The following is a 71,941-nucleotide window of genomic DNA, read 5'->3' on the forward strand; positions in this document are numbered from 1 at the left end:
CTCCCTGAGAACTGCCTTTCTGCCAAGCCCTGACTGTGTAGCCCGGGCTGTTTCTGAGATGTGTGAACACGCTAATGGCCGCAGTCCCTGGTAAAAGGCGGAGTACATTTTAATATGAACGTCTTTCATCCTTGAATAACACAAAGCTCTGAAAGAATTAGGCTCAGGTTTTCACATATCATACCCAAAAATATTTTGGACTAACTCCAAAGTAAAAACATTCACCTGGGGAGTAATTTTTTCCCCAAAATATAGACCACCACGGAATAGAAGCGCTACTTCACAGCCCTAAGCGGGACTTGGGCACCGCCAGGCTCCCCTGTGCACGGGGAGGAGGAAGCTCAGGGAAACGCCTGCTTAGGCGGGTGGCGCTGATGGGGCAGAGCTGCCACTTTACATCCATTTCCAGCTGCCCTGGGCAGAGCTGGGACACTTGGCTGCACGTAGAGTGCTCTGCGGGTCCCCAGGTTTCTCCTGGGTCCAAATTTAGCTGTGGTAGAGAGCCAGAGCCGCAATCCCTCCCAGCAGAGCCCAGCAGCTGACTGGGAGGGAGGCATCTGACAGGAACCAAAGGTTTTCTCTCAGGGCTTGGCTGACAGGATGGCTTCCTGCATGCGCAACCGGGGGCGTGGCCTCGTGGTCAGTGGAGCAGCTGTGCTCACTTGAGAGCACGTTGGCAAAGGGGCGGGGCGAGGCGAAGCAGCTCCAGAAAACGGTCAGGAACCGCAGGGGCGGAGCCAGTGACTGATTGACAGTCGAGAGGCCAATGAGAGAAGGCAGGCCACACCAAGGAATGCGCCACCTTCAGTTAAACTGTCAGGGCGCGTGGGAAATCTAACGGGTTTTGCCTGTCAGGTTCCTAACTTGGCTGCGCTTGGCCTAGCGCTCTCAAAACTGACCTTTTCTGGCAGTCTTAGAACCCATTCGTGGACTCTCTCCTCCTTCGTCTGTACGTTTCTCCACAGGCGCTGGTGAGCACTATTACCACGTCCATTTCACAGGTGCGGCAGCTGAGGCTTAGAGGTAGGAACCTCAGCAAGGCCACAGCTGGGATCCCAATCTTGGCACCTGACCCCAGAGCCCATCCTGTCCAGCGCGCTGCAGTTCCACTGGCCCGGACACCTGGGAGTCAAGGCGGAGCAGGGCCGGTAAAGGGACCCGGATGAGTGCAGTTGAGCAGATTGCTGGCGGCAGTGTCCTCGGAGTGGACGTAAATAGTGATAAGTAGCTGTTGGGTCCCACACGGCGTGAGAGCTCAGAGGATGCAGATGGGAGGGGAGTCAGGAGACAGGAAGGTGAGAATGTGGGTGTCATGGGCCAGGCTGTCCCGCAGCTGGCAGAGCCTGGCAGCACTGCAGTCTGATGTGGCTTTGGGTTACCCCCAGGTGCAGAAAAGCTGTTCTCTCGGGACTGTGGTGTTTCCCAGGTGTGAAGTTCAGCATTTTAGGAGCACAGCAGTATTATAGTCCCTAGGAGACAGTTGCCTCTGTCTGCTAGGGCTGCGACTACAAAATACCACAGAGAAGGTGGCTTAGACAACAGATTTATTTTCTCACAGCCCCAGAGGCTGAGAAGTCTGAGATCAGGGTGCTGGCAGGTGTGGTTCCTGGCCAGGCCTCTTTCTGGCTTTCAGAGGGTCACCTTCCATCTGCGTCCTCACATCGTGGGAGGACTCCCCTCTCTCTCTCTGTCTCTCTCTGTCTCTCTGTCTCTGTATCTCTCTCTCTCTCCTTAGAAAGCCAGCAATGCTGTGGGCTTATGACGGCACACTTAGGACCTTATTTAATCTTAACTGCCTCCTTAAAACCTTGTCTCCACATAGAGTCACATTGGGGGTTAGGCCTTCAACACATGAATTTGGGCACACACAGTTCATTCCATAACAACGGTTCATACTCAGTAAGTATGTAACAAATAATTGAGCACTAAAAAATTGAACAGTTTGAGAACTTAAATGTACCTGAAGACCTTTCACAAATCCTAGTGGGTATAATGGGCAGGAGATTCCCTGTGCCTGGGTGTGCGTTAGCCATGGGGGAACATTCTGAGGAGAACTTGCATGGGAGGTCATGGTTGTCCTCCAATAGCCACCACGAGGAGGTCTGAGAAAGTTACACCACGCGTCCTTGATGGGCCTTAGTGAATCCATTATTCTCAGATTGACCTAAACATTTCCTGATTGTAATGTAGCTGGTGCAGCTTCTGGAATAATGAGATCCCTAATGACCACCCCCAGTGAAGTGAAATAGTAATGACTTTTATTTTGTATTGTTTAATGTTGTCCTTCTAGCTGAAGATACAAGGTAGAGGGATGAAAGTTTGGGGTAATCAGAAACTCTGAGCCAGCTGAAGAAGTCAGATTATGGCTCCATCTGGCACCTGCGTGAGCAGGAGAATGAAAAGACAGGGCATTTACTTGTCAGTGAGGTTCCTGGAGCTGTCTTGAAATCCAAGCCACCTTGCAGTTCTAGTCTGCAAGAAGTCCCACCTTCTCATCAGCTTCTGTTCTTGGTGTTCCCAGTCTCAGTTCTTCATTTCTTACCAAGGATACTTTCGGCATAACTCCCTTTTACTTTTGCTAGTTCTCCCCTGCACACAGAGAACTTGACTGGAACAGAGTCATGTGGACCTGGGTTTGAACCCCTGGCTCTTCCCTTATTAGCTGTGACTTTGAGCACAGCTTGAGCATCAGTACACAGCTGATACTTGTGGTGTTGTGGAGATCCAAGGAGAGCCTAAAAGGAAAAGGGCCTGCAGAGGGTTTAGTACCTAGCAGGTGCTCAAAATCTGTGACATCCCTTTCTTTTTCTCCTTTTTGTCATGCTTAAATGGCTTTTCAATGGCATATTCCCCTCTCAGGATTGAATTCTCCTAGTGTTTCGAGTCATCCTTCTTATGGTAATCCTTCCACCTGTGTGTGTCTCTGGTCATTTCAATGTCCCCTAAACTATAATTGGAAGAACTTAATGGCAACTACCTTCCCCCTTCTAAATGGATTGACACTGTCACCTGTCTTCGTGAGGCCAGATTAGTAAGGATGAATGATGGATCTATTAATATTAACACAATTGTTTTAAAGTTGTGAACATTTGTACTGAGATGGACCTGGAAATAGCTTGCAGTGAGAGAGGTGTGGGGACCAAGATGGTAGAGTGTGTCCTCCAGATGGTGACTGAAGGAGGGAAGGGGAAAGTTAAAGCTCTCTCAGAGAAAATAGTTTCACAAGCGGAGACTAAATATGGTATAAATATGGAGCGGAAGTTCTTTCTAGACCTTGGTCTAGCAGGGAAATAGAAATAAGGTCATGTTGGTATTGGGAAGCTGTTCCAGCAGAGCTCAGTGTCTTTGAAGAGAACTCTGTAGTCTGGAGCCAAAGAGAAAGCTGTTATTTCTTCAGGACAGAACACTATGGCAGGGGCTCTCATCTGTACTGGAAATGGAGGCCAGGGAGAACTAAGAAGCACACTAAAGGTATCTGTAAGGTATGGGTGTGTATGCTCCTCTGTGTATGCTCACTCCTACAAGCTGTGTTCATGCTTCTCTGCCTGAGTGCCATGATTTCCACGTGTCCACAGCAGGGTAAAGTGGAGCAGCTGTGGCATGCAAATGCTGCCTTGCAGAGACACGGGAGCAGAATGCTGCAAAGGTCCTCACAGATACCCTCCCTGACCCCAGAGGCGGACATCTTCAAGAGCACATCTGCAAGCCTTTCATAGACGCATTAGAGTGGGATCCAAGCAGCGGTAGAATCGTAGTGGAGGTTTGGTTTGGGGGCTCTCCTAGGCTCCTTCTTGCTATAGCCCCCATATATGTCCCTGGATGGGTTGCATGATTTTACATAGCTTCACATGGGCATGCAACGGATGGAGAGGACATGATCTCTGCCTGCAAGGAAATGTATAACCAAGGAGAAATTCGGTAACCAGTATGAAGACTGCTCTTGATATCAATCCCCTTCTTCCTGGCTCACGAGACAGCCACAGTATTTATTTATTTTTTCCCCATGGCCGTGGTTGATAGAACCCAGAAGGTTCATGGGATCTATTTTGAATTTCCCTTCGTGCCCTATTCCATCCTGAAAGACTTCCTGGCTAAACTGCTATTCCAGGCCTTGGAGGTGGCCAAATGGAGATATTTGAGAGTCCACTTGGCACAGTGAGTGTGAATAGTGAGAAACCGTGATTACAGTAACTGAGAGGCAATCTTGCTCCCTGTGACTGGTTGCCTTTGTAGAGATTTTCATATTAGAAGTTAGACAAAGTAGCCTGTCAGTTTATCTTTCTTTGTAGTAGTCACTTTGTCTATGAAAGTGTTAAACACAGCTGGCGGGTGTGAGGTCAGTTAGGCTCAAGGCAAATGAGGATGTGAATAGCTGTGGAAGCCATAACCCACAGCACTGAATCCTTCCAGATTTCTCTGGCACACAAGTGCTTTGATGTTGAGAAACACAGAAATAACTGGCTTCTTCACAGATTCAACATTCTGTCTTAGTCTCCAGGAAGTAGTTGACTGACTGAGCACTGGAGGAATCTGATCAAGGGCCCCTGAGTCTTTCCTCCCTGGCTGGGAGTGAGGGAGGCATTTATTCCAGGTTGGCCATGGAGGAGAGGGGGAGGGCTGTGGCAATGGCCCCCAACATCTCTCTCTGTTTCTTACCTTTTATAGCTAGTACTGTGTGCTGGTGAAATGAGTATGTTTCTGTGCGGAGACTCCTAGAAGGGAAGGACCTGTACATCTACATCAAAGAGGTCATGAAGGAAGAGGACAGCTTTAGCCCAAGCTCCAGGGGTCCCACCTCCAACCCCAGCCAGCAGCCCACCCTCTGCAGGGCAGGGGAGGGGCACAGACACTGTGGAGAAGGTGAGCCGAGGGACCCGGACATTGCCACTCAGCCTGAAGCACTAACACTGCCGTTCCAGCTGACAGAATAAACCATCACCCAGTCAGTGTGGAGCGGACACCCTCACCCCGTCCCTCACCCCACTGGGTTGACAGGTCCGGGGTGGGGAGTGTAGACTGAGGCCAGAGCTGGGGCAGGGGAGGCCCCAAGTCGGGATGCTGTGTGCGCCCACTGTGGCACTTGGTCATTACCACTCCTGGCCTCCAGGGTTGGAAAATGAGGAGTGAAGGCCAGAGGGCCTGTGGGGGACAGTTCTGTTGCATACAAGGCTCCATTCCATCCCTTTTGAGGGCCAATGGGCTCCTGCTGTGGCCTTAACCCTTGGCCGACCAGCCTGAGGTGTGAGGTTCGCAGCCTCACCACAGCAATGACCGAATCCTCATGCCTGAGGGGTCTCAATCTGGGCCCCACTACCATGCCTGGGGCAGACCCAGTGCCCATGGGCCCCCCAATCCCCGTGGTCTCCCCTCCCCGTATTCATACCTGATGGGATGTTGCTGAGGTAGGTGGGCTGGCCTAGGGCCTGTTCCCTCAGAGCCACCTCAATACCACGAAGGCTGAGGTGTTGCCGGGCTCACATAGCAGGCTGATCAGTCTGGGCAAGGACACCTGGGAGGGGGTATGCCATAGGGTCAGTGCTAGCCCCGACTCAGCACTACCACGTGACCTCAACCCCTATGACCTTATGTGCTAGTCCTGTAAGGTCCTATGAGACCTGCAGCCGCCTCTTCTTCAGACAGGCCTATGCTGTCTGTCTCTGACCCTGCCTCTCTCTCCTGTCACCTCATCTTGGTAAAATGTCACCATGGTCCTTATTAAAATAACTCCAGGAAGGACTTGATCAGACAGAGGGCTTTCTTGAAATTTTGAATGGTGTGACTTTGTCATCACCTTCACTGGGGAACATTCCGCAGGCAGAAAAAACACGAGAGGTCAGGACTCAGGGCTTCATGGGAGGGAAAGTGGCTGCCTGCAGGGAGGACAGGACCTCCCAACAGGGCCCTCCATGGCCTGTTGCCCCCTCCATAGCACAGCAGCTCCCAGGGCCCCCAGGGACCCTTGGAGGCTGCTGTGAGCAGACAGGGCATACCATATCCCCCTTTCATACATAAGGGGAAAGTCAGCCCACAGAGCAATTTCCTCAAGATGTCACAGCCAGATGCTGGCAGAGGGACTCCAATCCAGACTCACCACCCAGCGACCATCATGTACTTCCCTGAACCCCTTCTCAGAGGAGGCCCAGGCCCCAGACTGGAAGAGACGGAAGTGGAGAGGAGTGGAAGAGAGAGGACAAGGGGGAGATGGAGGGCAGGGAGAAGAAGGCAGTCTGGGGGACAGAGGAGTGGGCTGGGAGCCAGGAGAGGAGGAATGCAGAGGCCTGTGTGACCCCAGCTGTTTGTACCGTCTGCAGGACTTTCAAAGACATGAGTCCAATGTCCGCTTCATTCTGGAAGAAGAAAAAAGAACTAAAATCTGGAAGCATTGCCTGCTGACCCACCTGAATGAAGGCTTCCTGGGGCCAAGGACAAGGTTTGGGAAGGGCAAAGTCCCCAGACCCCAGTCCTGCCGGCCCAGCCTCCTGTCCCCGCTCTGCTCTGCACCCTGCCCTTTCTCTCTCCCCTCCCCTCAGCCTTTCTACTGCCTCAGGTCCCCTCAGGGATGGCCCTGCTCACCGAGGAGTCCCACTGGCTGAGCTTCAGGAGGTAATCTATGACCACCCTGCCCTCGGGAAGGCTCAGGTAGTCATGCTGCCCCAGCGCCTCCAGGAACCTCAGGAGGGCCATGCGCACCTGCAGAGTCAGAGAGCATCACATGCAACACAGCAACGGACCTCAGGGACACCATCTGACCCCTTGGGTTCCAAGTGAGGACACAGAGCACCTCAGCAAGTTTGGGAGGACTTCAAGGAACTCAGGTCTCCCGAGTCCAAGTTGACTGTGACTCTTCAGTGGACTCTGTGGCCATGACAGAGCACAGTCACTGAACCTGACCACTTCCAACGCTCCCTGAAGTTCTCACTGACATCCCTGCCACCGTCCTCCTGGAGGACTCTGAGCACTGGGCTTGTCCACACTGTGGGTCTCCACAGGTGTCTGGGTAGGGGGAATCTGAGTCCAGGAAAGGCCTCGTGTTCCCGCCTTCATGGGTCAGGCCAGTAACAATTCCTGCAAGTCCCCAGGGCCCAACCCTCAACGCCCAGGCTCTTCGTGAGCCTTCTGGGACTTGGGCCCCAGTCTTTCAAGATGATGTCACTGTCCTACATTTGGTGCTCACAACCAGGGTGCCCTGTTCTTGCTGCCCCAACGCTCTGTCCCGCATGGTCAGAGCTGGGAGTCCCTGCTGCCTGCGACCCTGGCTGTGGAGCTTGTTCGAAGTACAGCTGCTCAGCCCCCACCCCACACATGACACCTGAGGCTCTTCTCCCTCAGTAAACTGTGCATCCAGGCACTGAGGAGTGTCATCTGGAGCTCCATGGCTCCCCTGAGGACACCACAGTGCTGCCCAGAGCAAAGGCTCCGAAGGGAAACACCTTTCTGCACTCATACTCTTCCTGGGCTTTGAAAACTCCAATGTATCCCAAGGGAAAGTCCTGAGGCTGGGACAGGCTTGGGCAGCCCACCCTCCCTTCCTCCTCCTTCACTGCCCCCCCTCCGTGAACAAGACCACAAGGTCTCAGAGGCAATGGCCCTCCCAGCACAAACATGCAGCCCTTCAGCTAACTGGTCTTTGGTCCTTCTGTGTCACTGAGATGACCAAGTCCAGCACCTCCCTCTTCAGCCTTTCTGCCTGGGGTGCTAGAGAAAACACAGGCATGCAGCCGAAGGTCAGATTCCTCCTCCCTCCTCTGCTACTTCAGGTGACATAAGGCACACAGGTGGGAGGACTTCCAGGTATAGTCTCGGTCTTCAGGGCCAGGTGGCATCTTCATGGTGTCTGTCTCTGCCACCCCCTCTGCATGCCAACTGCACTGAGATCAACCAGTGTAGATGGAAAAGTGCCCTGAAGCGGTCCTCTCATCAAGCTGGTATTGGAGCCTCCACCCTTGCCAGCCTCCCGTGGCTGCCCACACAGATGCCCCTGTGCAGCCAAGCTGTGCTCCCGCCCTCTGGTCTCAGCCTGTAGACCTTGGCCCTGGCTCTTCTTCACTGTGAGCTCCCTCTCCTAGCCATGGTGACAACTCTTTAACCTGCCTTTGGTCCATCCCCTCCATGAGCCCATCCCAGCCCCTGAGGGATCCCTCCTGCCATTCCTGCCCAGTGTCATCATGCACCTGTTTCAGTAACTTAGTGCACGTGGCCTGGCATCATTCCCCTGCAGAAACAGCCTCACCTTCCTGTCCACCAGCAAGCTCATGGATAGTGGGTCCCGAATTATCCTCATGTGTGTGCCTCAGTGCCCAGCACTGTGTCGCACACACAGTGTTTAACATAAGCAGGTGACTGCAGGTGGAGCCCATTCTTCCAGGCAACAGTCATAGATAAACTACGGTAACCACCTGCATAGCAAGCCCTGTTCTAAGCACACCACATACTGTCAGTTCATTTAATCCTCACTAAAACCCCCTAAAGAGAGGTAATATTTTTATCCTCATTTTTAAGAAGAAGTCATAGATGCACAGAATCAAAAAGGAGTTTTCCCAAAGCTGCACAGCTAGTAAGAGGCAAAGCCAAGATTTGAACCCACTGAGTTCACTTTGAGTTTAAAAAAGTGCTTTTAACTACTAGACTTGACTGTTGCCCAGAGAAAGGAATCTCCTAGGAAATACCAAGTCCTGGAACCCCAGCCCCCCACGCCATCCCACTCACCTCCAGGGACCACCTCCCTGAAGGACTCAAGGGCTGACAGCACTGTGGACTCCTCTTCTGATGGGATTGCCCTCTGCAGAACGTTGACTGTGGTATCCAGGCATAAGTGGCCTATCAGGAGGGTGTGAAGACAGACTCCTGGCGGTTTGTGAGTGGCAGGGAATAAGTAGGAGGAAATCATGCTCCCAGCAACCACTAAGGCCATGACTGGATAAATCAGGGGCCATCAGGATGGAGAAAGGAAGGAGGAAGGTAGAGAACCAGTGTCTGTCCGCATCACCGTGTGCCAGATGCTCTCCCTGAGCCAGACCTTGGCCCTCCCCTGCCCCCTCATTCCCTGCCCTAGGCCAGCACATTGTGCTCATCAGTGCTGAAGTGACATTATTTGACTTTATTCTGAGCTGCAGGTCCCCACGGAAGAAAGGGAAGGCAGTCCCAGGCTATGTGAGTGGAAACCAAAGGAGTGGGGGGCCAATGCCTGTGCCTTTTCAGATCCATTTCATTTCACGCAGAGCTCTCAGGAACTCCTTTGCATCTTGTCTAGAAGGATGGAAGCCCCCAGGAAGACTTTGGCCCCACTCTGGTCAAGGAAGAGGCAAAACGGTCCTGAGTACACAAACATACTCATACACAAGTGCATGCAGACACACACACACACACACACACACACACACACACACACACACCTGGGGCTAGGGAAAGGTATTGACTTACTCAACAGGTTAAATGCCCACAGGGATAATGTTTGGGTCTCATCAAAAAGAGCTGATGGCTGGCTCTCTTTGTCACTCATCTGTAGGGAGAACAAGGCCTTCAGACTAAAACCAGGGACCCTGGGCATAGCTGAAGAAACTGAGGCATGAAGCCAAGAAAGACATGGTGCTTGGCCATAAGGAAAATAGGAAAATGTAACCCAGGAATCCACATTCCCCTCCCCATAGGGAGAAAGACAGTGGCCAAAAAATCAAATACCAGGAAAGTATCAATTTTGCTAAATTTTGCAGACTGAACTCTGATCTTTCTCTTTTGCTCAAAACTCCTTCCTAAGAAGGCCAGCTGAGTCAGGCTGACAAATGGTAAATCCCCACTAAGCAGCTTTTGTTAACCAAATAAAGGGGTCATTTACTTCCTAACCTGATTCAGGTATAGCATTAACATCACCTAAAAGATAAAAAGCCCCTATCTTAACTCAAGCATCCTAGCAGCTGCCTATCTTAAACTTGAAACATTCTCCTGTCTGGACCTCCCAGAGTGCTCACAACTTTATCTTAAATTATGCATATCCTTTCTGGTCTTTTAGATATAGTCTAACTCTTAGCCAATTGCCATCCAAAGAATCTTTAAACCCACCTATAACCTGTAGGCCCACCTTTTTGGGCCAAACCAATGTATGCCTCCCAAGTATTGATTTATGACTTTACCTGTAACTCTTTTCTCCCTGAAATGTATAAAAACCAAACTGTAACCAGCCACAGCCAGTCCACTTGCCCAAGGCCTCTTGACAGTGGCTCTGGGTCATGGTTCTCAAATTTGGCTCAGAATAAATCTCTTTAAAACTATTTTATAGAGTTTCCCTTTTTTTCCTTGACAACACCAATGGTCCTCCTCCTACTCCATAACAGAGAAGTCTGCACATTTCCCACAGGCAGATGGAGAGGCTCAAAGCTTCTGCCCTTTTCCCAGAGTTCAGGGGGACCAACAAAGGCCCTTCACCCCAGGAATCATACAGATGTGTCCAACTGTCCTCATGGGAAAGATCCCACTGCGTGTCCAGAATCCAGGCATGTCACTGTTCCGGGGAAGCTTGAGGTGTGTAAGGCTGAGATCCCCACATGAAAGACACCTGTGCTGTGTGCAGTGGTGCCCTGGTCGGGGGAAGCCGTCCCCTCCAAAGCAGAGAGAAAGGGGAGTCCAGGATGGCTCTACTGCCGCGGCACTCACCTGCTTCAGGAGGATGCCTGCCAGCTCCTCTGCCCAGGATTGTACCTTGCGACCTCCGTGTCTGCTGCGGTACAGGGCTTTCAGGACGCCGCAGAGACACTGTGTGAGGAAGGACAGTCAGGGTTAGGCTTCCCGGCCCTTCCACAGCCTCAGGGGAAATACTCTTTCCTCACATCTTCTCTTCAAGGAGGAGCCAAGCCATAGTCATTGCACATGGCCCTCTTGGAACTTTTCAAGGCAGGCTCAGGGGCCAGTTCTTCCACAGCTCAACTCAGCCAGAATCTGTCCTTTCGCCTCACCCAGCAAGCTAGACTGATTTTTAAGTAACCCCATCATTCCACAGAAACTGCCAGGGCAATTCCACACTGCAAGTGTAGGCTGACTTCAAAGAAACAGGATGACATAACCATGGCCAAAGCAAGAACCGGTTCTATTGTTCTCTGACATTAAAATTTCTGAAGACTACATCTAAAAGCCTGAAGAGCTCCCTTCTGCCTTCTGGATTCTTCCGTTTTGTGGCTTATTCTTACCACTGGTGTGAGGAAACACTCTCAGATTCCACATGTGAGCACATGCCTTTAGCTTTGTCGAAGGATAATTGACATATCATAAACTGCACATACTAAATGTACAATTTGATGAATTTTGACCAATGTATATACACCTGTGAAACTGTCACCACAATTAAAAGAATGAACATTTCCATTATTCCCAAGAGATGGACCTTCCTCTGTGTAATCCCTCCTTTCCTGCCCTACCCCAGGCCACCAGGGCTCTGCTTTCTGTCAATGTAGACCTGTCCCTTGTATTTTACCAAACCACCAAATTGTTTTCCAAAGCAGTGTTCCCATTCATTCTAATAGATGTGTACTGGAGTCTCAAATATTCCCATTTTCTTAGGACTTTTTCAATGTCTCACAGCAATGATAAGGGAACGCTAGGGCGGAACGCACAAACCTCAGGTTACTCAGATTTACAATTCTTGGAAACAGTTTTGGGGTCGCATTCCAGTTTAGATTCTTGTTTCCTGACCAGCAAACGTGTGGTGATACTAGTCCATCCCCAAGGAAACCAAGATACAGAGGGAGATGGCTGATGTCCACCATAAAGTGACAGAAATGAAGATGTATCTTCCGACTGCCTTTCTTTATTAAGAGAAAAAGGACTTTATTGCAAGCTGAAAGGAAGTGAAAATAGACTGCAAGGTGCAGAGTGGGCCATTGTCTGCATGGTCTCTGGTCTTCTGACTGTCTTTAAACTCCCTAATTTCTGCCAGCTGGTAAGGAGCTAATCTGCTAAAGTAATCTGTCCTAATTAGGCAAGGAGTGTAATGAGTTACCCATCAGGCAATGAAGGGGTTTCAAGCACCAGATAAGGCACCTTAGATAAGGAGCTAGTTTTGGCCACTGTAAACTTAAGCCATCTTTCAGTTCTCCCTGGTGGGTGGGTGGCAGTCTCTACCTGTAACTGCAGAATCGTAGCCATGCCTCATTCTTTATCCATATTGCTGTCTGATTTAAATGGCCCTTCCAGACCTAGAGGCTAGTTTTGGAAAATCTTGGCTGCTGATGTCCATCTTCAGCTGCCCTTCCTGTTTTGTGTATCTCCCCCACCCCTGGCAAATTCGCAACAGCTGCCTCTTGTGTTCCTGGGCTTCATGCCATCTATGAGACACCTATAGTGAGACCCAACCCTTTGACTAGCTGACTCACTGGGTGGAGATGGTTTGGAGAACCAAGAATGATTTTCGAAGTGGTTGTGACAGAAAATGTTGAAAAGAAAAGCTCTGGTTGACCAGCCTGGTCTTATTCCCTTGACCAAAGTTGAGTAATTTGTTGAGTCATCCTGGGGTTTGTTTAACTTTTTACAAAAACTTTTTAAAAAGTCTACTTTTTGAATAGATGATGTGTGCACCATTCTGAAAGGACTAAAGGTACATTGAAAAGTAAGTCTCATTGTGCCCCAGCTCTCCTCCTAGGAGGCAGCACTGTTTGCTACCTCAAGTATCTTTTCTGGGATATTCTATACATATACATCAGATCCCACAAGTTGAAGGCTCAGTCCCACAAGACTGAACACCCTCCCCCCCCAATCAGTTCCAAGTCTGATCAGAACTTCTGACGACTGGGTTCCAGTTGGGGTTCCACAACCCCTCTTTGTGTTCAACTAATTTTCTAGAGCAGCTCACAGAATTCAGGTAAACGTGTTTACCAGTTTATTACGAAGAATATTACAAAGAATACAGATGATGCACGTGGAGCGCTTTGGAGGAAGGGATGCAGAGCTTCCATGCCCTCTCTGAGAGCGCAACCCTTGAGCAACCTTCACGTGTTCAGCTCTCTGGAAGCTCTCTGCACCCTGTCCTTTGGGGTTTTGTGGAGGCGTCATTACATAACGTGTGACGATTGATTAAAGCACTGGTGATCAACTTAACCTTCAGCCCCTCTCCCCTCTCTGTCGGTTGGGGGTGCTGAAAATCTCAACCCTCTAATCCATGGTGGACTTTCTGGTGATCAACCCTGTCCTGAAGCTACCTAGCCATCAGTCAACTCATTAGGATACAAAAAGGTGTCACTTAGGACATTAAGGATTTTAGGAATTGTATGCCAGGTGTTGTAGAGGGGTGTGGGGGTCTCTATGTGTTGCCCAGGTGGATCTGAAACTCCTGGCCTAAACAATCCTTCTGTCTTGGCCTCTCAAAGTGCTGGGATTACAGGTGTGAGCCACTGTACCTGGCCGTCTGCTTTTAAATGTTTGAAATTTTTTACCATGAGGTCAATAAACAATTGCAAAATAAAATAGTAAAAACACTTAAAAGATTACTGGAAAGATTTAATAGTCACACGTTGATATTCAGAAACTGGCTGGGCATGGTGGCTCACACCTGTAATCCTAGCAATCTCGGAGGCTGAGGCAGGAGGACTGCTTGAGGTCAGGAGTTCCAGACCAGACTGAGTAAGAGTGAGACCCCCTTTCTACTAAAAATAGAAAGAAATTAGCTGGCTGTGGTGGTGCATGCCTGTAGTCCCAGCTACTCAGGAGGCTGAGGCAGGAGGATCACTTGAACCCAGAAGTTTGAGGTTGCTGTGAGCTAGGTTCCCCCATGGCACTCTAGCCTGGGCAACAGAGTGAGACTCTGTCTCAAAAAAAAAAAAAAAAAAGTTACTAAGAAGGGTGATAATGACATGCCTATATAGGTTATTTTTCAAGTACAGTACATCATGACATGGAATCATGGTCATAGTTTTACAGCAGCCTTGTTAATCATTTTTACAACGTCTTTGTTTCTAGAGGTACAACTAGGGTATATATATAAGTTAAAAGGATATAATGTCTGGGATTTGCCTCAGAATAATCCAGTGGAGTGGTGAGGAGTGAGAATATTAAAGAAACAGGATTGTCCATGACTTGGTAGTTGTTGCAGCTGGGTGATGGATCCATGGGTTTATCTTTACTTTTGAATAAGCTTGAAGGTTGCCATAATCAAAAGTTAAATAAAATGCCAGGGCTTAATCTGGGTATGTGTGACTCTAGAATGTTAACTTTTAACCGTTATACCATTGTTTCTCATAATATGGTTTCACCATACAAGGGGATTTCTGTGGCACCTAGAAAGCATTTTTTATTTTAATAGTTATGTATTCATTTTAGTATTACCATCTATTTGTGGCAAGAACCCTATGGTAAGTTTTCCATTTATGCAAGTGGTATGAAACAAATTTAAGTAAAATATTAATCCGCTTAAGAAAAATATTAAATAATAGTACCAGTAAATTGAGGTATGACAAAAATTGTGTGGTATGACAAGGAATTTGGAACTTTTGCTATACCAACTCCATTAGCTCAAATGGAGTTCAAATGGTAAAGTGAAGAAGTATTTTATAAGGTTCTACCACCAGTATTCCTGTTTTAGTACCCGACAGACTCTTTGGAAAGAAGGAATATTTTGCATAAAACCTTGTGTTGTGTGTCTATCTGTATATCTTCAAAATCCTTAACCCTTATAGGAAATTACAGAGGACATGTTTTATTGCTACAGAATGTGGTACCCAGGCTATCCTCCTATAGGCTACCCACCTTTCCCTGGATATCCTGTAAGTATTGCCGCTTATAATATTAAAATAACTCATGTCCTCGAAACAGGTGGTGTATAGGAGTAGCCCGCTACTGCTCTTACAGATATGCTAGATCAGAGGTACTGTGTAGAATAAGTGAGTGAAGGCAGGGGTTATGGGGGAACTCAGAAGCACTCGCCTCATCCACACCCAGCTGTAGCTTGATTCGGCCGTGCAGGGAGGCCATCACAGTGTTGCTAGATACTCTAATTCTTCAGGTAAAGCCAGGAACCTGGATTTTATGCGAAATTGCCCCAATTTTGTTTTCTTTTGGTGGAGGTGCTGGGGATTGAACCGGGAGCCTCATGCACAAAATTTTTTAAAATGTGGAAGTTTTTAAAAACATTAAGTGCTATATGAGCCAATAAGACATTTATGTAAGCTAAGCACATGCCATGAATCACTGGTTTTTAGCCTTCGTGTTGGAAGGTTATTAAAATAATTAAAAAGGGCTTGACTTAGAAACAAACTAGAGTGGATCAGAGGGCCCTGGATTTTGTGGTTCTGAGATTTTTAGTATTTGGAGTACATTTTATAAATGTGCTACAGACTTCTACCTTGTTGATAGCTGTACTACTGTGAGGACTCAACTGAGAGCTGAGGCATAGTAAGAATTAAGCATTTCAGTTTCATACTCTTAAGTATGAAGTGCTGCTATCTAACGCTGGGAGAATAGAAAGAGGCCTATATAGGTTAATGATAATATGTGTATACTCATGCAAAGTGAATAGATAGCTGTTGTGAATTTATCATAGGAGAGATGAGTGCTATGAATATGTTCCCAAGTCCCTGTGTACTAAACTGAACTCTGGCAACCATTTCAGTCAGTGTAGGTGCTGAAACAGACAACCCCCAAACCTCAGTGGCTCATCACAATAAAAACATGTTTCTTGCTTGCTTTAGTCTCCTAGAAGTTAGTGGTGTGGTAGGAGTTGGGTGGGAGGGGGCTTTGTTTCATGTAGTAGTTCAGGTTCCCAGACTCCTCCTATGTTTGATTTTTATAATACCATCCTTTGGTGCCTTAGAGTCTTCCACTGCATGCTCTACTTATAGCTGACAGATGAAGGAAGAGAGTGAGCATAGAGGATTTCTTTTTGAGACAGAGTCTCACTTTGTTGCCCAGGCTAGAGTGAGTGCCATGGAGTCAGCCTAGTTCAGAGGAACCTCAAACTCCTGGGCTAAAGTGATCCTCCTGCCTCAGCCTCCCGAGTAGCTGGAACTACAGGCATGTGCCACCATGCCTGGCTAATGTTATATATATATATATATATATATATATATATATATATATATATATATGTATATATTAGTTGGCCAATTAATTTCTTTCTATTTCTAGTAGAGATGGAGTCTTGCTCTTGGTCAGGCTGGTTTTGAACTCCTGACCTCGAGCAGTCCGCCCGTCTCGGCTTCCCAGAGTGCTAGGATTACAGGAGTGAGCCACCACGCCCGGCCGAGCATAGAGGATTTGGTCAGAGGTTTTTAGGGGCTAGGCTGGAAGTGGTGTACATCACTTCTGTGTATGTTTATTCACTGGTATTCAATCATGGTCCTACCCAACTATAAGGGGGTCAGGGAAATGTAGCGTCTCTAGCTTTATGGCCTGGAAAGAAAGAGTTTAGTGAGCAGGTAACAATCTCTGCTACTCTTAGACATTTTGTGTTCTGAACCGTGAAGTCCAAAATGTCACACTCTGTTTGTGACTAAGGTCATTTTTTTTTTTAAAACATTATGCAGCAAATCCAGGTATGTTGTAAGAAAGCTATGAATTCCTCTTTTTTTTGAGACAGTATCTCGCTCTGTTGCCCGGGCTAGAATACTGTGGTGTCAGCCTAGTTCACAGCAACTCCTGGGCTCACATGATCCTTCTGCCTCAGCCTCCCGAGTAGCTGGGCCAGAGGCTCACACCACCACATGTGGCTAATTTTTTTCTGTTTTCAGTAGAGACAGGGTCTTGGTCTTGCTCAAGCTGGCTTTGAACTCCTCACCTCAAGCAATCCTCCCGCCTCAGTCTCCCAGAGTGCTAGGATTGCAGGCGTGAGCTACCACACCGGCCGCTGAATTCCTCTTTAGGGTAGAGAGAGGAGGATCTTTCTCATGTTTCCAGATGCCTGGAAAATGAAGGAACTGATGAGGTTTGTTAGTTGTTCCTGCCGCCTTGAGGTTTGTAAAGAACCTGGTTCCAACTGCCAAATAGAGAAAAAAAGAAAAAACAAAAAACCTCTTTGCCTGACCCAAGTAGAATTAAATTTAGCCTTATTCTGGCAAACAAGTGTCCTGAGAAAGTAGTATACCTATGAACCAGAATAAGACCCCAAGATTTCTCATAGGACTTTAAAAAAGTTAAAGAACAAGCTATTCCTTAATAGTAATCTCTGTTCTTTATTTGTAGATGGGTCATATTTCTTTATGATCACATTCATTTAAAATTATTCTCATTTTCAGCCTGCAGGTCAGGAATCATCTTGTCCCCCTCCAGGTCAGTGTCCTTATCCTAGTGGCTTTCCTCCAGTGGCAGGAGGTGCTTACCCACAAGCGCCCAGTAGTGGCTACCCAGGAGCTGGAGGCTTCCCTGCACCTGGAGGTTCTCCATCCCCTGGAGGCTGTCCTGGTGCCCCACAGCCAGGGGGAGCTGCATCCTATCCCGGAGGTGAGTTCTGGCTGTGGCACTAGTAATGATTCGGGACTGTTGTAACACTTTCCTTCTGTCCTGTTCATTCTTGCTTGTTTTGTCTGAGGTCAGAGTCGCTCTTAACTACCCTTAGACAGTAAGGGACCTAGCTGGCACAATAGAGGGATAAAGTTCTCAGGGGGCATGAAAGCTGGGAGCAGTTTGCGAAATTCCGTTGTGAAGGGAAATGCAATAAACTTAATGGTAATAAAGGACCAATATATAATCCTTTGGTTATTTGTAACCTTTTTTTGTTTGTTTTTTTTTTGTTTGTTTTTTTTTTTTGAGACAGAGTCTTGCTTTGTTGTTCAGGCTAGAGTGAGTGCCGTGGCGTCAGCCTAGCTCACAGCAACCTCAAACTCCTGGGCTCAAGCAATCCTTCTGCCTCAGCCTCCCTAGTAGCTGGGACTACAGGCATGCGCCACCATGCCCGGCTAATTTTTTTTTTTATATATATATATATCAGTTGGCCAATTAATTTCTTTCTATTTATAGTAGAGACGGGGTCTTGCTCTTGCTCAGGCTGGTTTTGAACTCCTGACCTTGAGCAATCCGCCTGCCTTGGCCTCCCAGAGAGCTAGGATTACAGGCATGAGCCACTGCCCCTGGCCTGTTTGTTTGTTTTTTAAATGGAGAAGTGGTTGCTTCATATGGTTATTTGTAATCTTAAGACCTGATTAAGACACTCGAATTAACATGACTCTGGCCTTTAGGACAGCTTTATCCAAAGGTTAAAGAAACAGACTTCATGCTTTTGTATTGTAAATTAATAGGAAGATGAATAAAGTAAAATTTAAAAATTTTTTTCTTTTACTGGGGAAGGGATTGGTGAGAAGTTGAAGTTCTCAGTTTACACAAAAAGGGACTGCTGGTACAGCTTTAATCGCATATTTTTTCCATTGTTAACAGTAGAAATTTTTCTAAAGTTATCTCTTTAATCATGGAACTGTCACTGTAGTCGATCAAACTGTTCTTTTCTCTAGTTCCTCCCGGCCAAGGATTTGGAGTCCCATCAGGGGGAGCAGGCTTTTCTGGCTACCCACAGCCACCTTCGCAGTCTCACGGCGTGGGCCAGCACAGGTCCCGCTACCTGGTAGGTACCAGCTGATCACAAAAAACGACATCATGCTATTTTGAGTTTTCAGTTGCCATCGAGAGAACTTAGTTTATCTTTGGGATGGTCTTCAGTAAATGTGTATGTATTTCTACAAGTAATTTTAAATATATGTTTTCATGAAATATATTAATTTGATGGAAAAGCTTAATCAGGAAAATGAAGTAAGGACCCCTTTTACTATTAAAAAATCTGTCCCAAGGCCAAAAAGAAAAACCTTCAGGAACTTTCACTTCTCTGCTGAATCCTGTACCACAGATGAAATGACCGCCAGAATTATATCCTGATAACCATTCCAGATGGAATCAGAATTTAATCTGGTTCAAGTGTGCGTGTGGGGGGAATAAGTATTGTTTGTTAGGATCTTACGTAGAACATGGAATATTAAAACTGTTCTTGGCCGGGTGTGATGGTTCATGCCTATAATCCTTGCACTGTGGGAAGCCGAGGCGAGAGGATTGTTTTAGGTCAAGAGTTCAAGACCAGCCTGAGCAATATCGAGACCCTGTCTCTACAAAAAATGGAAAAATTAGCTGGGTGTGGTGGTATGCTCCTGTAGGCCCAGCTACTCAGGAGGCTGAGGCAGGAGGATCACTTGAGCCCGAGAGTGGGAGGTTGCAGTGAGCTATGATGATGCCACTGCACTCCAACCTGGTGACTGTGAGACCTTGTCTAAAAAAAAAAAAAAGAGTTCTTAGGACCAAAGCTTGTTTTAGAGTCAGTAAATTATAATATTTAAAAACTGATCCTACTTAATATACAGTGTGAATGTTCTTATGTTTCCATATTTATAATGCTGTTTTCAAAAATTCAATTATGTAATGCCTATTTGTTATACATTTTTTTTTAAACACATAGGTGGCTTTCCTGGAGGACAGTATCCTGGAGGACAAGCTCCTTTCCCTGGTCAGGTATGTTCACTCCTACTTTTTTTGTTTTTTGTTTTTGTTTTTGAGATAGGGTTTCACTCTGTCACCCAGGCTGGAATACAGAGGTGCAATCACAATTCACTGTGAGCTTGAACTCCTGAGCTGAAGTGATCTCTTACCTAAGCCTTCCCAGTAGCAGTACAGGCACATGCTATCACGCCTGGCTAATTTTTAAATTTATTTGTAGACAGGGGGTCTCTTTATGTTGCCCAGGCTGATCCCTAACTCCTGGCCTCCAGCAATCCTCCTGCCTCAGCATCCCAAAGTTTTGGGATTACAGGCATGAACCACCATGCTTGGCATAATCCTGCCATTTCAGTTCAGTCTATGTAAATGGATAATGCCCAAGAAGGGCACCACTCCTTTGCTGACATGAGAGGTTTCCATGAAGCAGAGGAAACAGTCTGTGACAATAACATAACACTTTAATCTTTGCTTCTGATAGAACTTGTGCCCCCTTTAGTCTATCTGCTTTAACCACTTCGGTACGGCGCTCACCGCCGCGAAACCTTGCCCACAGCTGGCACTCATAGTCCGCACGGTAGTTGGTGCTGTGCATTCACGGCGAATCTGTTTTCCTCTTGTGTGATGAGGAAAGCTTTAAAGCACTGAAAGCTTGTTTCACTTTACAGTCAGCTTTACTTGTAATATAAATCAGAATCGGTAACATAAACATATATGCTTTCATTACATTATTTTTAGATGTTCACAATTTTATTTTGATAAATAAAAAATTAGAAAAGTCATCTCACGGCTGTCGGCTAAAGTCGCTGTGCGTGTTCATCTGTGGCTGTTGACTATAGTCGACGCTCGTACCAAAGTGGTTAAATACTGTCCTGATGATTTTGATAAGACAAGCATAGGTCCTTCTCACAGGTGATGATGCTCATAGTTTATCCTAGAGATTCACATTGGCTCTTGGCATCGGTTTTGGTTGTATTAGCTCTTCCTTGCCCTTACTAGCAGTTATAACTATGAACTGGGGCAATTTGTTGATTGGATTTCTGGCAGTGGTTTATGAAGGGTGGTTTTTGTTTTCCACTTTTACCTTTATACTTTCCACTCTTCTTTCAGATCAATACAGAGTCCTTTCCTTCCTATCCTGTTTTCTCTCCTGTTTCTTTGGATTATAGCAGTGAAGTGAGTAAGGTTTTCTAATGTTCACGAATCACTAAGTACCCTATATGTGCTTTCAGTTGTTTCTCATTTCTCATATATTTATCTCTCACTATTCCTTTAGGACTCCGATGTATCTGTTTTATCTTTATGTCCCTGTAGTAATTGGTAGGTCTTTAAACATGGTAACCAGTAGGTCTTGATTTCTTAGTAGCCCTACTGGGAAACATTTCTGATTTCATATATCAAATCTTTACCCTATCTCTGTATAGCTCCTTAACTTAATACTGTTTTATTCTTAAATTGCCTTGTTAACTTTTTAAATCTTGAAAATTTTAAATCTTGAAAGTTTTAAATCTTTAAAACTTGAATAGGAATTCAAGTTACTAGGAACATAAGCAGTATAACTCTATGGTTATATTTGTCTTGATTTTCTTACTGACTTCGATACTGTATATTTATAAAGATCTAGCATTTTCAAGCTTGTTTTAGCCTGGGGTAGGAGAAGGATTATAGTATTGGAAGAGAAACACCTTAGTGATTTTTGTTTGTTTGTTTTTGCTCACTTTCCTGATTTTTGAGGAATTTGAGCTTTAGAGAGATTGAGAAACTTGTCTAGGACTACATAGCTACTGAAAGACAAGATTTGTAATTTTAATTTCAAAGGTTTCACCATCTTTTCTCCTACAAGTTTGGTGTCTGGCTATCTGTTAGCAGGAGAAAAATCTGTCTGAAGGAGTATAGGTCTTTCCTATTTGTTCTAGAATGAGCCCTGGCAATACAATGCTTATATCCTTGCCCTAAAACCCAAACACTGGCCTTCTTTCCTAAGAGCAATGTCTGGGGAAGTCTTTAAGTTTCTTTATTAGAAACTTATTGGAAGTCCTGACTTGGATTTTATCCCTTTTGTTCTCAGCCTGCTGCGATGAGTCAGGGCACTCAAGGAACAATCAGAGCAGCTGCCAACTTCGATGCTATGCGAGATGCAGAAATTCTCCGTAAAGCAATGAAGGGTTTTGGTAAGGAAAGCAGATTTTTGTCTTTTATGTTAATAATAAGTTTAAGTGATTAATTCTAAAGTAAAAATGAACTGTTAACAAACATACAAGGGGGGCTTCTCTGTTGCTTGCTCACAGAGAGCCAGTTACTGAGACAACAAGGATTGTCGAGGAAGAAAGGATTTATTACAGTGGACGTGTCCACTGGGAGGGGGAGGTATGAACTGTCTCAAATCTGTGTTCCCAGTCAACATGGTCAGGGTTTTCTGGAGGTAAAATGAATAATGCATGAGGGGAGCGAGCATCATTACATGTTTGGGGCGGAGTGGAGGGCACCCAAGTACAGTGATAAATCATACTACTACATAGATCCCATGATCCAAAAATGGTGGATAAGTCCCTCCCAGGGTGGGGATTTTAGTAGTATAATGAGCTAGGTGTTAATATTGGTCATTCTTTCAGCCTGATGTGTAGGCAGGATGCAGGGAATAGGCTTCTCAGGGGGTCTTAGTATACAGTCTGTGGTGGCATCGCTTAGCTTGTCTTCTCCGGACAAACAAGTGGTGTAGGGCTTGACAAGGCCGGGAAAGAAACACAAAAGGGAATTCATCAGTGCAGCAGAAAGTTACAAAGTCCTGATCAGCAAATCTTACTGGTCTGGGAACTTGAAGCCTAAAAACTACAAAAAAAACTAAACAAAATGTTTTCTTGTTTATGGAGCTGGTTATAAAACCTTATATCATAAACCAAGTTTATGTGTCAGGCTTGGTGCACACACCTCAATTTAATCTAGGGCCTAGCACCTTGTAAGCCTTCTAAGAGATACCCTCAAGGAGCACCCAGCACAGATTTTGTCGATTCTTAAACCTGTCTGGAGCTGGCTGTGGAGGCCCATACCTGTAATCCTAGCACTCTGGGAAGTCGAAGTGGGAGGATCACTTGAGCTCAGGAGTGTGAGACCAGCCTAAGCAAAAGTGAGACTCTGTCTGTACTAAAAACAGAAAAAATTAGCTGGGTGTGGTGGCACATTCCTGTAGTCCCAGCTACTCAGGAGGCTGAGGCAGGAGAATCGCTTCAGCCCAGGAGTTGGAGGTTGCAGTGAGCCGTGATCACATCACTGCACGCTAGTCAGGGTACTAGAGCAGGACTCTGTCTCAAAAAAACAAAAAAAACAAACCATGTATGGTTCTTCCAGGGACAGACGAGCAAGCAATTGAGGATGTTGTGGCCAACCGTTCCAATGATCAGAGGCAAAAAATTAAAGCAGCTTTTAAGACCATGTATGGCAAGGTATGTTTTTTTGTTGAGTGCACATCAATAGTGGCCAGTGAACTCTGCATTCATGTCAGATTGGAATGCTATCTTTTTATTAGTACCTGTGATATAGAGAGATAACTAGTCTTTAGAGACCTCAGAAGTGGTATATTCGCTTGTCTCAAAAGCGTTTTTTGGCCGGGCGTGGTGGCTCATGTCTGTAATCCTAGCACTCTGGGAGGCCAAGGCTGGAGGATCACTTGAGGTCAGGAGTTTGAGACCAGCCTGAGCAAGAGCAAGACCCCATGTCTACTAAAAAGAGAAAAAATTAGCCAGGTGTGGTGGTGCGTGCCTGTAGTCCCAGCTACTTGGGAGGCTTGAATGATTCTTTGTTTCATGTATCTCTTGTCTTTGTATCTGCTACAGTGGTAGAACTGCAGGAAGGATTTGTTATTAGTCAGGCGTGGTGGCATGTGCCTATACTCCCAGCTATTTGGGAGGCTAAGGAGGAAGGATCGCCTGCACCCAGGAGTTCCATACCAGCCTGCGCAACATAGTAAGACCTCATCTCAAAAACGAGAAAATAATTATTATTGTTTATTGATAGAATGAATAAAAGTCATCTGCTTGAGTGTAACAAACTTTAAATATGTATATTTCTTACATAATCAGATTTGAAATTCATGGTTTTGTAAAGCAATTCTATTTCAGTTTTCCATATATTTTTTTAAAGACAGTGTCTTTTCTCTGTTGCTGAGGGTGGAGTGCACTGGTGTGATCACAGCTCACTGTAACCTTGATTTCCTGAACTCAAGCGATCCTACTGCCTGGGCCTCCCAAAGTGCTGTGATTACAGGCATGAGCCATTGTACCCAGCCCCATATTTTCTAGAAAAAGATGTCAGTTACAAATTTTGGAGAGCACATGTACTAAGCTTGTGTTTGTAATTAAATAGGATTTAATCAAAGATCTCAAATCAGAGTTAAGTGGAAATATGGAAGAACTAATCCTTGCCCTGTTCATGCCTTCTCCATATTATGATGCCTGGAGTTTACGGAACGCAATGCAGGTACTACATGTCATTTATTGTATTTTACTCTATTTTGTATGTAAAACCCCACAAATGATCACAGTTCTGAATTTACAGTGATAAAGCAATACATTATTTCACATCATCCGAATATATAGTTTTTCGATTCTAGAGAACAAAGAAGTACTGGTGAAACAGTAAGATTTAATTACTTCTAGAAATTTTGATTATCTTTTGTATAATTCTCCCTTCTTTTCACATAGGGAGCAGGAACTCAGGAACATGTATTGATTGAGATTTTGTGCACAAGAACAAATCAGGACATACGAGAAATCGTCAGGTGTTATCAATCAGAATTTGGACGAGACCTTGAAAAGGACATTAGGTCAGATACATCAGGGCATTTTGAACGTCTACGTGTATCCATGTGCCAGGTGAGTGTAGCATGAATGTATGTGTGTTGGTGAAGGGCACTTTATTGCCAGTGAGCATTCTTTATTCCTTTTGATATTTAGCAATCTTGAAATATTGCCATTTTTAAGAGGGGCAACACTGAATCCAGTGTACAGATGTCTTTGTAGTTACTACTAGGATTTATTTCTGCAAATCTGGCTTTTGTAAGGAATCAGAAATTAACATCTTTAAGGTTGTATGGAATCAGAAACCAGCTTGAGGCTCTGTGGCTAGAATGAAACTGTTCATTCATTCATTCATTTACTTTGGCTCATAGTCTCACTCTGTCAGCCAGGCTAGAGTGCAGTGGCATGGCCATGGTTCACTGCAGCCTTGAACTTCTGGGCTCCAGTGATCTTTCCACCTCAGCCTCCATAGTAGCTAGCTCTACAGGCATGCACCACTACGCCACCCTAATTTGTTTTTATTTTTTGTGGAGAGGAGGTCTTGCTATGTTGCCTAGGTTGGTCTTGAACTCCTGGCCACAAGCAGTCTTCCCACCCCGACCTCCCAAAGTTCTGGGATTACAGGCGTGAGCCATTGCACCTGGCCTGAAAGTGTACATACAAGCTTAGCACTGTCCTGCCTATTACACTGGCCATTAACTGAAGACATGCAGGACTGCTATGGAAGTGCTAGAGGAGATGAGGACTGTGTGAGAAGAACCAGAAATGCAGAAAAATGTTTCAGTGTTCACAGTAATACTGTGATTAGCACCTTCCTTATTCTAATTCCGCAGATGTTCTAGAGAATTGACAGAAAATACTCTAATTTAGGATATTTGGAATAGTATTAGGAACACACTTGGAATGAGATGATGCAAAAGACTATTCCATATCAGAAGTTATTGGCTATCCTGCTAGTGCACAAGGTTGGACTATCTTGAGAGATCTAAAAGCAGAGGAGGGGCTCCTAAGATCCAGGGGAAGTAGTTGCAGCTTGGGTAGAGTACAAAAGTGAGTGGATGTAGAAATGAAAATAAAGCAAATGGGCTGAAGGAAACTGAATTTACCTACATCACAGTAACAGAGCAGGGAAGCAGGTTAGGATGTCAAAGGCACAAGAAGAAAAAACAGGAACAGACATTTAATGCTAAAGAATGATTATTAAGACTTTATATGAGGTGCATAGTTTTTCTTTATGCAAGGTTCAAGGTCATACCTTTTTGAGGGTATGAGCAGAAGAGTATCTAGGAAAATGAGATTATACATAGTATGTATAAATCGAAAGACACAAATTGAGGGAGTCTTCCTGAGCAACTTTACCTGTGCTGTATTCAGTTGCCCATTTAGAATATGCCTGTACATATTCCTTGTGCCAGGTGCTTTTCAGAAGACAGTTCTCCACCTTCAAGGAGCATCTTTTCAATCTTTCTGTTTTGCTCACTGAATGGTCACTGAGACTCTAGAGGGCAGCCTTTCCTTGGTTTGGGTTTCTGTTTTTTTTTTTTTTGAGACAGACTCTTACTTTGTTGCCCTGGCTAGAGTTAGTGCCTGGTGTCAGTCTAGCTGACAGTAACCTCAAACTCCTGGGCTCAAGCAATCCTTCTGCCTCAGCCTCCTGAGTAGCTGGGATTACAGGCATGCGCCACCATGCCCGGCTAATTTTTTCTATATATATTAGTTGGCCAATTAATTTCTTTGTATTTATAGTAGAGACAGGGTCTCACTCTTGCTCAGGCTGGTTTCGAACTCCTCACCTCCAGCGATCCTACCGCCTCAGCCTCCCAGAGTGCTAAGATTACAGGTGTGAGCCACCGCACCCGGCCCTGGCTTTCTATTTTTGAGAGAAACCAATTGCCTCTTCCCTTCCACCTTGCCTCCTATCCCAGGAGAAGAATTTGGTATACAACCTGGCATAGTCTTGCAGAACTTGAGTTATTTATAGCTTCTAAAAAGCTCATGTGTCATTTTTATATATGTAGTTGTAATATATACGGATTAAGGTTACACTTAGATGAAGGAAAGGAAGTTTATGAAGCCTCCATATTATATCCTTCCTCCCTAGACTTACACTCCTACAGGGCAGGGACCTTGTCTGTCTTGTGTCCCTGCCACCTAACATAGTGCCTGACACAAAGAAAGTGCTCAATACCTTTCAGTTGTATGAATGAATACAAAGTAGAACTCAGTACAATGCATGTTGATTTTAAATCCAAGCTAAGGAGAGTTATACTTTCTCCATTTCAGTGGTAGTGTATATCTCCTAGTGGAAATATTTTTGTTTAAACGTTTTCTGGTTTCATTTAGCCCTCAAATCTCTGAAAGCCGTCATGTTAACATAACATCATTAAACCATGATCATTTATTTAAATCGTCCCTTTAAATCCTGAAGTGACTAGGTTGGAACAAAAATTTAATAGAACTTTGATTTCCTTCTACGAATTCCTGCCTTCCTCCTTTGCAGGGAAATTGTGATGAGAACCAGAGTGTAAACCACCAAATGGCTCAGGAAGATGCTCAGCGTCTCTATCAAGCTGGTGAGGGAAGACTCGGGACAGACGAATCTTGCTTTAACAGGATCCTTGCCACGAGAAGCTTTCCTCAGCTGAGAGCTACCATGGAGGCTTACTCTAGGGTAGGAGCTTTTCTTTGGAGGATTTGGCTTCTATTCTAACATGTGAAAATATTTAACCCTGTAATTTTTCTTTGCAGATGGCTAATCGAGATTTGTTAAGCAGTGTGGGCCGTGAGTTTTCCGGATATGTTGAAAGTGGTTTGAAGACCATCTGTAAGATACTTTTGTGCTTTGTTTTTAAATGAATGAGAACTTTGAATAGTCCGTTCCCGTTAAGTGATGATAATTAATACAGCCTCCTGGAATCTGCTTAGGCAGTAGTAGCTGGGCTAATCCTATATTTTTTAATGCAATTTCCTATGAATGGTTGGTGTGATCACATAAGGTTTTTTGGGGATTATTTGGTCTTTATAGGATTTTCTTGGGAACTATTCGACAGTATCTCATAGACTGTAGCACTAGTGCCACAGAAAACATTTTGAGCCCCCAAAACATATCTTTTAAGTACTCAGCCCTATGAGACGCTTTTTCCTTTTGAAATTAAACGATTTCTGGTAGTCTAACACTAGATGTCTAACAAAACGGAAATTTCATTCCCATTGATAATATAGGACTAAAGAGAATATTAGTAATACATTGGTATTAGCAATGGAATGTCTTATAAATGTTACTACAGTAATTGTAGTGAAAGTAAAAACATACAGTTATTACATCTCTGTCATCTGCAGGGGGAGCCTGCTAAGCGAATTTTCCAAAGAGAAACCTGTCAGATTTCTGAGCATCGCTCTGAAGTCTTTGCTCAAATCTGTGTTGTCTCTTTTAAATTGGTTGTATCTGATATCCTTCTCTGAGCCAGATGGTAGTCTTATCTTTTAGAATTCAGATTTTTGTCATTATTCCTTTTGGTTTGAGGTATTACTAGGGTATAGATGCTAAAGATTTTCATACTGTAAAGGGAAAACATGTACAGAATCCTAGTCCCTGCAACTATGGAGAGAAAATAGGATTTATTGGCCAAAGGGGATCTTCTAGAATTGAAGGCAATCTGTCGGATGCAGTTAGGAAGTTGGATGCTGAGAAAAATCAAGGGGGGGGGGGAGACCATCCCCAACTCGCCTCAGGTTTTAAGATAATTGCATAGCTAATAATTAATGGTGGTAGCCTGGACACAGTGGCTCTTGCCTGTAACCCCAGGAATTTGGGAGGCCAAGGCAGAAGAATCCCTTGAGGCTAGCAGTTCGGCACCAGCCTGCGCAACATAGCGAGACCTCATCCTTACAAAATATTTTAAAAATTAGCTGGGCAAGGTGGTGTGTGTCTGTAGTCCCAGCTACTCAGGAGGCTGAGGCTGAGGCAGGAGGTCTGAGCCTAGCAGTACGAGGTTGGAGTGAGCTATGATAGCATAACTGCACTCTAGCCTGACACAGTGAGATTCTGTCTCTTTAATATAAAAACAAAAAAAAAAAAAAGAAAAAAAAAAAAACAGGCCTGGCATGGTAGCTCAGGCCTGTAATCCTAGCACTCTGGGAGGCTGAGGGGAGGCGGGAGGATTGTTTGAGCTCAGGAGTTGAGAGCAGCCTGAGCCACAGGGAGACCCGTCTCTACTCAAAAAAATAGAAATTAGCTGGACAACTAAAAATATAGATATATAAAAAATTAGCTGGACATGGTGGCACATGCCTGTAGTCCCAGCTACTCGGGAGGTTGAGGCAGGAGGATCGCTTGAGCCCAGGAGTTTGAGGTTGCTGTGAGCTAGGCTGAGGCGAAGGCACCCTAGCCAGGGCAACAGAGTGAGACTCTATCTCAAAGAAAAAAAAACAAAAGAAAAGAAAAGAAAGATTCACAGGCAGGCTGGAAGTGGTAAATGAAGTTGGAGGGATAGAGCTGCTTGTCAGGTCATGATTCCATTTCTGAAGCATCTCTACCTTGCAGTGCAGTGTGCCCTGAACCGCCCTGCCTTCTTTGCTGAGAGGCTCTACTGTTCTATGAAAGGTGCTGGCACAGATGACTCCACCCTGGTCAGGACTGCGGTATCTCGAAGTGAGGTGAGTTAGGGCTTTTTCTGTTGGGTCTCTCTTGATGTTGAATGCTGATTTCTTAAAAGTTTCTCAATTGGTTGTTAGTTCCTCAGGAATGATGTTAAGAGCTCTTTGTCACTGGTGAGAGCGGTTGATACTAATATGAAGTACAGTATTCACTTTGTTTGGCTGTGGGAGAGGCTTGTATTAGTGAAACAAGCCGATGTGCCTTGATGAAGATAAAAACCAGGAGGTTTTCCTACTTGAGAAGGTCTGTGGAGATCGCTAGTTTATGGGAAGTTGGAAGACACTTATCTTTCGATTTTTACTTTGTGTATGTAAAAAATTACATGAAAGAGCTATGTAAATTAATCCTATTGGATATCAAAGTTCTCAAAATTTAGCATCCCTTATTAATAGTAAAACGATTTTTAAAAAATTTATTATCTTTACCTAAATATAGCCTTAGATTTTTTTACCTTAAATTTATATATTTATCGGACTTTTTTAAATTTAAAGAACATAGACTATTAGATTTTACTAAAGAAGGTAGATCATTTTTTTAAGAAAATGAACATATGTTTTGAAAAACTTTTATTTTTCTTAGGCTTAAATTTTTTAAGTAGGATCTTTTTTTAAGTTGTGATATAATATGCGTAACATAAAATTTACTGTTTTAACCATTTTTAAGTTGCATTTAGTACATTCGTATTGTTGTGCAACTGTTGCCATCATCCATCTCCAGAACTCTTCATCTTGTAAAACAGACTCTACCCATTAAATAATAACTTCCTTCCCTATGTTTGACTTCTCTAGGTCCCTCATATGAGTGGAGTCATTCAGTATTTGTCCTTTTGTGACTGGCATCTTTAACTTAGACTAATGTCCTTAAGGTTTATCCTTGTGGTAGCATGTGTCCAAACTTCCTTCCTTTTTAAGGCTGAATGATAGTCCTTATGTATATACTGCCTTTTGTTTATTCATTCATGTGCCTAGACACACTTGGGTTGCTTCCACTTTTTGGCTGTTGCGAATACCGCAACGAGTATGGGTGTACAAATACCTGTTCCAATCCCTGCTTTCACTTCTTTTGGGCATACCCAGAAGTGAAATTGCTGGATCATATTGTAATTCTATGGGGCTTTTTTGTTTTTCAGTTTGTTTATTTTTAGGAACCACCATACCATTTTCCACAGCAGCTGCACGCTTTTCCACAACGCACAAGTGTTCCCATTTCTTGACATCCTCACCAACACTTAATATTCTCTATTTTGATAATAGCCATCCTACCACATGTTTGTGAAATGACTAATTTTGGGATTAATAGATGAAACTAGTACCACCCTTATCCAATATTTTATAGAGCAGTGAATCAGACCTTTATTGGGTATGAGTGTAAGCTATAAAATATCAGTCACCTGTTGATATTTCCCCCCTCAGTTTTCATCATTATTAAGATCTTGTCATTATTTAAATACCAGTTTTCTTTTGACAGATTTTTTTCTAACATCAGAAATATCATTCCTTATGCAGATTGATCTTGTGCAGAAAAAACAGATGTTTACTCAGATGTATCAGAAGACCCTGGGCACAATGATTGCAAGTGACACGAGTGGAGATTATCGAAGGCTGCTTCTGGCCATTGTGGGCCACTAGGAAGGATTTTCTTTTTGTACATGAATGAAGCTATTCATAGTTTATCCTTCAAAGCAGTGACTGACCTGCATGCAGCAATATCAACCATCACCTAACCAAAAGAGGTTTTTACTAAGGACTGTGTCAGGGTAATGTGCTTGGTCAGCACATGTTATTGCCTTAATTCTAATTTTTTCTTGATATACAATCAATGTGAAGCCATATCACTATGATGTAGTAATATCACAATGTTTGTTAAGCTTCATTCTCACTAATCTTATTCTAATCAGGATGACAAATCGAATAAAAACTTAAAACAATCTATAATTCTGTGTAATAATGTATATATTTTTTCCTGCTTAATTCTAAAGTTTAATGGTTAAGAATACGTAACAGCCCAGAAATCAGTCCTAGCAAGTCTCAGGGAAAATAATTAAAATAACCAAATAGGCTGTCAAAGGAAAATATCTGCAGTATGAGACAGCATAAGAATTTCACTTTTCAGAAGAAAATGATTAGCTGTTTGCAAAGTTACAATTGACTAAATCCATATCACCATAATTTTAGGACTTAAAATATGTACCAGTGGCATGAAATTTTACTTGCCATAAAGAAGCTTAGGACATAGTCACATGGTTAGAGGCATTTGAAAATGAAATAAAGGTCAATGACAAATAGCCATGCATAAAGCAATTAGTTAAAATAGTAACAGATCTGAAAATGTAAGGAGACACACGATTGCTGCTCAAAGAAAAGTCTGCTTTAAACCGAAGACATAAGCATGAGGCTTAGTGCCGCAGATCATATTCAGTTTGGATGGTTTTTTAAAAGTTTTTAAGACATCACAGATCTGCTGGATAAAGCAGGAAGTCAAACCTAAGGAAATCACAAGCAAAAGGCATTCACTTTATTTTAGCAAAAAGAAAATCTCCAATACCTGTGAAAGAAATTGTTCATATAGTAGTTGAGTTCATTAAAACACTGCAAGTCTACATAAATTGGATACTTGCCCCTTCTGATTTCTCCATCATCTCCTGCAGGGCCCAGACAGAGAGGGACTGTTCTAACATGAAGGTGCAGATGGAGAGGTCTGAGGGGACATTCTGCACAGAAACAGAGAAAGCCATTAGCGTCACCATCATGCAGCATCCAGACCCAGTTTACCTTAATATGCTCTGGGTTCCTTCATAGGAAAAGTGAGAGTACTCGTCAACTCTATACTATGAGCTTCTAGATCAGCATACACTGTCATTACTGCTCACATTTAATGCATTTTTAAAATCACAGATAACAACAGCTGCCACTTAGCAAGTGCTTACTGCGGTGCACATTGCACTTAACTCCTGTGGTCACCTATACTAAGGATTATTACTAAGACTGGACAAGAAACAGAGAAGTTGGATCATGATGGTCCACTAGGCACAGGTAGCATGTGCCTCCTCCCTGGAAAAGAACCAGAATAGTAATCAGATTCTCCCATTTCAGACAGGTCATCTAGGAGAGACCACCAGGTTTCACCCGACAAGTGACAGGAAGCACCAAAAGCGGGTAAGGATAGGGTTCAGGGCATCTTGCCCGGTCAGGGGCTCACAGCTGGGAGAAGCTGCTGGAAACAAAGAGTCAGAAGACGCCCCCAGGGGATCTCCAAGCTCGTCCAGTCTCCAAGAGGAGCTTTCAGGATCTTGGTTACAAGAGAACCTCCCGACCCACGCAAGTTGCAGCCTCACATAGGGAGCTACTTGGAGAGTTTCAGAGACGTTGTTCCAGAAAGGGAAGCCACGCAGACCCCACAGGCGTCCAAGCCTGGAGCAGCTTGAGCCAGGCGCCATATTCTGAGAGCCAAACGCCAGGCGGCCCGGCAAGCCTGCGCGCAGCCCCGAGGAGGGATGGAGAAGCCCGACACTGCCACGCGCCCCTGAGAGGGTCCCCACCGCCGTGCTGGGGGCTGCTGTTGAGCCCGAGATGTGAGAAGACAGCACTTTCCGTAGTGTCTCACCATGCTGCCGGCTGAGGTGAGGCCCCACCCCTTCGGGCCACAGGTCAAGGCGCCGTTTTGAGACTTTGACACTGGGCGGTGCCGTCGTGTATAATTTTTTACAAAGTTGCTGAGAATTCTGCCTTCCACAATCTTACCAGGTCTATTGGCTAGTTAGAGTTGGTAGTATGTCAAAACTGTATTCCTTTTTTTAAAAGTTCATGTCTTTCGACCTAGAGGAGTAATTTGCATCTTATTTTGAGTAAATTGGTATTCTATATTTGTGAACACATTCCATGTAGAGAATAGATTAGTATTACCTATAGCACTTTTTAAAAAAGGGTCAAATGTTTATATGCTTAAAATACAGACTACTTTTTTCCAGTTGTTTTCTTAATTGAAGTATGATTGATAAATTTTGCATATATTAAAGGGATACAAGATGATATTTTGATATAAGTATTCCTTGTGGAATGATTCACACAATTAAGCTCAAGCTATTTATCTGTCACCTGACATCATTTTTCACCTTGTGGTGAAAACACTTAAAATCTACATTAGAAAATTACAAGTGGTACAGTACATTATTATTATTTATAGTTACTATTTATTACATGAGATCTCTTGAACTTAAATACATATGATAAATGAAAGGTTTTTTTTTTCTCTATGTAATTTCTTTTACTAATAACTGAAAGTTTCTACCCTTTGACCAGCATCTCCTCATTTTCCACACCCCACCTCTTACAACTACCACTCTGTCCAGGTTTGACTATTTTAGGTTGCATATACAAGCAATATGCAGTAATTATTTGTGTCTGGCTTCTTTCACTTAGCACAATGTTCTCTAACATCTTCATAGTTCTTCAACATTGTCACAAATGGCAGGATTTTCTTCTTAAGATTTTCTTGTTAAAGGCCAAATGATATTCCATTGTGTGTATATATACTCCATAGTCTTTATCCATTCATCTACCAGTGGACAGTTGGGTTGTTTCCATATCTTAGCTATTGTGAGTAATGATGCAGTGAACATGGGAGTGCACATATTTCTTGAGATACTGATTTCTTTTCCTTCAGGTATGTACCCAGAAGTGGTATTGCTGGATCATTTAATGTAGTTCTGTTTTTAACTTTTGAGGAAGCTCCATACTGTTTTCCATAATGGCTGTACCAATTTACATTCCTATCAACAGCAAACAGGTTCCTTTTTCTTCACATCTTTGCAAACACTTACATGTTTTATAATAGCCAATATAACGGGTGTGACTATCCCATTTGTACTTTAAAAGAATATTTATGCTACTGCTGTTAGGTAGAGTGTTTTGGATGTGTCTATTAGATCTAGTTGGTCTATTACATAAGGCCTCTTTTTCCTTCTGATTCTTCTGTCCGTTGCTGAGAATTGAGGTATTGGCATCTCCAACTATTATTTCTTTCTTTTTTAAATATTAGATGCTCGATGTATTGTCTTTCTTTTTTTTAAATAGTAGTTACCCAACTACTATTATAAAGCTGTTTCTCCTTTCAATTTTGTCAGTTTTTGCTTCATATATTTCAGTGGTATGCTAGGTGTGTAGATGTTTATAATTATCATATCTTACTGTTGTATTGAAGCTTTTATTAACATATAACGTCTTTTGTCCCCTGTAACCTTTTTTTGATTTAAAGTCTATTTTGTCTGATATTACTAGATTTTACTAAAGAGAAAACAACCAAAATATGTTTTGAAAAACTTGTGTATTTGTTCTTAGTCTTAAATTTTCTAAGCAGAATCTTTTTCTAAGTTGTGATAAAATATACATAACATAGTTACTATAGACTTCTCGGCTGTCTTTTGGTTAACTATTTGTATGGAGTATTTTTTTCCATCCTTTTACTTTTAACCTGTTTGTGTCTTTGGATCAAAAGAGAATCTTTTGTAGACAGCATACAGTTGGATCACTTTTATCCATTCTTCATTCTTCCAATCTCTATCTTGATTGGTGAGTTTAATCCATTTATATTAAAGTAAGTATGAGAAATTTCTGTCATATTGCTATTTTCTATATTCCTTACTGCTTTTTTGTCCCTCATTTCCTACAATGCTGTCTTTCGTGTTTAGTGTTTTTTTGTAGTGAAACATTAAATTCCTATTCTTTTGTGTATATTCTATAACTATTTTCTTTATAGTAACCATAAGGATTACTTTTATTAGTAATGTCCTAAAGCTATACCACAGTGGAGGATAAAGCAACTCCATCTTGGATGCTAATCTGCCATGTTGACTTATGATTAACTCCTGTTCCAGCAATGTCTTTAAGATTTCTGCTTTATCTACTATTAGCATAAAACCTCTTAGGATAACTTTGACCATAAATCCTGCCCTTAGGCAGATTCATATAGCATTCTTGCTTACCCTGAGGGGTCAACTTCAATTGTCCCACACATTCTTTCGCCATGGTATATAAGCCCTGGGTCCTTGGTGGGTAATGGCTCAGGGATCCACCATCTTGTATTGCTGCTACCGGGAACGTGGCTTCTGTTGGTGAATCCCTATTAAATGTTTCTGAGAAAATGTATTTGTCAGCCTCTTTCTTTGGCCTCAGCTTCCTTGGACTTTGAGGGTAGGTTTGCATAGACCTTACCACAAGACACACTCTAAATTTATACCTTTTTTTTTTTTTTTTAGACAGAGTTTACTTTGTTGCCCGGGCTAGAGTGAATGCCCTGGCATCAGCCTAGTTCACAGCAACATCAAATTCCTGGGCTCAAGCAATCCTGCTGCCTCAGCGTCCCAAGTAGCTGGGACTACAGGCATGTGCCACCATGCCCGGCTAATTTTTTCTATGTATATATTAGTTGTCCAATTAATTTGTTTCTATTTATAGTAGAGACGGGGTCTTGGTCTTGCTCAGGCTGGTTTCAAACACTTGACCTCGAACAGTCTGCCCGTCTCTGCCTCAGAGAGTGCTAGGATTACAGGTTTGAGCCACTGTGCCAGGCCAAAATTTATACCTGTTTAACTTCAGTAACACCATAGCTGGGCGTGGTGGCACGTGCCTGTAATCCCAGCTACTAGGGAAGCTGAGGTAGGAGGATTGCTGGAGACCAGGAATTTGATGTTACAGTTACCTGTGATTGGGCCACGGCACTATAGTCTGGGCAACACAGCCAAGTCCCTGTCTCAAAAAAAAAATTTTTTTAACATTTTTATCACCCCCAGAAAGAAACCCCATACTCAATTAGAAGTCCTTCTCATCCGTGCCTCTTCCACTCAGCACCTGTCAGCTACTAATCTACTTTCTGTCCCTAGGGATTTGCTATTCTAGGCTTTTCACATGAACGGAATCATAAAATATGTGGCCCTTTGAGTCTGACTTCCAATTAGCATAGTGTTTTTAAGGTTCTTCTGTGTTGTAGCAGGAATTAGTACTTTATTCTGTTTTATGGCTGAATAATCCAGTGTATGGTTATACTACATTTTCTTTATCCATTCATCAATTGATGGACATGTAGGTTTTATCATCTTTTGGCTAGTACAAATAATGCTACTGTGAACATTCATGTACAATTTTTTGTGTGGACATGTGTTTTTTCTGTTTTTATTTTATTTTTTTTTTTTGAGCCACAGACTTTCTCTGTTGCCCCATACAGAGTGCAGTGGCATCATCATATCTCACTGCAACCTCAAAGTCCTGGGTTTAAGCAATCCTCCTGCCTCAACCTCTCAAGTAGTTGGGACTACAGGTGCACACCACAACACCCAGCTAATTTTTTGTTTTTTATAGAGACAGAGTCTCACTATGTTGCTCAGGCTTGTCTTGAACTCCTGACCTCAAACAATCCTCCTGCTTTGGCCTCCCAAAGTGTTAGGGTTACAGCTGTGAGCCACTGTGCTTGGCCTGTTTTCAGTTCTGTTAGCCATAGACCCAGGAGTGGAATTGCTGGATCATGTGGTATTCCTGTTTAATTTCTTTAGGTTCGGCCAAAGTGTTTTCCAAAGTGGCTGCACCATTTGACATTGCTGTCAGCAATAGATAAAGATTTCAATTTCTCCTCCTCATCAGTACTTACTATTATTGCCTATCTTTTTGATTGTAGCCATTGTAGTGGTTGTGAAGTGGCATCTTATTTTGCTTTTGATTTTCATTTCCCTAATGAGTAATAAGCAGACTTTTTTGTGCTTATTAATCATTTGCATATGTTCTTTTGAAAAATATTCAAATGCTTTGCCCATTTTTAAATTAGGTAATTTATATTTTTTAAGATTTTTTTTCTTTCAGCATATTATGGGGGTACAAATGTTTAGGTTACGTATATTGCTCCTGCCGCACCCGAGGTAGCGCTTCAAGCGTGCCCATCCCCCAGATGGTGCAAATTGCACCCATTACATGTATATATACCCATCCCCTCTTCCCCCCTCCCATCTGCCTATTACCCGATGAATGTTATTACTATATATGTACTTCAGTGTGGATCAGTTAATACCAATTTGATAGTGAATACATGTGGTGCTTATTTTTCCATTCTTGGGATACTTCACTTAGTAGAATGGGCTCCAGCTCTATCCAGGATAGTAGAAGAGGTGGTAGATCACCATTGTTTTTTGTGGCTGAGTAGAACTCCATGGTATACATACACTACATTTTATTAATCCACTCGTGTATTGATGAGCACTTGAGTTGTTTCCACATCTTTGCAATTGTGAATTGTGCTGCTATCCACATTGGAGTGCAGCTGTCTTTTTTATAGAATGCCTTTGTTGTTTTGGGTAGATGCCCAGTAATGGAATTGCTGGATCAAATGGTAGTTCTACTTGTAGCTCTTTGAGGTATCTCCGTATTGCTTTCCACAGAGGTTATACTAGTTTGCAGTCCCACCAGCAGTGTATGAGTGTTCCTATCTCTCCACATCCACGCCAACATTTATTATTTTGGGACTTTTTGATAAAGGCCATTCTCACTGGGGATAAGTGATACTTCATTGCGGTTTTGATTTTTATTTCACACACACACACACACACACACACACACACATATATATATATATAATTTATTTATTAATTTTGAGTACACTCTTAAAAAGCACAAAACTGAACTGATCCAGGAAGCAACAGTCTATTTTTGTTGGGTCATAAGAGTTGTTTATTCTGGATAGTTGACCCTTATATATAATTTACAAAATATTTTCTCCCAATGTGTGGGTTGGATTTTGTTTTCTTGATGGAATCTTTTGATGTACAGAACATTAAGATTTTTTCTTCAAAACTTACATATATGTATCTGTATATATATATATATTTTTTTTTTTTTTTTGAGACAAAGTCTCACTTTGTTGCCCAGGCTAGAGTGAGTGCCGTGGCATCAACCTAGCTCACAGCAACCTCAAACTCCTGGGCTCAAGCAATCCTACTGCGTCAGCCTCCCAAATAGCTGGGACTACAGGCATGTGCCACCATGCCCGGCTAATTTTTTTCTATATATATTAGTTGGCCAATTAATTTCTTTCTATTTATAGTAGAGATGGGGGTCTCGCTGTTGCTAAGGCTGGTTTCGAACTCCTGACGTTGAGCAATCTACCTGCCTCGGCCTCCCAGAGTGCTAGGATTACAGGCGTGAGCCCCCAAGCCTGGCCATCTTATATTTTGAGACAGTATCTCTTCTGTTTCCCAGACTAGAGTGCAGTGTTGTCATCATAGCTCCCTGCATCCTGAAATTCCTAGGCTCAAGTGATCCTCTTGCTTCAGCCTCCCAAGTAGCTGGGACTACAGGCACATGCCACCATGCCTGGCTAATTTTTTTGCATTTTTTTCTAGAGATGGGACCTTGCTATGTTACTAGGCTGGTCTCAAACTCTTGGCCTCAAGCAATCCTCCTGCCTGTGCCTTCCCAAAGTGCTGGGATTATAGATGTGAACCATTGTGCCTGACTTACAAAATATATATTTAATTGACACATAATTGTACATATTTATGGGGGACAGTGTGTTTTGATATGTGCATATAATATGCATAATCAAATTAGGGTTATTAACATGTCTATCGCCTCAGACATTTATCATTGGTGGTGAGAACATTCAAATTCCTCTCCTGGCTATTTTGAAATACATATTACTGTGAACAGTAGTCACTCTTCAGAGCATTGGAACACTAGAACTTACTCCTCCTATTCAGCTGCAACATTTACCCATCGATCAACCTCCCCTCTCCACTCTGTGCCCCCTTCCCGTTAGCCTCTCACAACCACTATTCTACTCTCTACTTGTATGAGATAACTTTTTGTGGCTCCACATATCAGTGAGGGCATGCAGCGTTTGTTTGTCTTTGTGTGCTTGCCTTATGTCACGTGACATAATGTCTTCCATGCTTATCTATGTTGCTGCAGATGACAGAATTTCATTTCTTTCTTTTTTTTTTTTGATAAATAGTATTCCATTGGGTGAATATACCACATTTTCTTTATCCATTCATCCATTGATTCCATATTTTGAGTATTGTGAGTGCTACAATAAACATGGTGTGCACATATCTCTTCAATGTACTGATTTTATTTCTTGTGGATATATTACCCAGTAGTAGGATTCCTGGATCATATGGTAGTTCTACTTTTAATTTTGATGTTTTTGAGGAACCTCTATACTCTTGCTCCATAGTGGACTGTAGTAATTTACGTTCTTCACCAACAGCATATCAAACTGATGTTTCACTCCATGATATTCCTCATATTTGACTCTGGTTCCAGATCAAAATGGAGCTGAAAAATTCCTATCACCTAGTATTTCCTTGTTAAAAAAATTGTGCTTTTTAGAGAGAGGGTCTCTCTCTGTTTCCCAGGGCTCAAGTGATCCTCCCACCTCGGCCTCCCAAAGTTCTGGGATTATAGGCATGAGCCACCATGTCCATGTCCGGCCATTATTAATTTAGAGTATACGCCTTCTACTTAGGAAAAGAAAGCAAAGGGTAAGACAGCCTCAGCGGGCCCTTCAGGAGGTATTCCAGAAGGTCAGCATTGTTACCATAGGAGACTACAGCTCCATGTGTCACTGCCGCTGAAGACCTTCCAGTGGGACAAGATGTGGAGGTAGAAGATAGTGATATTGACAGTCCTGGCCCTGTGTAGGCCTAGACTAATGTGTGTGTTTGTGTCTTCGTTTTTAACAAAAAAGTTTAAAAAAAATTAAAAGCTTATAAAGAAAAAAAATTTTTGTATAACTGTACAAGGTGTGTTTTAAGCTAAGTGTTACTACAAAAGAGTAAAGTTTAAAAAGTTAAAGTTTATGAAGAAGTTACAGTAAGCCAAGGTTAATTAATTGAAGAAAGTTTCAAATTAGCCAAAGTGTACAGTATTTATAGAGTCTACAGTAGTGTACAGTAATGTCCTGTGTCAGGTTTCAGTGTGAAAATGTCAGTTCTTGGCATGCTCATGGCCAAAGAATGACCAGACAAGCCAAAGTTAGGCGAACATGAAAATGAGGTTTATTGAGGAGAGAAAGATAGGGTTATAGGGCAAGAGCAAGACACAGGTTTATAGAGCATGATACATACGCCATGGGTGACGACCAGACACATTGTCCCGCAAAGGAAGCGTTTGACACGGATTCCAAGTTGCCATCAGTCCCTCCAACATGGGACGAGACCAGCGCCAGGAAAGGTCCATCCTGGCACTGAAGGATAATCACATCCTAGACGCAGGATGATTGATCAGTGATGCTGGAAGACAAAGGTGTTAATCAAAAGGGAGAACCAGGAAAGTTGTCAAACTCAAAAGGGAGTCACATGTGTTAAACAAAAACAAAAAACCTGACAAATTGGGCTGAGGGAGCCTATGAAGAGAGGGTTCTCCTGCTTGCATACGTAATCACAAAAACTATCACAAAAGTTTTCGCAAAAACCAGAAACTTGCACAAAGGCCACTGCAAAGCTTACACAAAAAATACTTCTGCAAGAACGTCTGCCCAGCAACTGCCTGTTTAACACCACTTTGGTTTCACCCACGTTATTGATCTTTGTAGACAATAATAGTGAGCTCAAACATATCGGAAATCCTCCTCATTTTTACCCTAAAGACTACTTTATCTCCCTGAATTCGCGCATAGTTGACTATGGCATGCATATTCCCATTGCAATGCTCTATTCCTGAATAAACAGTTTTCTTTTAGATAGCCTTTCTGTTTGTTATTTAGGTAGACTCATGTTACAAGAAAGTAACACTAAGGCTGTTTTGGGAATTCTTGGAGATAGTGCATGTAGGGACTGGGCACAGTGTCTGATACAAGAAGTACTCAGTAAACGTCGCTCTCTGTAGGAAGGGGTTGCTCAGTCCTTAGCCACTCCTGAGAAAGTACATTCCAATGAAAACCTAATTCCCTGAGACCATCCACACGGCTGTGCCCAGTGAGAATGTGGCAGTGACAGCCCCTGCCCCGTTCTCTGCACTCATGGAAAGAGGGGAGATGGCCAACAAGCCTCCTGGGGGACAGGGGTCATTCTGGGTTCAGCAGATGGCCCTGGAATCAAAGACGTCATGGAACATAATATAATCAGATCCAATGAGTGTATCGAGGGCCAGGTGAGGAGGCTGCCGGAAGTCCAGCTGTGCCCAGGAGCTCGTGGGGAGGAGCCCTCCCACGTCAGCGCTGAGGCCGCTGCACTGTGGACAGGCCACGCCCTGTGGTAGAAGCACCCCTCCTGCCTGACAGATGCCAAATTATAGGAGATTTTGTAAAAAGTGTTAAGCCCTTCCACCTGCTCGACACCTGCAACGGTGCCTACTGCAACCACTGTTTTGGCTCCATTTTGCAGTAGAGAAAACAGAGGCTCAGAGCAGAACACTCCTCTGGTCAAGGTGACACACAACGTGTGCCTGAGCCGGGGTTCCAGGGCCCAGGCCTGGCGGCTGGCATCCTCTCTCAATCCAGGGCAAATACCCCGGCCTGGGCAAGCTACTGGTACACCCGGCCAGGCCCAGAGCCCGGGCTGCTGCCACTTGGCAGGAGCAGACACACGGGCTGGGGGGCCTCAGCGCTCCAGGGAAGGGAGAGCTGGGAACAGGGTGGGCAGGTGCAGCTGAGACGCAGACCCAGCCCCCAACCCAGCCTCAGCCGGGTCAAGCCCTGATCTGGGACGCTCTTGTGGCCCTGGGGGATTTACTCCTCCCCACTCTGCAGATGAAGGGAGGGGTGGCCAGGCTCTGAGTCAGGTCCTCCTTCCACCTGTCCTCACCGCTGTCACCCACAGTGTCCACAGGGAATGGGCAGCACGCACTGGAGTCTTTTCTGGCTGTGGAGAAAGCCGGCGTTGTGTGGGGAATGTGTGACTCAGCAGTACCAAGAGGACAACTTTCCAACAAGGTTGTTTTTGCCAAACTTGAGTGTGCAATGACATGGTCTTGCCCCTTCGCATTCAGAAAGCCAGTTCCACGAATAAGCACTTGGCAGGCTTCTGCAGGGGCGACAGCCAGAAGTCTGAGTGAGGACGGGTGGAGCGCTGTGGCATGCGCGCCTCGCCCTTCCCGCCGGTCCACCCAATACCGATGGCCAGGGCGCTCCTGCAAGGGAGAAGCTGTGCCTCTACCAACATGTGTGTCCACCAGGCCGAGTCCTCATCTGGTGTCACTGAGGGTGCATGAGGAGGCGGCTGGGCCTTGAGCACTCAGAGGACCCTCCCTGGCCCAAGGAGCCGTGAAAGGCACCTGCACAGGGGCCGACTGAGCCAGGCCTTCCCCACCCTGGGGTCCCACGGTGCACCCTCAGGCCAGAGGGCAGCAGGCCAGGCCCTCCCTCTTGTAAGGCGTCAGAGGAGCTAGGACAAGGCGACAGAAGACACCCTGTCTCCTGCCTGAGCTGGGCACCCGGGCCTGATGTCTGCTGGGCTGCTGCCCATGTGGGGGTCTACCCTTCTTTCTTTCTGTGTGCCTGTGGCAGGCTGGAGACCCCAGGGGCAGGGCCAGGACTCAGTGTGGCAGGTGAGACACCCAGGACACTGCTCAGGAGAACCCATCCCAGAACAAGTGCTGTCTTGGCTGAGCTTCCAGAGACCTACAGATGATTCCTGCTCCCCTGCCTCTTCCTGGCCCACCGCACCGCCCCCCACCACGCTGGGGTTCAGCAAGCACTTCTCCCCAAGCGGGGCTCCTGTCCCTCAGGCAAGTCGCACAGAGAAACGGGACGTAGTGAGAGGGCTGGCCCAGGAGCCCGGAGGCTTCCCGCAGGACTCCAGGTTGCTCCAGGGCACTGGGCTCTGCCCGTCCAGGGGGTGGCTCATTCCTACCCCTGATGGGGCCAAAGGCACCCCAGGTGCTCCCCAAGGAGCACTGCCTCTGGATCCTGCATGGTCCCAGCCTGGGCCAGGTGCTTCTGGGCCTCCTCAAGTGGGAACTTTCAATCCGAACACACTATCAGACAGCGGGAGTTTATAGGTCCACAGCGATGACTGTTGTTGCATCAACAATTAGGACTTGTTTTCTCTTCTAGACGAAAAGTCCATAGAAGCTGTAACATCTTCAAATGTGTCACTGCACGGGAACGGCAGTCTCTGAGGCCGACCCTAGGTCCGGCCTTGTGGCACCTGTCCTAACTCAGAAATGCCCAAGCGTTGGTGGTTCCTGACCATTTGCTGGTCATCACTCCTGCAGGTCAGGCACGATGTTGGGGGCATGGCAGGATGAAAACAAACGGTCTGAAAGAGCTCACATACCTGTAAAGACCTCACACACCGGTATGGGGCTAGTGCACCTGTGAAGAGCTCACACACCTGTGTAGGGCTCCCACACCCACATGGGATCACATGCATGTGTGGAGCTGCTGCAGGCGTGTGGCCTCACACCATCCACAGGGCAGTTGCTGTGCCCTAGGTGCATCCTCCCTCAGCCTCGCACCCTCCCCAGGAGGCAGAGCCCACTGACCCCTTACAGACAGGGAGGCAGAGACAGGAGGTCAGTCACCTGCTGGCCACAGTGGATGGCTGCGTGAGTAGTGGGGTTGGCAGCGAAGTGACATCTCGGCCAGGATGCATGTGGCCCACGGAGGCCAGCCCAGACCACGCCTGGGAGCAGCCAGGCCCACTGCCCTGGGAAGAGGAACGCCCCCGTACCTCTGCCGGCGCCTCCTGACGGTGTGCAGCAGGTGGGGAGCAACGTTGGCCCTGTGGAGACGCAGCAGCTGGGTCACCCCCCTCGTCCCCTGACTTCCCCAGGAAACTGTGTCGGCTCTGTGGCCCTGTGCTGGAAGGGGACCTATGTGGTGGCCGCCAGCACCCGCCTTGGCTTCCTGGACTGGGGGACGCAGCAGGTGCAGTGGGTGACCTGGCTGGTTAGGGTCAGGCCCCATAACGGGTTCCACAATGGAAAGGGGGACCCCACTGGGAGGTTTATGACAGGTGAGCTTCCTAAAGGTGAGGGTGTGGCCTCGGCCCTCTGAGGCTTGGGTCAGTGGAGACATGAGAAGGCCGGTAGTTCTATGCTCACAGCAGGTGCGGGCAGAGCTGGGGGCTGTATGACGCTGTCCCCTCATTCCTGGAGGAAGGAGTGGGGACGAGCAGGCCACGCCCTGCCGTGCACTGCCCTCCTCGGGCTGGGCCGCCATTCTGGCAGGTTTCCTTCAATGCCAAACCCAACTTTTCCCCCCTTATGCCCCCTTAGTTCCCAGCTATCCACAGACAGGGCCGCGGCCTCCCCCTGGGAGCGTCAAATCCACCAGCATGTGGCAGTGGCCCAGAGCGTCTTTCCGAAGGCGTTCCATGTTTTGTGAGGGCTTCATGTTTGCCCTGGGTGTTATGGGGTGGGATTCAAAAGTTTACGTGGTGCTGCATTTGGCAACTCACAGAAATAACCATTTTATACGAATACACTATCCATTACACTAGCATTTCAAACAACAGAAATATGACGCTAACGTCATAGATACTTGTACCACCTTTCACATTGAAAGGTAGTTTTAATCATCTCTGTATGCCTACCTGCATTCTAGGTCGATCATGCCTCAACAGACACATTGTGAGTGAACAGCTCCTCAATTCAAAATAACTCCATTCCCCCTAAACTTTCCAACTAATTATTGTAAATCTGTGGTGAGAGGTTTTGCCTGAATTATCTACGTATTTGCTTTAATTCTTTACTTCCATTTGGAGAAGCAGACATGGTCTCCAGTCTAAATATCTTTTGATAAAAATGAAGAACTTTTCTTCAAAATTCCTTTAGAGAAAACTCTTATGGGGATGGATTAGAGAAAACTGATGGGCAGTGGGGGGTGCATTGAGGAGGAATGGGGTGTCTGGCAAGGAGAAATTCAAACAGTCACTAGGTTTAGCAAAACTTTAAGTGGTCCCCGTGTCAAGTAGTACATACTCAGTGGTTAGAGAGTGTGATGATTAATATTCCAGATCCTAAACATTTATCCAGTGAAGCATCTATTCACAGTTCATTCGGATTCGGTGACTGAGACTACCTTAAAAGCACGGATGTCCTCAGTGACAATTCGCATCCTAGCTGCAGAGTCTGGGGAAGTTCCCTGCAAGCTGTCTGTGGGACCACTAGTCCCAGTGGACACATCCAGAGCACACATGGGAGAAGCATTTTTCTTTCTTTGTGGCCTCTGTCTTAATGCAAAAGTAAAACATCCAATCACCTCAGCCCCCAATGCATTTTCTTTTGGATTGTTTTGGGGAGTGGCCAATTAGTAGAGTTAGAGCTAAGTGGTGGGTGGGAAACAAGGGGGAGAGGGCAGAGACTTCCCCAGAGGTGTGAAACAAGATCCAAAAGTGCTGCAAAGTGTCCCGTGGGCAGAGGGAGAAAACTCAGGGGCCTCCAGATTCACTTGTTTCCTTAGATGAATTCAAAAAGTACAACTGTCAGGTTTTCTAAAATGCACAGGCAAGCCAACAGTGTTCAACTTCTGCACCTTGCTCTCAAGCAGCTTAGGGACTCTAGGATTATTATCTAATTGGTCTATTGGCCAGGAAGGAAGCGATTTAAGGCCAAGAAGCCAAGAAGAAGATTTCAAGCCCAAGGAAGTGGAGCTTAAATGTTCTCCATAGGAACATGGCCATGTAACCCTGCCCACCCAGGCTTGGAAATTGCAGCCAACCAAACTGAACCCTGGGATCTGGGCAGCTCAGGAAGAGCTGGCTGCTGGCGGAACCTGCTGCATCTGCAGATAAAACCCTTCACTCAGCTGGTCTGGGCTCCCCTCAATCATCCCCTCCCACCCCCCAGCCGCTTGCCTAGGAGAAGAACATTTAATGTCTGCAGCTCTGTACAATGCTTGGAACAAAAAAAGAAAAAAGAAAGAAGTAAAAAATAATTTTAAACAATGTCTGCAGCTCTGAGGAGCCGGATTCGGGGCAAAAGGGGAACTGGGCGCCCCAGCAGCAAGCAACCCTAGCTACTGTGCACCCTCTCTGACACCCTTTCAACTCACCCTTTACCTAAGGAGTTCACCTCCTCCCCCTGGGCCCAGGCTCCCTACCCCTCCTTGCGGAGCTACCTCTGGGGGCTGAGGCACTGCTTTATAACAGTCTCAAGAGGACCAGGCAGCCCGGACCGCACGCGTGCTTCCTCCGGAGGGCGGGAGTCTTGGGCCACCGAGAGTTTGTGGAGGGCACCTATGGGGTGACTACTGGGCACCCGCACCTCGCCAGGGAGCAGCCACAGGAAGAGGGACAAAGAGCCCCGTCCCCAAGACTAAGCCCCTTTAGCCCAGATGGGCCAGAGCACCCGGGGTCGTGGCACCTCCTTCTCCCCAGGCAATTGCAAAAGCTGCACAGAAAGCACTGGGGAGCTCTGGTTTGTGGATCCCAGGGGCTTCCAGTCATTAGGCGACACCATCTGACTCAGGACTGAGCATGATAGCCACAGTCTCAGGAAGTGCTTCGCCTGACCTCACCTCCCTCCATCCCCAGGCTGCCCGCCCCTGTGCTCCACCTGGCCATCCAAGGGATGCAGGGCCCCCCAGGCTCTGCGTCTCAGACATGGGGGGACTCCACCACCAGCGAAGACCCTGAGGTGGCCGGGGGGACTGTGCTCCCTCACTCTGGTAGCCTGTCAAGTCCTGGTGGCCTGGCCAGGGGAATTGGGCTGGGCAAGTGCCCGCGCCGCACCCGCCTCTGGAATTGCTGCTGCTTGGCCTGTGGGCCGCGTCCTCTCTTCTGAGGCGCCAGGGCAGCACGTGGTCACTGGGCTGGAGCTGACAGCTGCCTGGCGCCTTAGTCACCTGTGCTCATCCCGCCTCCCTCAGCAGCAGCGCCTCTACCGCCACTGCAGCCACTTTGCCTCCACTGCCCCCATCTGCTCAACACCTTTTCTGGGATCAGGTGAAGGGGCTGGAGAAGCAGGCCATGGCTGGTGCCGGGGCCGGTGTGCTGCCAGGGCTGCTGTGGCTTAGGCTGCCACCATTGCCACTGCCAAGCCCTGAAGTCCAGCAACTGCCAAAAAGAAGGAGGCAGGAGGAGGCAGAGACAGGTGGCTCTCCTGGGGGCTGGGAGGTGGCTGTGGAGGAGGAGGAGGGGAAGGGAAGGGCAAGGAAAAGAAGGCTTGGGGTTGTAGAGCCTCTTCTCTGTGTTTGGGAGTTGAGGGCACTGGGAACACTTGGAAGGTGACTTGGAAAAGGAAGAGACTGGAAATGAATTTGCGTCCCTTGAAAAGTTAGACAGGGGAAGAAATTCCTCCTCCTTTCCTGAGAGAGAGAGAGACAGAGAGAGACCACGCGCTCTAGCAAGCACCTTGGCCAGTTGGAAAGTAAAGAGAGGATGAGGAGATTCCCCCAGGATAGGGTCAGGCAGCCCTGAGCACAAGCAAAGGACAGAGCAGTGGGTGTCACTGGGCCTCCCAGGGTGGCGGGAGCAAGAGGCAAAGGCACAGCAGAGTCTGAGGGGAACAGGCCACTGGCTCCTGTGTCCTGCACGGAGCTCCTGCTCCTGCCAGGGCTGGAAGTTTCCTGAGTTCCTGCCCCAGGACTCAAGTGGGATGAGTGTGTGTGCTTGGCAAGGGGGTGGCGGCTGGGTGGGGGTGGGGAGTGCCCACCTCTCATCTTGGGCAGATGAAGGGGAGGGACTGAGCTTGGAGAAAAGGAGAAGGAGGAGGGAGGCCAGGCTGACCCCAAGCCAAGGCGACTGGCCAAGGCACAGAGGCAGCATGTGACATGGTCCGGAGGGTCAGCTGAACATTTTCAACTCTCCTAAGCAAGCAAGCAAGCATAATGCAGAGGCTGATGGCTGGTTATTGGCTACCTGTGGTCTCTAGGCCCTAACACACGGGCAATATGACCGCCTCGGTGCAATGTTGACTGCACCTGGGAGCGCTTGTGTGCCACCCTGAGCCTCCCCCATGCTCCTGTCCAGAGACGGGATTAAAGAGACAGGCCAAGGATCTGGGGCCAACTCCCCTCTGGCCTGGCCCGACCAATCGCCTGAGGGCACCCCTGGGCAGTAGTCCTAAAAGGTGGAAAGGCAACTCTCCCAGAGCCACCTTTCGGGGATCAGCCACTACCTGGGCCTCCACGTGGGAAGGCTGCAGGAGTCTGCAGGAGCCAGACTGCGGGAGTCTGGCTGCACCCACGGCAGCACTCTAGTTTCCTGAGAGAGGGAAGGGACTGCAGAGGAGTAGGGACGGCCCCTGACAGCCCTGCTGGGTCTCAGAATGCCTTTCCCACAGAGCATGCTGCCACAACTCATGCACGTGTAAACACGCACACAAGTGTAAACACACACACTTGCACACAGATACACGTGCACACGCACCAACACAGACGCACTCGCAAACACGGGCACATTCACTACACACGTACACACAGGCACGTGCAACGTGCACACGCACACGGGGCGCGCCAGGGGCTTCAGGGAGCTTTTCCCGGGTTGAGGCGCCATGCTGTGAAAGGGAGGTAGCAGGTCCTGACCCCACAGTTGCACCAACTGCCCAACTGCCCTTCAGTTCACCTGCATCTAACCTTCTCCCTGAGAACTGCCTTTCTGCCAAGCCCTGACTGTGTAGCCCGGGCTGTTTCTGAGATGTGTGAACACGCTAATGGCCACAGTCCCTGGTAAAAGGCGGAGTACATTTTAATATGAACGTCTTTCATCCTTGAATAACACAAAGCTCTGAAAGAATTAGGTTTAGGTTTTCACATATCAACCCAAAAATATTTTGGACTAACTCCAAAATAAAAACATTCACCTGGAGAGGAAATTTTTCCCCCAAATAGAGACCACCTAGAAATAGAAGCGCTACTTCACAGCCCTAAGCGGGACTTGGGCACCGCCAGGCTCCCCTGTGCACGGGGAGGAAGCTCAGGGAAACGCCTGCTTAGGCGGGTGGCGCTGATGTGGTAGAGCTGCCACTTTACATCCATTTCCAGCTGCCCTGGACAGAGCTGGGACACGTGACTGAACGTTGAGTCCTCTGCGGGTCCCCAGTTTTCTCCTGGGTCCAAATTTAGCTGTGGTGGAGAGCCAGAGCTGCCATCCTTTGCGCCAGAGCCCAGCAGCTGACTGGGAGGGAGGCATCTGACAGGAACCAAAGGTTTTCTGTCAGGGCTTGGCTGACAGGATGGCTTCCCGCATGCGCGACCGGGGGCGTGGCCTCGAGGTCAGTGGAGCAGGTGTGCTCACGTGAGAGCATGTTGGCAAAGGGGCGGGGCAAGCAGCTCCCTAAAACAGTCAGTAACCGCAGGGGCGGAGCCAGTGTCTGATTGACAGTCGAGAGGCCAATGAGAGAAGGCAGGCCACACCAAGGAACCTGTCAGTTAAACTGTCAGGGCACCTGGGAAATCTAACGGGTTTTGCCTGTCAGGTTCCTAACTTGGCTGTGCTAGGCCTAGCGCTCTCAAAACTGACCTTTTCTGGCGGTCTTAGAACCCATTCGTGGACTGTCTCCTCCGTCGTCTGTACGTTTCTCCACAGGCGCTGGTGAGCACTATTACCACGTCCATTTCACAGGTGCGGCAGCTGAGGCTTAGAGGTAGGAAGCTCAGCAAGGCCACAGCTGGGATCCCACTCTTGGCACCTGACCCCAGAGCCCATCCTGTCCAGCGCGCTGCAGTTCCACTGGCCCGGACACCTGGGAGTCAAGGCGGAGCAGGGCCGGTAAAGAGACCCGGATGAGTGCAGTTGAGCAGATTGCTGGCGCCAGTGTCCTCGGAGTGGACGTAGTGATAAGTAGCTGTTGGGTCCCACACGGCGTGAGAGCTCAGAGGATGCAGATGGGAGGGGAGACAGGAGACAGGAAGGTGAGAATGTGGGTGTCATGGGCCAGGCTGTCCCGCAGCTGGCAGAGCCTGGCAGCACTGCAGTCTGATGTGGCTTTGGGTTACCCCCAGGTGCAGAAAAGCTGTTCTCTCGGGGCTGTGGTGTTTCCCAGGTGTGAAGTTCAGCATTTAGGAGCACAGCAGTATTATAGTCCCTAGGAGACAGTTGCCTCTGTCTGCTAGGGCTGCGACTACAAAATACCACAGAGAAGGTGGCTTAGACAACAGATTTCTTTTCTCATAGCCCCAGAGGCTGAGAAGTCTGAGATCAGGGTGCTGGCAGGTGTGGTTCCTGGCCAGGCCTCTTTCTGGCTTTCAGAGGGTCACCTTCCATCTGCGTCCTCACATCGTGGGAGGATTCCCCTCTCTCTCTCTCTGTCTATCTCTGTCTCTCTCTCTCTCCTTATAAAGCCAGCAATGTTGTGGTCTTATGACGGCACACTTAGGACCTCATTTAATCTTATCTGCCTCCTTAAAAGCCTTATCTCCCTCCTTAAAAGCCTTATCTCCACATAGACTCACATTGGGGGTTAGGCCTTCAACACAGGAATTTGGGCACACACTGTGCATTTCATAACAACGGTTCATACTCAGTAAGCATGTAATAGTGATAGTAGAGCACTGAAGAAATTGAACAGTTTGAGAACTCACATGCACCTGAAGTCCTTTCACAAATCTTAGCTAGTATAATGGGCATGAGATTCCCTGTGCCTGGGTGAGCCTTAGCCGTGGGGGAACATTCTGAGGAGAACTTGCATGGGAGATCATGGTTGTCCTCTAATAGCCACCACGAGGAGATCTCAGAATGTTATACCACGTGTCCTTGATGGGCCTTAGTGAATCCATTATTCTCTCATTGACCTAAACATTTTCTGATCTATTATTTACCTGGTACAGCTTCTGGAATAATAATCACCCCCAGTGAAGTGAAATAGTAATGACTTTTATTTTGTATTGTTTAATGTTGTCCTGCTAGCTGAAGATACGAGGTAGAGAGATGAAAGTTTGGGGTAATCAGAAACTCTGAGCCAGCTGAAGAAGTCAGACTGTGGCTCCATCTGGCACCTGCCTGAGCAACGAATGAGAAGACAGGGCATTTACTTGTCAGTGAGGTTCCTGGAGCTGTCTTGAAATCCAAACCCCCTTGCAGTTCTAGTCTGCAAGAAGTCCCACCTTGTCATCAGTTTCTGTTCTTGGTGTTCCCAGACATGCTCAGTTCTTCATTTCTTACCAAGGATACTTTCAGCATAACTCCCTTTTACTTTTGCTAGTTCTGCCCTGCAAACAGAGCACTTGACTGGAACAGAGTCATGTGGACCTGGGTTTGAACCCCTGGCTCTTCCCTTATTAGCTGTGACTTTGAGCACAGCTTGAGCATCAGTACACAGCTGATACTTGTGGAGGTGTGGAGATCCAAGGAGAGCCTAAAAGGAAAAGGGCCTGCAGAGGGTTGAGCACCAAACAGGTGCTCAGAATGTGATGTCCCGTCTTCCCCTTTCTATCATGCTTAAATGGCTTTTCAATGGCATATCTCCCTCTCAGGATTGAATTCTCCTAGTGTTTTTGAGTCATCCTTCTTATGGTAATCCCTCCACCTGTGTGTGTCTCTGGTCATTTCAATGTTCCCTTAACTATGATTGAAAGAACTTAATGTCAACTACCTTCCCCCTTCTAAATGGATTGACACTGTCACTTGTGTTCATGAGGCCAGATTAGTAAGAATGAATGATGGATCTATTAATATTAACACAATTGGTTTTAAAGTTGTGAACATTTGTACTTAGATGGACCTGGAAATAGCTTGCAGTGAGAGAGGTGTGGGGACCAGGATGGTAGAGTGTGTCCTCCAGATGGTGACTGAAGGAGGAAAGGGGGTGGCCAAAGCCCTCTCAGAGAAAATAGGTTCATAAGAGGTGAATGAATATGATATAAATATGGAACAGAAGTTCTTTGTAGACCTAGGTAAGCTGTTCCAGGCAGAAATAAGGTCATGTCGGGATTGGGAAGCTGTTCAAGGCAAAGCTCAGTGTCTTTGAAGACAACTCTGTATTCTGGAGCCAAAGAGAACGCTGTTATTTCTTCATGACAGAACACTTTGGCAGGGGCTCTCATCTGTCCTGGAAATGGAGGCCAGGGAAAACTAAGAAGCACACTGAAGGTATTTGTAAAGTATGGGTGTATATGCTCCCCTGGGTATGCTCACTCCTACAAGCTGTGCTCATGCTTCTCTGCCTGAGTGCCATGATTTCCACGTGTCCACAGCAGGGTAAAGTGGAGCAGCTGTGGCATGCAAATGCTGCCTTGCAGAGACACGGGAGCAGAATGCTGCAAAGGTCCTCACAGATACCCTCCCTGACCCCAGAGGCGGACGTCTTCAAGAGCACATCTGCAAGCCTTTCACAGATGCATTAGAGTGGGATCCAAGCAGCGGTAGATTGGTAGTGGAGTTTTGGTTTGGGGGCTCTCCTAGGCTGCGTCCTGCTGTAGCCACTTACTGCCCCTGGATGCGTTGCATGATTCTAGCGTAGCTTCACATGGCCATGCAAAGGATGGAGAGGACATGGTCTCTGCTTGAAAGGAAATGTACAACCAAGAAGCAACTGGGTAACAAGTATGAAGACTGCTCTTGATTTCAATCCCCTTCTTCCTGGCTCATGAGAGAGCTATTATAGTATTTATTTATGTTTTTCCCAGGACCCAAGAACCCAGAAGGTTCATGGCATTCGTGTTGAATTTCCCTTCGTGCCCTATTCCGTCCAGAAAGAACTCCTGGCAGAGCTGCTATTCCAGGCTTTGGAGGTGGCCAAATGGAGATATTTGAGAGTCCAGTGGGCACTATGTGTGTGAATAGTGAGGTAGCGTGATTACAGCAACTGAGAGGTGGTCTTGCTCCCTGTGATTGGTTGCCTTTACAGAGATTTTCATGTTAGAAGTTAGGCAAAGTAGCCTGTGAGTTTATCTTTCTTTGTAGTAGTCACTTTGTCTATGAAAGTGTTAAACACAGCTGGAGGGTGTGAGGTCAGTTAGACTCCAGGCAAATGAGGATGTGAATGGCTGTGGACACCATGCCCCACAGCACTGAATGTTTCCAGATTTCTCTGGGCACAGAAGTGCTTTGATGTTGAGAAACACAAAAATAACTGGCTTCTTCACAGATTCAACATTCTGTCTTAGTCTCCAGGAAGTAGTTGACTGAGCACTGGAGGAATGTGATCAAGGGCCCCTGAGTCTTTCCTCCCTGGCTGGGAGTGAGGGAGGCATTTATTCCAGGTTGGCCATGCAGAAGAGGGGGAGGGCTGTGGCAATGGCCCCCAGTATCTCTCTCAGTTTTATAGCAAGTACTGTGTGCTGGTGAAATGAGTATGTTTCTGTGCGGGATCTCCTAGAGGAGAATGACCTGTGAGCCACCTCACTGTGTCCCTGTCCTCTAGGGGGATTGGCTAAGTTGGCCCACAGGAGGCTCCTGATATGTGTGTGCTGAGTGAAGGAATGAGAGAATGTGACTCATTCTTTTTCTCACTGTTGGGAGCCTGTCAGTCTTTCTGGAGATAACACAGGGATCTCTAGGGACAGGAAAAGTGCCCAGTTGGATACTCTGTTTTTCCATTTTGTTCTTTCATGTGCAGTGAGTGGGAGAGATTAAGGCCCTCCAGTTAACAAAGAGAGCTCCCTGTATGTGGTGTGCATGGTTTTCTTAGGCAGTATGCTGTTAGCATTCTCACCTTCCATCTAAACCCAAAGCCAGGTGCCTTCTTCCCATAGCAACTCAGTGAAACATTGTTTTTAGGGTCAGTACTGACTTCCTGGCTAAGAGACTTGGATATTTCAAGTCCTTACTTAACTGTTTGCTACATTTAATATTGTTGAACATGTCTTCCTTTTTTCTGTTTAAAGTAATTTTAAAAAGTTAATCAAATATAATACATAAAATTGATGAAATGAGAGAGATTTGACACCTTAAAATAGTGTGTATCAATCCATGACCATGATATAGTCCTGTAATCATTTAGGCATTCTTTACTTTTTTCTCCAGGAATGTTGTATGATTTCCAGTGTAGAGATTTTGCACAGCCCTTACTAGATATATTCCTTCGTATTTTTGGTTTGGGTACTATTATAAATGCTCTTTTCAAAAGTTTATTTTCTGATTGTTTATTGTCAGTATATAGAATGCAATTGATTTTGGGTGGCAGTTTCTTTAATTGTGATAAAATATACCTAACAGAAAATTTACCATTTTAACCATTTTAAGGTGTATAGTTCTGTGACATGAAGTACATTCGCACTGTTGTACAACCACTATTGATTTTTCATATCAACTGTATTGACATAAAACTTATACGTGTTTAAAATTCACCAATTTCAGGTGTACACTTCAGAGAGTTTGGATACATGTGTCCACATCTAGAACATTTCCAGTGCCCCCAAGGGTCACCTATTTCCCTTTACATGTAAAAAAATAGAGGCCCTAAAAGTTAAGCCAATCGCCTAAGGAAATGTTGGTGGGGAGGTGCAATGTCTTGTCTAGAGGCAAGCTTCCATCTCCTGATTCTTAAGCATTAGTCTTTGCATGTTTTCACCATCCATGATGAAATACCCCGAAGAAAATCACCACGTCCACCAGAAGAGAAACACCCCCCCCTCTTTATTTCTTACAGAAACATCAGCAGCCATGGGTACCACAGCATCTGTAATGTGCTGCCCAGCAGCTGTGTGTTCCTTGTGCTCTGGAGAGGAGTACACAGAGGAGGTTCAAAGAAGAATGTTGGAATGGTACATGCACAACATGCCAAAGAGCAGCTTTGTGGGGTGCCTGCAAAGAGCTGGTGAGGTAAGGCTATCTGAGACATCTTTCTGGCTCCAGCCAAGGTGGGACACCTCCATCCACATAGCTGGTTGGGCACCTACCCAGTCAAACTTCCTGTGAGCAGTGCATGACTTGGTCCAGTTCATTCACAGCTCCATGTCTGATCCCCATGTCCCTTGCGTGACCCATAACTTCTCCACTCCCACAACCACTGGTCCAGCTGGAATCCCCTCTCCACACTCACTCCTCTTCTTCCTTTCTCTGCCAGAGATTGTCATTTCTTTATTATTTCCTCCCTCTAACCTTCCCTCCTTCCTGAGTACCCTCTCTCTCCTAGGTTTATGCAGAGAATATATTAATCACCTTTCAGAAGCTGCAAGCAAAAATCATAAAAAAGGAGCTGGCAAATACACGATGCCAGATGGTGGCTGACATAACCATCCTGTTCCTCAAGAGAATGGTGAGGAGCCCTTGCCCCTAGGCTGGAGGAAAAGAAAGAAAGGACCCCGGGTCTGAGCCCAGGAGTTCTCTTTTGGTGGGCGATGACATTTGGACCCAATTGGGACCTGGGAAATAAGCACCTCCAGTTGCTAAACAGTGCGATCAACCACGTATCCTGCACCCTGAGTGCACCTCAGGAAATGTGACCTCGGCAGAATGGAAGACACAGTAATGGAGGGAAGGGTGAGGCAAGAGAGATGAGATGGACAAGGGAAGGATCTGTGCTATTGGCTTCAGCACCTGACTTGATCCTCAGACTGCGTCCACAACTCCCTTGTGGGATACCATAGATGGTCACCTCCGTTATTGTGACTCAACTAGTTTTCCCACTCAATTTTCTAAGCTATTTAAATCCATCACCAGTGTGCTAGCCCACCTCTGCACTGAATGTTCATGCCATCAACCTGTCTATCCATCCACATAGTTTTGCAGTAACTTTCCTGACACTGGGTTAATGTGCCTTCTTATTTTCTTGGATAACTGCTACTTGGGAGGTACCCTTCTTCCAGTTTACCTGCCTTCCCTTGGCACAGTTGTCTGGTGACCTAGACCACTGACCTCCCAGGGACTTTCCAAAGTTGCTTCCACCACTTCCATCAACCTTCCTGATGATTCACTTGCAGCTACAGGGGACACTCTGTGCTTTGGAACCTCCTTTCCCCACCCTCACCCCAGTACACAAGCCAGAGACATTGCAGGCTGAGAACTTGTCCCTTCTTGTCTTCTCATCCTCCTGTGTGCACTCAAGGAAGCTGTCGCCCTCCAGCACCATTAAGGTGAATGTTGGATGGGTGGTGGGTTGAGGTGAGTGAGCTCCTGCCCATTTGAGAGAAGACAATCACTTATTGATGAAATGTGGTTCTCAGAAGCTTGGGGACTTGTCTTGGGGATGACCCTGGGAACAGCTAGTCCTTGTCTTTCTAGAATCCACAGAGAGAAGTGGAGGACGCGTGTACATCAGTCCTCCTGGCTCTGGGGTCGCACAGCATAGAGATGGTCATCGATATGCTGTTGTATGACATCGAGGAAAACATGATGCCCCCAAGGAGCCTCCTGCTGGCATTGAAGGAACTCAGCCTGCGCCCAGGTCTGGACCCTGTGCTGGGAGAGTTTGTGTGAGAAGACGATGGGGCAGCAGGAGAGGGGTCACTGTAGGGAGTCTTGATTCTCCTTATTCTTTTAGTGGGACAGCTGGGCATTTTAGTGGACACTTGGGCCACCACTTGGGGGTATTGGGGAGGAGGGGGATAATCCAGGCTCCGTGTGGGGCAGATGGGAACTGGGGAGCTATTTGTGGGGACCAGGAATGGCTCAGAAGAAAGAGTATTAAGGTATGGGAGACTGGAGCTGGAGGAAAGACTGAGGAACAAAGAGGAATGAGAAGGTGGATTAGAAAGCCCCATTCCCCAGAGGCAGGAGGGGCAAAGGGGGCAGTGAGGAGATATTGCTTAGGGAACACTGGGGGTGTGGATTGGATGAGAGGCTTGGAAGGGTAATTGAGTAGCAGGAGGAGGTAGAGAATCACCACACAGTCTTCCTCTTCCATGCTGTCCCTGTGGCACCTGGTGACAGCAGTGGTTCTCTTACCCATTCCACTTCTGTCCCTCAATCCAAAACAAATCAAGTCACGGACAAATGACAGTCCCTGCCCTTTGTTGACCAATTGAGCTGGGGCCAAGGAGAGGCTGGGGAGTCAGCCGGCCTTCTGGGCCTCAGGTTCCAAAGGACAAGGCACGAGGGTTGGGCTACCAGACAAGCCCACAGAAATGCAAATCAAAACCACAATGAGATTTCACTAAACTCCAGTGAGAATGGCCTTCATCAAAAAGTCCCCAAACAACAAATGCTGGTGTGGATGTAGAGAGAGAGGAACACTCTTACCCTGCTGGTGGGACTGCAAACTAGTTCAACCTCTGCGGAAAGCGATATGGAGATACCTCAAAGCGATACAAGTAGATCTACCATTTGATCCAGTAATTCCACTACTGGGCATCTACCCAAAAGATAAAAAGTCACTTTATGAAAAAGACACCTACACTCGAATGTTTATAGCAGCACAATTCACAATTGCAAAGCTGTGGAAACAACCCAAGTGCCCATCAATTCATGAGTGGATTAATAAAATGTGGTATATGTATACCATGGAATACTATTCAGCTTTAAGAAACAATGGTGATATAGCACCTCTTGTATATTCCTGGATACAGCTGGAACCCATTCTACTGAGTGAAGTATCTCGAGAATGGAAAAACCAGCAGCACATGTACTCACCAGCAAATTGGTATTAACAGATCAACATCTAAGTGGACATATAGAAATAATATTTATCGGGTGACAGGGGGGTGGGAGTGGGGAGGAAGTGATGGGTATATACAACCACAACGAGTAAGAGGGGCAACGTTTGGGGGATGGACACGCTTGAAGCTCTTACTCGAGGAGGGAAAGGGGCATGGGCAATATACGTAACCTTAACACCTGTACCCCCATAATGTGCTAAAAAAATTAATTAATTAATTAAAAAAAAAAAGACAAGCCCAGAGGACACAGCAACAGAGGCAGGAATTGTGTCTCCCGATCTGATCATGCCAAATGCTCTCACATCGAGCTCAGACAGCACATGTCTTTGGTTCTTCAAGTGTTCCTGAAAGGGGGCGTGTGTGCAGGTGGTGGCAGCCCCCGGCTTCTGTGTGCTGTGCTCACACTAACATGGAGCTTCACCTTCCGCGCTGCTTCCCAGAGGCAGCCAGGTCGGATCCCCTTTCATAGCTGCAGAAACTGGATTCAGGTCAGCAAAGTACCTTGCTCCAGCTTACCCAGACTCTTTGCCGGCAAAGCTAGGGTCAGAAGCCAGGCCTCGTGGCCCCTAATCAGTGAGGCCTCCTACACTACAGCATGGCTGGAAGGCCCCCCTCGCTAGGATGGGGGTGTCATCTTGCTCTCTCCCTCCCAGACATAGACAGCTACCGGGATGCCACGTGGGCCCGTATCCTGAGCCTGCTGAGGAATAAGCGCAGGGAGGAGGACATGTTGTTGCTGTGTCAGGGTGAGGGTCGGGGTGTGGGGAAAGCTCTGTGGGGATCAGGGAGGGAGCAAAGAAGGGCAGGAAAAGATGGGGTCTCTGAATGTGGATCCCAGAAGCCCAGAGAAGGGGCGGGAGGTGGCTGGGAGCAGGCCAGCGTGTCAGCAGATGTTGTGCTCCGTCACCTGGTTTGTGGCCAGGACCCAACTTGATCGGGATGCGGGGAGTGTCGGCAGCCTCACCCATTCCCTTGCCCCTCTGGGTGGACCAGGTGCCATGAGGGGAGGATAGCTGGGGAGACGGTGAATGGGCAATGTTGCCAGCACAGGGCCCCAGGGGCCCTCTTGGGCAGCAGGGGGGACTGTGTGCACACGTCTGTGTGTCTGTTTCCTCCGTGGGGAGGGAAGGGTGATGGCAGCTCCAACTCCCTGCTCCCCTCATAGTGCTCCATGGACTGGCCACGGGTGCCCAGGATCTCCTGGACGATGCCTCTCTGCAGAAGGAAGTGACGAACAGAACGCCCATGGAAGTGGCCACCAGGGCTGAAGAAACCCTCCAGGTTTTCTTCAATCATCAGCTCCTGGGAAGCAAAAGCAAGGTGTGAGTGGGAGGTAGCTGGGGTTGGGGGATGGGCTGAAAGGGAGAGGCTGGAGCCAAAGGTGGGGAGGGACTGTGTGTGTCCACTCGCTTGTGACAGGCTGACTCACCAGGCCCTTGTGGGGGGGGGGGAGAAGGACCCTCTTCAGCCACCTCTTCCTGTTGACCAGAAAAGGGGACAATCAGAAAAGACTCCCCTGTCCATTCACTTACTCAGTAATGACAGGATTCTGTCATTTGCCTTTGCCTGGCCCCCTCTGCCTTCCAGGCACTGTGCTAGGCCCTGGGGATACTAAGAGGAATGACGAGCTGAGGCAAACTCATTGTGTCTCTTTGGACACAGGTGGCAGAGGAAGCTCTGGAGACCATTGGCCACCTCTTCTGTCTGCTGTCAGTTGAAAATCTTGAGAGTCGTGTTTACTGGTTAACCAAATGGTTCACGACTCTGACTTCCACAGCAGTGAGGCCACTCTACATGTGCAAGGTGACTGGGGGGTGAGAAGGAAACGTGTCTAGTTGGTGCATTCCGTATTTATTGAGTACTTGGTGCTGCAGAGTTTGTTTGTAAATAAGCTTTCACCGGAACTCGGCCACGTCCACTCACTCACACACAGTGTGCGTGTCCTCCAAGGCTGCCTCTGACTACCGCAGTGGAGGGGCAGCCGCCACAGAAACCCCATGGCTGGCAGAGCCTAAAGCATTTCCCATCTGGCCTTTTACACAGAACGTTCGCTGAGCCCTGAGTGAGTGCAGCCCACATTTACTGAGAAGCTGCTAGAAGAAGGGCTGGGGAGGTGGAGTTGGATCCGCCATGGTGCTTGTGTCAGAGCTGCTTTCTACCTATGGGGATGGGGTGACTAGAAGAAGCAGAGAAACCATGATCAATTGGGCCTGCAGGGATTTAAGGAAGCTTCTCAGAGGGGGTGACATTTGAATTGTACCTTGAAGAATGAGGCAGACAGCATAGACCAATAATGAATAAGGAGGTTGAATCAGCACTAAAAAGTCCCCCAGGAAAGAAAAGCCCAGGACCTGATGGCTTCACTGCCGAATTCTACCAAACATTTAAAGAACTAATAAGAACACGTGTCAAACTCTTCCCCAAAATTGAACAAAATGGAAGAAACTCCTTGTATGAGGCCGGCATTACCATTATGCGAAAACCAAGCAAGGACACTCTAAGAGAATGCAATCATAGGCCAATATCCCTGGTGAACATACATGCAGAAATTCTCAACAAAACACAGACAGCCAATTCAGCAGCACATTAAAATCATCGTTCACCCTGATCAAAGGGGATGTTCTGTACACACAGATTCATGAATATGACAGAACACATTAAGACAATGAAGGAAAAGGACCATGTGATTATCTTGAGTGATGCAGAAAAAGCATTTGACAAAATTTCACATCCTTTCATGATAAAAACTCTCAACAATTAGGTACAGACAGAATGTGCCAGAACACAGTAAAGAGCACACGTGACAGGCCAAAGCCAACATCACACTCAGTGGGCAGATGGTGAAGGCTTTCTCTCCTTTTGTGTCACAGCCTTATGCACAGTAGCCAAGGCAGGGAATCCATCCAAATGAATGGGTGACGGAAACAGGGCACACGCACAGTGGGATACTATTCAGCCTTTCAACAGAAGGACATTCTGTCACTGTGACCACATGGATGAAACTGGAGGGCATTACTTTAAGTGACAGAAACCAGGCAGAGAAAGGCAAATAGCATATGATGTTACTTCTGTGTGGAAACTGAAAGAGTTGACGTAGTAACACCGTATTGTGTAAATGAAAATTGCGTGTAGGTTTTAAGTGTTCTCAGCACATACAATACTGAGTATGTGAGGTGATGTGTGTTAATTAGCTCAAAGTTCAGCCATTCCACAGTGTCTCCATATTTCAAAACACAAAAATGCCTATGGTTGTGGTTTGTCACCTTAGAGAAGCAGGCAGCTCTCCCCCCGGCAGACTGAGCTGGGAGGGATTGAAAGGAGAGGGAGCAGCGAGGGCAGCTCGAGCCTTTGCTTGCAGAGCCCGGTTGCTGGGACAAGCTCTGGGTAGATGGGAAGGGACTGGCTCCCACAAGTGAGGAAAAGGCCACAGACAAGTCCTTCCTGTGGCTTGGAGATGCACCCACGTGTGGAGCATCCTCACGTATCTGGGCCCCATGCTGTTGCCAGTTCCTGCAGAGCCTGTGAGGACGCCGCCCAGGACTGGACACAGCATGTTGTTAGTCACACACAGGAAGCCCCGAAGACCCCAGGTTGCCTGGGGCTCTGGAGTAATGGCTTCATCCAGTGCTTCTCAGACTGTTTTAACACTCGGATCCTTGGGGAATCTTCTGAAAGGCACATTCACATGGAATTCTGCATTCACTTTTGGGGAGTCACAGACCCTCTGAAACTCATCCCTGGTGCTGGGATTAAGAACTGCTACTCCAAGCTGCTGAGATTTAGGCGTTAGCAAGAAAGAGGGATCTAAGAATCCGTCTGCAGGATCTAAGGACTATCTGTAGTCAGGATGTGGGGAGGGCAGCAGATTGCCGCGGGGAAGTAGGGTTAAGGAGTGAGGAGTGTTCCTGAAGGAAGAAGAGGAAGGTACAAAGGGAGCAGTGTGCCCCAGGAGACCTCTGGGTCAACTTGACCCACTGGCTTGAAGCCCAGGCTAGTCAGAAACAACCTGGCCTGAGTGGCCCTGCCCCCTTTCAAAAGGCCACCGTGTGTGAGGGGGAGTTTCTGGGGTCTCCCTAGGATGTACCCTCCCGTTAGATAGGAAAGCTGTCAAAGTTCCGTAACAATAACTGAAAGTAGATTATGGGGAGATGGAAATCCAAGAGCAGTCATGAATCCTCCTGGGGTGACTGGACGGTGTCCTAGGGGAGAACAGCCTGAGACACATAGGGCCCTTGCGAGAGCACTCAGCCTTAACTGGGAGCCACACCCTCCTGTCCTGTGCCCGGTCCTCTGCAAGGTGCCTTTAGATACCTCTGGTCCTTCCAGCAGCCCTGAAGGGAGGACAGCGCAGGAAGGCTTTTGGCCCATTCTCCCCTCCCCCAGTGCTTTTTGTGCTGGCAAGGACCACAGGCGCAGAGGCTCGCCTGGCTGGGAGGCAGGCAGCGTGCCAAGGCTGGCTGTGGAGGCCACTGGCACGCGAGCCCCAAATGGTATTTACCAGCTGTATTGCTGGAGCCACTCACTCACCTTCCCTGACTGTCCCGTTTCCAGTCAGTCAAGGGGTAACAGAACAGCTGCCCCACAGGGTCAGTGCGGGCTTCCCACAAGTGACGGCCATGGACGCGCAGTGCGCGGTGTGTTCCCTTTCTGTGCTGCGTAGCACATGGCCACGTGGATTCCTTACAGTTGTGGGACAAGCTGCCTCTGCCCTTGCTGGCTGGCAGCCAGGGGCAGCCCTCCTCTGGTAGAGGCCACCCAAGCTCCTTGTCCTGAGGCAGCCCCCACTTCAAAGCCAGCAATGCCCTCCTCCCGGGGTCCCTCTCATCCTTTGAGTCTCTCTGACCTGCTTGTCTCTGACCTCTCCACCCAGATGTAAAAGGGCTCCTGGCTTAGGTCCAGCCCAAGGGGATAATCTTCCTAGTCTAAGGTCAACTGATTTGGGCCCTTAATCACCTCTGCAAAATCCCTTCACAGCACCACCTAGAGGAGCGCCTGCCGAGTAACTGACAGAAGGGTGTGTACACCAGGGCCTGCAATTTTGAGGGTGATCTCAGAATTCTACCGACCACAGGAAGATTACACCAATATTAGAGAATTTTTATTAGCAGAGACCCAGAACTAAAACCCCCACTTTCTAGTTGTTATTTCAGGCTCTTTCCTATGATATTTCTCAGTCCCAGTTCCTACCACCTCTTAATGGCTATTCCAAGAAGAATAAGGTGTATTATTTAGCAAAATGGGTGGGAAACACTGAGTTAAGTGAGTTTCTCAGCTGGAGGACTTCTCAGAACTTCTAATGCGTGGCTTAGTCTGGTCCTCCGAGAAGCAAATCCCAACATGGGACTAATAGTGTGAGAGATTGATTTCTTGAAGAAAATCCGAGGAAAGAAAACAAGGAAGGAGCCAGAGGAGGGCGGGACAAGCCATCAGACTGTGATGCAGGTCTGATTTTTGATAAGGAGAAGGACAGAGGAAGACAGGAAGGTCCTTCAACCTCCTGTAGTTCTAAGAGAGTGTCAGCAAGGCCAACAGGCAGTGATCAGACCAAAGTCACCCATCAGAGAAGTCCCAGGTCTTGCTGGACTAGGCCTGCCTCAGTGGACCTGCCATACTCAGTCATTGGCCAGAGAAAGCCCGTGGGAGTCTTGCCTTGGTTGTAACACAGCGATGGAGTTTGAAGCATGGTAGCTAGAGATGCTGGTCAATTCTGCCCCTCTGAGTTGGCATCCGAGGGGCACACTTGTCACTGTTGCTGCGCATGCTAATGTGCATTGCTGAATGTTCAAGAGGAAGAATTTTTTAATGGGAACCCCCATTAGCATCAGGTTTCTAGAAGTCGCAGGAGCAGTCTGTCACTGCACTGCCACATCGAGTGCCCTTCCCTTGGTGTGTGAGGAGGCGACCTTCCTCACTCGTTTGCTGTGAGTTTTCTCCAGTAGTGACCGACTCTCCCTACTGGCACATTTACTCTCCTATTTCCTCTCCCTCCTGGCACGTGTCCGTGTGCTGCGTAAGGGTGAAGTCTGTGAGCTTGGAGCAGAGGTTTGCTTTGTGCAGGAAACATACCGCTGGGAGGATGAAAGCTACACCCTGTGCGTGAATCTGCAGGTTGGTCAGGTGCCCGGATGCCACCCCGTGTCTTGGCTCGTCCTGGAAATGTTTTGGCTACTCTCTTCCTCCTTCTCTCACCTCCTCTCTCACTCCAGGGGACAGTGACTACGAGTCTAGATATTTATCAGTGCATCGTATCCTTTGTTTGGACAATAACTGGCACTAACCAGCTCTGTCTGAGGAGGCTGGCCCAAGGTGGGGGCCATCAGGCAGGTGGAAGTGGAATAATGGTTCCATAATCAACATGCAGTGGGGGGACTTGTGCTTCTGGCAGAGATGGAGTAACAGCGCCCAGACTCACTCTCCTGCCTCACCACCTAGACAGCTGGGCACTGGGTATGAAACGATGGTCTGCAAGACACCGGGTAACTGGTATCAAAGAAGAGTGACCCCTGAGAGGCAGGAAAGAAGTGAAATAGCCCTGTAATTGCCCTAGCTTCCTGGAGAGAGTTCCAGGCAGTGGCAGAGGGAGGGAAACTCCAGGCAGAGTCTGGTGGAGTCCCCAAGTTGAGGAGACGGGGCTGAGAGTTCAGGGAGACCAAGCAGCTGGAGTTTACAGGGAAGAGTGCTCAGCAGTGCCTGCGTGTGGAAACTGGGCCAGGTAAAGAAAAGAACCAAGAACCGAGGGACCAGTAGCCATAACTCTCACAGGGCCTGCAAGAGATCCTGTTCCTAGCAACTAGCCCGGAAACCCTCAGAACGGTACACAGGGCACTGGGCAGAGTCCTTGAGAAGCAGGACAACTAAGCAGTATGCTAACTGTTGTTCTCATCCTGCCTAACAAATCTTAAAAGCAAGACCCAAAGGATCACACAGTTTTCAAGTAACTGTGTCCCAGAACAATCTCAAGAATAAAACTCAGGAATACAATAATGTTTGGCATCCAAAAAGATAAATTTACCATGCGTGACAGTAAATAAAAAGTCACGAGGCATGCAGAGAAGCAAGAAATATGACCTATCATAAGGACAAATATCAACCCAAACCCTGGGTGAGACCCAGGACTCACACAGGGGTTAAAAGTATGAGACAAGCACATTGCAACAGATACTCTTACTGCATTCTACAGGTTTCCAAGCTAGAGGAACTATTAGGTAAGTTAAGTAGAAACAGGGAAGACATTTTGAAAAGACACACATTGAACTTCTAGAGCTAAAAATTAGAATGTCTACAATGACAGAAATACTAGATGGGATTAAAGGCCGTTTAGACATCAGAATGTAAAATATTGGTTAATTTAAAGACATAGCAATAGAAATGACACAAAATGAAAACACACAGAGAAAGAAGACTAAAAAGAGAATAAAACATCCATGAGGTGTAGGACCCCTTCAAGCAGCTTAGTTTTTGTGCAATTGGAGCCTCCATAGAATGGGGAAAGCAAGAAAGAAACACTTGCAGAAATATTGGTGGAAAAGATTTTAAATCTGAAGAAATTTATGAACACCCAGATCCAAGATCCTCAATGAACTCCAAGCACAAGAATCATAAAGAACCTATATCCGGGCATATCATAATCAAATTTCTCAAAATCAGTGAAAAAGAGAAAATCTTCAACGTAGCCAGAGGAAAAACTTTAAGAAAACCAGTAGCAACAACAAACAGCTTATTTCATAAAGAGGAACAGAGATAAAGAGAATAGCAGATTTCTCACTGGAAACAATGCAAGCAGGAAGATAGTGATCTAACACATTCAAAAGACTGAAAGGAATGCACTGTCTCCTAGAATTCTATTTTTTTTTCAGTTTTAAAATATTTAGCGGGTACAAAAGTTTTCGTTACATGGATACACTCTGTGATGCAGACCTTTCAGTGTTCTGCCACCAGGACAGTGATTGTTGTACCCGGTAGGTAAATTTTTACTCCTCATCCCCATCCCCCTTCCAACCTCCTCCCTTCTTAGTTTCCAATGTCCTTTGTGCCTTGTGTGTCCATGTTCACTCAGCCTTTAGCTCCCACTTATTAGTGAAAACATGTAGCATTTATTCTCCCATCCTGAAAGACTCCACTTAAGGATAATGGTGTCTAGTTCTATCCAAGTTGCTGCAAATGACATTATTTCATCCCTTTTGTCTGGCTTAATAGTAGTCAGTGGTGTGTGTGTGTGTGTGTTTACACACCACATTTTCTTTATCCACTCATGTGTCAGTGGACACTTAGGCTGATTCCATATGTTTGCAATTGTGAATTGTACAGTCATAAACATTTGAGTGCAGGTATCTTTTTGATAAAATGATTTCTTTTCTTTTGGGTAGATACCCAATAGTGGGATTGCTGGATCAAATGGTAGGCCTACTTATAGGTCTTTGAGGAGTCTCCATGGCGTTTTGCATAGAGGTTGTACTAATTTTCAGTCCCAGCAACACAATATCCGTGTACGTTTTTCTCTGCATCCATGCCAGTTTCTGTTCTTTTTTTGACATTGGTAATGGCCATTCTGGCAGGGATAAAGTGGTATCTCATTGTGGATTTAATTGCATTTCCCTAATAATTAGTGATATTGCACATTTCTTCGTATCTTTTGGCCATTTGTCTACTTTGTTTTGAAAAAATTCTGTTTATATCTTTTGCCCACTTTTTGATACAGTTGTTTGCTTTTTTTCTCACTATTTTGTTCGAGTTCTTTGTAGATTCTGGAAATTATTCCTTTGTTGGATGTATAGTTTCTGAATATTTCCTCCCATTCTGCAGGTTACCTATTTACTCTGTTAATTATTTCCTTTGCTGTACAGTAGCTTTTTAATGTAATTAAGTCCCATTTATTTATTTTGCTGCTGCTTTATTTACCTTTGGGGTCTTAGTGAAACATTCTTTGACTAGGCCTATGTCCAGAAGAGTATTTCCTATGTTTTCTTCTAGAATTTTTAAGGTTTCATGCCTTACATGTAAGTCTTTAACTGATCTTGAATGAATTTTTGGTAAAGGTGAGAGAGAGAGCTCCTATTTTGTTCTTCTGCATGTGGCTATCCAATTTTCCCAGCACCATTTATTGAACCGGGCTTCCTTTCCTCAGTACACGTTTCTGTCTGCTTTGTTGAAGATCAGTTGGTCATAGCTGTATGTTTTTATTTCCATGTTCTCTATTAGGTTGTATCGGTCTTTGTCTCTACTTTAATACCAGGACCGTGCTGTCAGGGTACTGTACACTTGTACTAAAATTTGAAGTCAGGCGATGTGATGTTTCCAGACTTGTTCTTTTTGCTTAATAATACACTGGCTATTCAGGCTCTTTTTTGGCTGCAAATGAAATTTAGGATTATTTTTTCTAGATCTGTGAAGGAAGACATTGATATTTTGATGGGGATTGTACTGAAGCTGTAAATCACCTTGGGCAGAATAGACACTTTAACGATGTTATTTCTACCAATCCATGAGCATGGAATATTTTCCATTGATTTGTGTCATCTATGATTTCTTTCATCAGTGTTTTGTGGTTCTCCTTGTAGAGATCTTTCACCTCTCTTGTTAACTGTATTCCTAAGTATTTTCTTTTGATCATAGCTCTCATAAATGGTATCGAGTCCTTGGTTTGACACTCTACTTGGCTGTTGTTGGTATACAGAAATGCTATTGATTTGTGTACATTGATTTTGTAACCTGAGAGTTTCCTGAATTTATCAATTCTGGGAGTCTTTTGGTGGAATCTTCAGGGTTTTCTAAATACAGGATCCTACTGATGGCAACCAGGGATAGTTTGACCTCCACCTTCCTAACTTGGATTCCCTTTCTTTCTTTCTCTTGACTCATAGCTCTGGCTAGGCCTTCCAGTACTATGTTGAATAGAAGTGGTGACAGTGGGCATCCTTGTCTTGTCCCAGTTGTTAGGGGAATGCTTTCAAGTTTTCCGCATTCAATATAATATTGGCTGTAGTTTTGTTGTATACAGCTTCTATAATTTTGAGGTATACTCCTTGTATGCCTAGTTGATTGAGGGTTTTTACACAAAAAGGTGCTGGATGTTATCGAATGTTTTTTTCTGACTCTATGGAGATGATCATATGGTCTTTGTTTTTGCTTCTCTTTATGTGGTGAATCACATTTAATGATTTCCACATGATGAACCATCCTTATATCCCTGGAATGAAATGCACATGATCATGGTGACTTATCTTTTTGATGTGCTGCTGAATTCAGTTTGCTAGTATCTTGTGGAAGATTTTTGTGTCAGTTTTCCATGGGGGATATTGGTGGTCTGTAATTTTGTTTTCTTGTTGTAGCCTTTTCTAGCTTTGGTGTTAAGGTGATAGTGGCTTTTTAGAATGAGTTAGGGACTATTTCCCCCTGGACATTATGGAACAATTTCTGTAGGATATGTGCCAGTTCTTCTTTGTAGGTCTGGTAGACTTTGGCTCTATATCCATGTGGTCTGGGGCTTTTTTCTGTCAGGAGACTTTTCGTTACTGCATCAATCTCGCGCTGGCTATGGGTCTGTTCAAGTTTTCTATTCTTTCCTGATTCAGGCTTGTGAGGCTGTGTGTTTCCAGGAATTTACCCTTTTCCTCTAGATATTTTAGTAATTTTTGTAGTAATCCTGGATGATGTTTTGTATATCTATTGTGTCAGTTGTAATGTCTCCTTGTTTATTTATGATTCAGGTTCTTTGAGTTCTCTCTCTTCTATTCTGCATGATTGGGCTGTGGTCTATCAATTTTATTTTCATAGAACCAACTTTTTGTTTCGTTGATCTTCTGTTGTATTGTTTTGTTTGTTTGTTTCCCTTTCATTTACTTCCATTTGTAGCTTAGTTATATCCCTTCTTCTACAGGCCTTGGGGTTTGGTTTGTTCTTCTTCTCGTTCCTTGAGATGTGATATCAGGTTCATAAATTATGATGTCTGTATCTTTTTAATGTAAGCATTTAAGGCTATGAATTTTCCTCTTAGCACTGACTTTTCTGTATCTTGTAGATTTTCTTTTTTTTTTTTGAGAATCAGTCTCACTTTGTTGCCTGGGATAGAGTACCCTGGCATCAGCCTAGCTCACAGCAACCTCAAACTCCTGGGCTCAAGCGATCCTCTTGCCTCAGCCTCCCGAGTAGCTGGTACTATAGGCATGCACCACTATGGCCAGCTAATTTTTTCTCTCTATATATATATTTTTAGCTGTCCAATTCATTTCTTTCTATTTTTAGTAGAAACGGGGTCTCGGTCTCTCTCAGGCTGGTCTCGAACTCCTGAGCTCAAACGATCCACCCACCTTGGCCTCCCAGAGTGCTAGGATTACAGGCGTGAGTCACTGCACCCGGCCTATCCTATAGATTTTTGAAAGCTTGTGTCCCCTCTGTCATTCAGTTTAAAGAACATTTTGATTTCCTTCTTACTTTCATCATTGACACAAGGATAATTCAGCAGTAGTTTGTTTAATTTCTCTGACTTTGTGTGGATTTGAGAATTTTCTTGGACTTGATTTCTAGATTTATCCCACTGTAGTCTGAGAAAATACATGATATGACTGTGATTTTTTGAATTTGCTAAGACTTGCTTTGTGGTCTAGCATAGGAACAATCTTGGAAAATTTCTCATGTGCTGATGAGAAGGATGTACATTCTAGAGTTTTTCGGTGGAGTGTTCTGTAAATGATCATGAGGTCCATTTGTTCTAGGGTTCCATTTAAATTCAGTATTTCTCTGTTGGTTTTCTGCTTTTATGTTGTGTCTAGTTTTGTCAGTGGGGTATTGAACTCCCTGGGGAGTATGATGCAACTGTTTATTTCTTTGCTTTGCTCTTATAGAATTTGCCTTATGAATCCACGAGCTCATGTGTTCAGTGAACATATAGTAGATTTGTTATATCTTCTTGATGAATTGCCCCTTGATCTTTATGTAATGAACATCTTTGTTTTTTTGATTTTTTTTGACAATCTGACTTAAAGGCAATTTTATCTGGTATGAGAATGGGTACACCAGTTGACTTTAGGTTTCCATTTGCAATGGATATTTTTTCTACCCCTTTACCTTGAGTCTGTACATTTCCTTGTGAGTGAGATGGGTGTCTTGGAGTCAACACATACTTTGACAATGACTTCTTATTCATTTAGCTAATCTATGTCTTTTAATGGGAGCATGAAGACCATTCACATTCAGTGTTAGTAATGATATCTATGGTAACGTTCTGTCCATCATGTTGAATGATACCTTTTTGTTTTGTTTTCCCTCTTGTGATATTGTTTTATAAGGGCTGTGAGCTTTGGCTGGGCACAGTGGCTCACGCCTGTAATTCTAGCACTCTGGGAGGCCGAGGCGGGTGGATCGCTCAAGGTCAGGAGTTTGAGAACAGCCTGAGCAAGAGCGAGACCCCGTCTCTACTCAAAATAGAAAGAAAATTAATTGGCCAACTAAAATAGATAGAAAAAAATTAACCGAGCATGGCGGCACATGCCTGTAGTCCCAGCTACTTGGGAGGCTGAGGCAGAAGGATCACTTGAGCCTAGGAGTTTGAGGTTGCTGTGAGCTAGGCTGATGTCACGGCACTCCAGCCGGGGCAATAGAGTGAGACTCTGTCTCAAAAGAAAAACAAGAGCTGTGAGCTTTAATTGTGGGGTGTTTTACATCGGAGGGTATCTATTGTGCTATTCCATATATAGTGCACTATTAAGCATTTCCTGTAGGCCAGGTCTAGTGGTGACAAATTCCCTTAGTGTTTCCTTGTCTAGAAAAACCTTTATTTCTCCATGACTTATGAAACTTAGTTTTGCAGCACACAGAATTCTTGGCTGGCTGTTGTTGTGTTGAAGAAGATTAAAAATGGGCCCTGGTCCCTTCTGGCTTACAAGGACTTGGCTAGGAACCTGTTGTTAGCCTGGTGGGCTTTCCTTTGTAGGTCAGTTGTTGCTTTCATCTTGCAGCTTGTGGAGTTTTCTCCTTCATTTTGACTTTGACCAGGTTGGTGGTCAAAGACTATGTCTTGGAGGTGTCCTCTTTGCTGCTGGTATGTAATGACAGATTGTATGTGGATATCTGCATCTCTGGTGATATCAAATATTGTGGCACATGGGTCTGTGGTGTCATGGCCCCCCACACGGTGCATGGGTACATGTTTTCATGGATGTATACATGGCTCACAGTGCCAGCAGCTTGCTCCTCTGGTCGGCATGGAAGCTCATGGTGCCTAGGACCTCCATGCAACACACAAGTTCCTGGGGGTGTGTACTTCAGCACTGTGGCACATGACGTCAGGGAGCCTATTCTGCTGGTTGGTGCATGGGGCTGCATGGGCTGGGCTGCTAGATGGCTGGCTGGCTCTCCTCACACAGATTCTACTGGGGCTGCTCCTGTGGGACCTCTCAAGTGGCAACATCACCCACTCTATTCAAGTGGGTAGTATGCTTGGCTCTCAGTCACAGGCATGCAAGGGCTTTTGCTCTCCCTGCTCCCTCCCAGGATCAGCAAGGGATGCTGCAGGGGCATCCGCAACAAAGCTGATCCATGTGTAGATTGGGCTTTCTGGACCTGAGAGCTTAAAGTGGTTTCAGCTGTGGCAACCTGGGAACAGAGGCCAGCAGGTCATTGCTGAGCTTGCTCTCTGTTGCAACTTTACAATACAGTTTCCAGCTAGTTTCCTGATCAAAATGGAGGTTGTGCTAGGGCCCCCCATGATGGTGCTAGGGCCCCCCACCAGCTCAAGTCACAGTGTCCATGCACACAGGGTGTGGTTCTGGGGTTCTCTCCTCTTCCTTCCCCATGTGTACATATGCCCTCACGGTACCTTCAGATCTTGGCAAGTGGATCTCCCCATCCCCATCTCCTTCGCTCTGAGCGTCTCCCATACCTTCTCTGATGATTGATAATGCTCTCTCCAGCAGTGTCCATGGGTAGGTGGGTATCTACTTGCAGTGTTCTATCCTCTATTTGAAAGTAGCATGTCCGGGCTTCTACTAGTTCACTATCTATGCCCTGTGTCCTGTCTCATAGAATTCTATACACAGAAAAATATCTTTCAGAAATGAATTGGAAATAAAAATGCTTTCAGGCATACAAAAGCAGAGAGACTTGATCATCAATAGATTTGCAGTGTAAAAAATGTTAAAGGAATCTTTCAACCAGAAATAAAATGATACCAGTTGAAAATACATTATAGCTTTAGTCCCCAATCCCTATACCATGGCCTGCTATCAGTCTGTGTCCTGTCAGGAACCAGGCCACATATCACTGCCTGAGCTCTTCCTCCCCCCCCCCCCCCCCAGCCCCAGCTGTGGAAATATTGTCCCTGGTGCCAAAATTGTTGGGCACAATTTTTTGCCTGTGCAAAGGGGTGAAGACAAGCAGAAATTATAACTATGTAGATAAGTACATATTTTTTCTTATATTTAAAATATGTATCTTAGATAGTTGTTTAAACAAAAATGAAGCTGGGCATGGTGGCATGTGCCTATAGTCCTGCTCTCAGGAGGCCTAGGTGGGAAGATGGCTTGAGCCCAGTAGTTCTAGGCCGGCTTGAGCAACATAGTAAGACCCTGTCACAAAAAGAGAAAAAGAAACCAAAATAAAGAAACACAAAACTAAACAGCAAATATAATAATGTACTGGGGACTTGGTAACATGG

General features: G+C 46.0%; 1 protein-coding gene and 1 long non-coding RNA gene across 2 annotated transcripts; both read left to right on the plus strand.

Annotated features, from left to right (window-relative positions):
* Positions 1-756: 756 nt before the first annotated feature.
* Positions 757-6,398, plus strand: LOC105873458 (uncharacterized). The gene is made up of 3 exons (XR_012922977.1): positions 757-971; positions 4,666-4,860; positions 6,312-6,398. It is a non-coding gene; the product is annotated as an uncharacterized LOC105873458 (long non-coding RNA).
* A 10,095-nt stretch (positions 6,399-16,493) lies between these two features.
* Positions 16,494-30,793, plus strand: LOC142875387 (annexin A7-like). The gene is given in 14 exon segments (XM_076009657.1): positions 16,494-16,508; positions 17,208-17,412; positions 18,417-18,497; positions 18,500-18,526; positions 19,406-19,458; positions 20,551-20,616; positions 21,509-21,611; positions 22,786-22,880; positions 23,800-23,913; positions 24,138-24,308; positions 26,734-26,904; positions 26,982-27,057; positions 28,777-28,889; positions 30,396-30,793. Coding segments are annotated over 14 exon segments (1,413 nt in total). The 3' UTR covers positions 30,519-30,793.
* The last annotated feature ends 41,148 nt before the right edge of the window (positions 30,794-71,941 follow it).

This window comes from Microcebus murinus, chromosome 14, assembly GCF_040939455.1.
Source record: "Microcebus murinus isolate Inina chromosome 14, M.murinus_Inina_mat1.0, whole genome shotgun sequence".
NCBI lineage: Eukaryota > Metazoa > Chordata > Mammalia > Primates > Cheirogaleidae > Microcebus > Microcebus murinus.